The sequence below is a fragment of the Eucalyptus grandis genome, chromosome 7 (genome assembly GCF_016545825.1).
Source record: "Eucalyptus grandis isolate ANBG69807.140 chromosome 7, ASM1654582v1, whole genome shotgun sequence".
NCBI classification, from domain to species: Eukaryota; Viridiplantae; Streptophyta; class Magnoliopsida; order Myrtales; family Myrtaceae; genus Eucalyptus; species Eucalyptus grandis.
The window spans coordinates 32444660-32516748 of record NC_052618.1 but is presented as its reverse complement, the minus strand read 5'-3'; the positions used below and the strand labels follow the sequence as shown (position 1 = coordinate 32516748).

Genomic DNA, 72089 nt, shown 5'->3' with positions numbered 1-72089 from the left:
TAACGGTAACTTCTAAGTGCTGACTCAACTCAAGAGTTCTCCAGTAATATAAGCATGCTCGAATTTTCAAATGACCGGATTTGCCTTATTTAATAAGGCCACTTTCCAAAACACAAACTCTATGCTCAAGTTTTGTTTTTACTCAACAAAGATTTATCGGATACTCAGAAAGGTGTAGGTGCTCCACGATTCCGAGGAAAAATAATATAAGATATCAACTTTTGGGTTCACTTGCCATAATTAATTTGTGGATTTTGTCATGATTTTCCAAAAGAAGGCTGCGTCACACCCAACAATTTCATATCCGTTCATAAACAAATGAAATAAAAAAAAAGAATAAAAAAAGAGAGAGAGAGAGAGAGAGAGGACAAGCAAACCTTAGATTTTAACAACAATACAGGTTGCCTGTTGCTCTTCGTAGTTGTTAAGACTTGTCACGAAACAGAGTAGCAAGCATTCACAAATCAAACTCCCATTGGTCACAACTTTCAAGTGTTCGCACGCAAAAGCCTAAATTTGAGAGAGAGAGAAGGAGAGGACAAGCAAACCCTAGATTTTAACAACAATACACGTTGTATGTTGCTCTTCGTAGTTGTTAAGACTTGTCACGAAACAGAGTAGCAAGCATTCACGAATCAAACTCCCATTGGTCACAACTTTCAAGTGTTCGCACGCAAAAGCCTAAATTTGACCACGACTAGTGTAGCTAGGGCAAAAGCACAAATTTTTTTTTTCCTATTTTTCTATGTTAAGTTAAAAGCCAAATTTAGTTGGTTCGATTTCCTATCATAAAATGGAATTAGAATCAGTAAGAGTTTATGGTTTTGCACGATGTTATCAATTTTACAATCTTGAATCACAATCTTGCCACAATTAAGATTATGATCTTATTTAAAAAAAGATTTTTAAATAGACAGATTGGTCTAGACAATGAAGGATCAATATCCTATTATTTGGGAAGTATGGATGACATGTTACAATGTCTTAGATTTTGTATGTCAACACCTTTCACTAACTCTTGATACAAATTTGATTGGCGACATGTATACTTATGCATTGTATAATTTGCTTAATTGACGTTTTTGGATAATACGACGGTAATTGACTTGGTTGATGGGAACATCTAGGAATAGGAATGAAGATGTGTTGCCATGTACAATATTCTGGACCTCATTCCTTAAATCATTAAAGTCAATCTCATTTTTAAGGAATTGTATGGCCACTTTGAATTTTAACCTACACAATATTGGCCCCGTTTGGCTCGGCTTTGGGACCCTAAAGTCTCTTGGCCAAATGCAAACGTGTTTGATTCATGTTTTTGGACAACTTTGGCAAGATGCAACTGCATCTCCAAAGAACTCTAAGGGTCTTTAGCTCAATGTAGCTCTGGAAGTGCTTTGGAAGTTGCAACTTGGGAATGTAAGTCTTCGGTACTGTTCATCTTCTCCAAACCACTACACGGAAGCCAATCGGAGGCCGAGATCGCTGGCCAAGGGGTTGCGTGCGGTGATGCACAAGCGACCATCGCTTGAGGGTCGCTTGACCCCCGCGATTGTCACTGGACCTAGGCATGCATGGGTCGCGCGACCGGGCATGACTAATGGCTTGAGCGGTTCGAGGTCACGCGACCCAGCGTCGCGACCCGAGTTACGGTCATCGCTTGAGGTCATGTGACCTAGGCGGCCGTAGCTGGGGTTGCTTGACCTTGGCGGCTATCCGGGGGCCGATCTAGCGGTTTGGCCAAATCTAGTGGTTCGGTGGTCGAACTTAAAAAAAAAAAAAATACGAATAATTTTTTGTTTTTTTAATTTTAAATTTAATAAAAAGTCGGTATTTTACAGTTGTTTCTCAATACAAATTTTACTAAATGTTATTTGCATTTCGAAAAACCCATTTCACCAAAGGTATTTGCATTTTTACAAATGCATTTCCTAAAAAGTCAAACCAAATAGGCCATTGTCAAGCTTTCTGTGTGCCGTGCATGTGTCCCATTCATGTCCGGTGCACGTGCCTTGCATGTGGAAGAATTTTATTATTAAATTAACTCTAATCACAAGTATTATTTATTTGATATATGCACAATTGAAGTTAGATTTTAATTGGTTTCTTTCTACTGTAACAGTGTGAAGTTTTTTTCTATTTGGCCGTGAACCCGGCAACGGTCACTTTCCTGCCAGAAGAATTGCAGTCCTTTCCTATTAATCGGAAGAAAACTATTCATCCATTTAGTCACATATTCGCCACTTGTGTGCCAACTTTTGCTAGCGCCCATCCAAGATAATTGGGAATGGAGATAAGGACAACCACTAAAATAATCAATTAAATTATCATTCCTAGTACTGTTGATGGCAAAAATCGAAAAGAATGATCACGAGAGCTACTCCAAAGCACTAGCACTAGGGCCATCATAGAGAATGCACCTTTAAGATTACGCGAACGATAAGTCAATTAAGATGAAAGTTCACCAGAAAACTAAACAAAAAAGAAAAAAGAAAAAAAGAGGAGTGAAAAATGAAAATATGGCCTTTAGATAGCACCAAGAGAAACTAGAAAGGAGAAAAATAAAATATGGATAGAAGCTGCGGCTAGATTGAGGCAGAAATGCAATAAAGAACCAAACAGCTTAGATCCCACTGATCAATTTTGCTCGGCTTGACTAATAGAACACTAACTCCTACAAATTGAAAACATCAATATCGACAATGATATATTGCCTAACAGCAAATTTTGTTGAAGGATTTTGGTTTCGCTCATAGTGTTTTTAACAGTATGGGCCATCTTGGCCAAAAATAAAGAATAAAAAAGAACATACGAATTACTTGTGTAAATACTTGAAGTTGGAAAATTTAAGCAAAACGAAAAGCAATATTAACCTTATTTTAGGGGTGTCAATTGATGAGGATCTATCAAATTATCAGATAATTTATAAAAATAAAAATGGTTTCTCCTCTCAGGAAAATGGAGCAGGTATAGTCGATTTTGAGTCAATAAGCATATTCGAAATGCATATCAATAAGATATTTAGTGCATAATTGTCTGGTGTATCTAATGATTGAGATGTATAGAGACAATCCTCGTTATATATATTATCACGTATGAAACTTAAGACTTTTAGAAAGGAGAATCATTTAATAGAGACAAACTAACAAAACAAAAAGCTACACACACAAAAGTTCCCCTGATTCGTATAATATTCATAGGGTCTAAAGTAGATGTCCTTTCGAAAGGTGATATGAAACTTATGTGGAAAATGCATATACCTTTGCGACCAATAGCATCCATCCCCTCTTTGACTAGTTGGACGCATGTAATCCACATTTATACTTATTATATGAGAATGCTTTTGAAGGAAAAAAAAAGAGAGTTGGGATTCTTCGAGTCGAGCAAGACAAGTCAACGAGAGAGGGGGAGAGAGATTGAAACCGACGAGATGATCAAAGGAATCCGTCTCCAAAAGTCATATAATGTGGCCAAAACGTTTCCCAAGTCCAAAATGATGTGCTGGTCCCATCTAGGCATGGGAAGAACCCATGACTTGAGAGCTCAACAGTTCATCACCACCCCTCTCCTAAATTTGCAAATTGCAACAAAAAATCTCAATGATTGTTCTTTTTCTAACAAAAAAAAAAAAAAAAAGATTGTTCTTTTCCTTTTTTTTTTTTTTGTTTTCTTGCCAAAAAAGAAACAAGAAATGAATAAATTCTCTCTCAATTTTTCTTTTCTCTCTCTCTCTCTAGTTTTATTTTTGTTTTGGTCTTCGTTTTGTCTCTGCATCAATCCAATCAAACCATAACGCAACACTTTGAAGTCGATTGGCAGTATGGGATCGAAAAGGAGCGATTCATTGAGACCATTTTGCCCGTTTGCTACACTATCTAGTACGAAATATGGATGAAGTGCAAATGAAATTTAGAAAGCGGGATTTACTAAGGTATATTGCCTTATGATTTGTGTTTGGCTCCGGTCAAAAATGGAAACCCAAAATGATTTTTACGTCAAATATCAAATACGTGTGGAAAAGAAGAGATTGACAGAATAATATGACGAGTTTATTTGGGATCGTAAATTACTTTTTGATCGAAATTGGAAAGGAATGGACAATGCTTCGGTAGGTGATTGAATGACTATCCGAAGCATTGGAAGTGTTAGGTACACAACTCACATTTTCTTTTTATAATAATTAATTACGTGAAATAAGCAAAATTCATGAATTTTTTTTTTGTGCAACCGGAATCAAGATGGACCAACATCAATCTTGGAGTCTTCACTTTCCATGGCAAATTTTTTCTTTTTGGCCATTTAAAAAGTGATGTGAGGTGCACGTTATTCAGGGAAAGAAGACTAGTCTTGCTGTTATATCTTACAATTCACTTTGTTGTGATTTGGGGGATATAAGACTGATTCAATCACATTGTACAGGGGCTTGATCGGTCCATCTGCATATATAGTCACACACGAATAAACCAAACACACATAAAGAAACAACGAGAAAGGTATTTTGGGTTATAGTCTTATAGAAAGTCAAATGCGTGCATGCTAAGATTTAGATTAAGTAAAGAGAAAAATTAATCTAAACATGTTTAGTGTCTCATGCATAACACTCTTGTAGGATGATTCACTTTTGATTAGTCCAACTTATTCAATTGGCAGATACTATGAATTCCACATGAAACCCATGTCATCTAATGATTCATGCGACATGAATTAGATGACTCGCATGAACCAAATGCAACTTAGTTGATTTGAACCTCCTACATATCTTAGAATATAAGAACGTTGTAGGGCAAAAATAAAAATTAAAACGCATCTCAATTTCCCCATTTATCACATCTATTTTTGCATAGACTATTCATATTCTTTGAGCAAAATCCATATTGAAAGAACAAATTGTTCGTTCTTGAAAACTTATTTTAGCATTTTATTTAGAGTTTGGATGGTCTGATTTTTAGTTGGCTTGTTTGGGTGAATGTGAGAATTTAGGATTTAGGGATGATCATTTTTAAAAGAGAATCGTACATAAGACACAAAAATTAATTGATGTGAAGGTATATAGCGATTTGCAAAGATAAAATGTATATTCGATATTTTTCACAAAGTGGATGCACTTAAATAGTGAAAATATGACGTTTCTTTTTTTTTTTTTGGTATTTTTTTTTTGATAACCCTAATCCTTTACTAGGTCTGTCAGCTCTAGTCAGATTCCCGCTGCCAGCACGTGTAGCGTCTCAACTCTTTTGGAACTTGAACTTTTGACCACTGATTGATTTAAAAAAGCTTCAATATTTCATAATGCGACATTGTTTGGCATATTCAAAGAGTAGACTTTTCTTGGCCTTTTTGGGTAAGATCAAGCATGTTACAAAAATGAGGCTATTAATTAAAAAAAGGTATCTATTTTCCTGGGATTCCAGAAAAAAGAAAGTATTGAAACTCTTTAAGGACATATTGGCGCCATTGATGTCTATCCTTATCAAGATCGTTGAGAGATTTGCCCCCATCATCGCCATACTTATCAAGAAATAGGATAAGGAGGCTTATGGAAAACAATTATAAAGGTAATCCCAACAAAAATCTTAAACCTTTTCTGGCAACACGTCAATACTTCAGACTATTCTCATCTTGGTAGTAACTCCGAACTTGTGCCAATGGCATTCCTACGGCCATTTATCATCCGACATGATAGTATACAAACGGATTTGACGTGACAATGGACACGTGCTTCTCTGCCAAGGTAACCACATCAGATTTTTCATGGTGGCTATCACTTCGGATTTCCCCGATCGTACGGAACGAATTTTCTTTAGGGTTAATATCTCGAAAAACCCCAAACCGATACATTTGTGACAAATTTATCTCAAACTATTTTTTTACCACCAAAACCCCAAACCGGTATATCTTTGACAAATTTATCCCAACCTGTACACTTGTGACAAATTTACTCTATGTTAGTTTTCGTTAAATTTTATTCTCAAATTATTAAGTTAAATGACACGTGACAGTTAATCGGTATACCAATTTAGGATTTTACGCTCCATTTGTCACAATTTACAATTTTGTGATTTTTTTTTGTGGTATTAATCCAATTTAGCAGAGAGTATATTTGTCACAAATTTCCAGGTTTAGGGTTTTGCAGTCGAATAAATTAGTTTGGGGTAAATTTGTCATAAATGTACCAGTTTATGGTTTTTTATAGTCAGTTGGGGTAAATTTGTCACAGATTTACCAGTTTGGGGTTTTTCATGGTCAAAAAAATAGTTTTGGGTAAATTTGTCACAAATGTACCAGTTTGAGGTTTTTCAGGGTATTAACCCTTTTCTTTAAGGCAAGATAAAACAAAATTTGGAAAAGTTCGGTAATTTCTTTTGTAGGATAATAACAAAAAAGATATGTATTGCACGTCTTCATAGTCAATGATGAGCCACCTCTTCCGTTCACGCTACCATTTTTTCACTTGTGAGTCAAAGTTTGACCGGTGGACAGACCATAAAAGGGTTTTCCAGAACGACAAGATCCCACGGCTCAGCGCGCTCATGGTAACGTCCGTTGAATTTCGAGTATCTTAAGGAGTTTTCAAAGTGATTTTTTTTGACTCACTATTACTCCCAAGGGTCCAAATCTTTGACGAGAAAGAGAAATCGACCGGTGAACCTTTGAAAATTAGCAAATGTCATATGCTAAATCCATGATATATCATTGTTATATTTGCCGATAAGAACGTCGTGTGGACATTTCGATGAGGACGACAAATTCGTGAATAAAGAAATTAACTCCCAACTTGATCTTGCGCATCCAAATTTGATTTCAGGGCAATTATGTTCTGCTTATTCTATCATTCTCTTTAGTTTAATTTCGCGTGGACCAGTCTTAATTAGACATGTGCAGCTGTAATTTAATATGTACACGCTATAGATTCTTTTATTATGGCTGTATAGATGGTCAACACGGCGACTATAGAAAAAATAGATAATGGCGGCATCGGTTAATCGGAATATTCTAAGAGATCCTAATTGATTTGGTAATACTCTTGATTCGTGTTGATTAGAAGTAGAAAATTGGAAATTTAAGAAAAGGGATCTAATGTGCCGAACAAGGAGCCCAAAATAGAGAAAAAGGTCGACATGTAATGACAATAGTGGACAGTCAGTGTGAAAACGGCATCAAGCAGGCAATATGGTTCGTTGCACTCAGAGTACATTAGTCCAAATTCATGTGATTTGTCCAACTTTGTGGCCGCATGAGATTCACACAATCCAAAGAATGATGTGCATTTGACGAACCATGTCAATTGCATCCATTTAACTTTTTGTTGATTGGGTCCGGAAAGTCCACTCGAATAGAAGTTATGTGCATGCAAATTCTTGGCACGATCAAGCTCCACTGTCACGGCCACTCCACATACTCTTCAACATCGTCGCATATACGTCCTTGTTATCGTGTATAATTACAACAAATATTGTTTGCAATCGAATTGTCATGTATAATTTTAGCACCATAATTTGACAATAAAGATTTTTGGCATTTGAGACAATGAGAAATTTCATGAGAAATTTAATGGTAACTCTTCTATATTTCCCCTCATCTATTGTTCAAGTTTGTCAATATGCGGTTCTTCTATTGCATGAGAATTGTCTAACTTATTGTACGAAGATCAATTTAATCCTAAACCTTTCAGTTGTGCCATTTAATCCTACAGCTTTTGATGATTTGCCAATTTAATCTTAAACCTTTCAATCTAATTTAGGTAATTGTCAAAAATTTTAGGACTAAGTTGGCACAATTGAAAGATCTAAGACTGGATTGGTCTTTATATAATAGGTTTATGATTTTTTTGGGCAATTCTCCCTCCATTGCAGGGTGTTCATGTCACCCTGACATAGAATCCCTTGGATTTATTTCTAAACCTTTTCAAAACCTTATATTAGGAGTTCCATTATTGCTTTTTTTTTTTTTTTCAAAATGATATTATTTCCTAAGAAGTAAGGTCAAGAAAGAACAATGTTTGCCTCCCATCAGGAAAGGAGCTCATTTCTAGCCGTTTTCTCTAATGTTACAATATTATTATGGGGGTAATGATAGCATAAGTACTTGAATTTTTGCCTTTTGTGCGAGCATATACTTAGACATTTATTTTTTCCATAAATGAAGGATCCGAACCTTTCAAGTTGCATGCAATATGAGATCACCCTTACATAATCGATGGATTATTTGACCTGCTAGGTAATCCACCTTCGCAAGAATCAAGTGACATGGCAATTGATTTAACAGAGGTGTGACATTGAGATTAATTTTGAAACTTGAGGTACTTGATTGAACAAAATAAAAAATAAAAAATTTATAGTTACTCGATCGCATGATGAACAAAAGTTAATGCTCTTGTGGCATCGCTACCCCTGTTATCGTTACTCTATATAAGTTCATGAGCCACTAGCATGGAGGCGCGCACATCTATGAAATTTTAACTCCACGAACGATCATTTGTAGTTCATTACACATTCATAGTTCGTTACCTAGAAAAATAGAAGGTAGGTAGACAATTCAGGATAATTATATAAAAAGTCATAAATCCATTATACGGTGGTCAACTCAATCCCAAATGTTTTTATTTGGCTAATTTAGTTTTAGACATTTTGAAGATCTTTCAATATAGTACTTCTAACCAATTGTAATTGGAACATGACAGTGTAGTCAACACCAATTATCATGGACTATTTTTACAAATTCTTTCTAAATTTTCGGAATTTTCCCCTCTCTCTCTCTCTTTTTTTTTTCCCCTTGTTTTGTGCTCTTCTTTTCCTTTTCGCCGGTGGTTGGTCTTCGCGATGGTTGTGCTACCCATCATATAGACTGAATTCTTGATCTTCATTGCAAGGCCAGTCTAATCACTAGCCATTGCCAAGACTAGCCACAAGCAAAAGAAAAGAAAAGAAAAGAAAAAAAGAAGAAGAAAAAATTCAGTATTTTTTTAAATTACAAAAACCTCCACGTCAACACTAGCGTGCCACAAAAAGTGATTGACATCCATGTCAATGGTTTTCGGCCAAAATTGCCCCAAATAATTATATTGAAAAATCATCAAAATATTTTGGACTAATTAGTCAAATTGAAAAGTTTAGAATTAAATTAGATACTGTAAAATATATTTAGTACTTTTTTGATAAATTTCCCTAGATAATTCTTATCTCGTTTGGAGGTAAATATTTTTCAGGCAAGATCAATATAACCGACCATATTGCTAAAGTACAAAAATAATGATAATTAATCCATTGGAGGACAACGGCTAGTTAGGTTAGTCAAAGGGCACCAACTTGCTTCAAACGGGTTTGGTGGAGCCCGAGTAGAGATCTCTCTACCCAAAGACAGACAGGCAAAGCTGGCTCGGCTCCGCTAATCTGGTCCTGCGAATCAATTGGCTTCCACAAATCTTGGTTTGACTTTTAAACCACGTGGTTAATAATAATTTGATTATCTGGCCTAATAATGAATTTAATGATCTTGAGCTGTTCCTCGTATTACGGGTTTGCTTATCTCTGAATCATTGGAATAATTTTTCTTATTCTTGAACTAGATAAGACTTTGACACGCATAAAGCCAAAACTAAGAGGGCAATTTTAATATTTGGATCCCTCTAATTTATTCAACCTAATTGATCTCCTAAGATCATGACAGATCTCTCGCGGGGACCAAGCTAGACCGTTTTGGAAGTGGATGCAATAATATAATGACGTTTGTTAATGTTGGTTCGAATCAAATTTGCATTTGGCATCTATCGAGGTTATAATCTTTTCGTTTAAAGATATGATTTAGCAGTGACGATGAGTTTTTTTTTTGGTAAAAGGGTAATATTGTATTGAGCTTTAACCAATAATTAAAAAGGGCCATAAAACTTACAGCCAATGCAAGTCGAAAGGGAAGAATGCAAAAGAAGTCCGCAAAGAGCGGAACAAACAAGTGAAGAACAGCTTAAACAAAAGGCAAAGGAAATCTAGCAAGAGGCAAAAGAGGGCTGCGCAAGGCCGGGAAGACTCTAAACCTTAAACCGTGACCAACAACGACAAAAGTGAAGAGACTCCGAGGAGCAACCACAAGCAGGGTATAAGCGTATCGGCACTTCAGACAAGCTAGGGCCCTAAAGGAATTGAAGAGTCCGCAGTTGAGAAGATAATCGGATCAATGCTCCAGCTTCGCTGCAGCCTCTTGTTTCTAAACGTATCATCCACACTTTTGAAAGTGATGACCTTGTCTTTGACAGCTTTGAAGAGATGATTCTTCACCGCTGGAATAGTCAAGGTCTCTCCCCTAAAGAGGATACTGTTCCTATACTTCCAAATAAAAATTAAGGATAATTAGTGACGATGAGTTGAATCGAACAATTAAGGATAATTTCTAATGGTATAGAAATTTTGCAAGTTTAGATGGGTGCAATGCAACTTTTGAAATTTAGCCGGAAAAACAAAATTGACAAATCATTAAAATATTTAGAATTCAATTGAAAAATTATTAAAATATTTATGATTAAATTGATAAGTTATCAAAAGACTCAGAATTTGCTAATAGAAAGATTTATAATTTGACTTTTTGGCTAATTTTCACTATTAACTTATGTTTTCAAATGACAGCTAACTATGTTCACATCGCACTAAGAGAAGATATGTCGCATAGGACGCTGTTGGGCATCTGAAGGCAATTACTATAGTATCTTAAATTGACAGCACATGATCTTTCAAATAAAGCATTTTGCGTTCAACCTTGTGATTTGATTTTCATTATTTTCATTTTACGCGTCGAGCCCTCAAAAGGGAAAAATAAAACAAAAACAAATAACTTTTGAAAAAAAAAGTAAAAAAAAAAAGAGAAGAATCAAAGATAATGGAGTTGGGGGCATGATGACATGCACGTCACCATCTGTCGGCAACCTCACAATTATGAGGCGGTTGAACATTTTTAAATGGTTAAAAACCAAACATTTGTCCTTTTCAAATCCACATCAAAATCATTTGACATTCGCATGAAAACATTAGCACAGAACCACATCGTGACATAGTTTTATCATATGCCCAATTGAAAAACAGAAAGAGCCTATACCCATTTTTATCCTCCCTAGACAAATAAATCATTTGCACCGAGTCATAGTATTGAAAGATCATTCCTCTAGATTCACGTGTAAATGCTTTAAAGTAATGTTACCTTGTGCTTGGCAGGATTATTGCTTCGTTAACTTTATGCTAAGATTGGACATTTTGCTCAGAGGGAAATTGCTTCTCCACTAAGTTAAGCTCGAGTTGAACAAGGGTTCATTTCCTATAAAAGTTAAGAAAGTGGGAAATGAGGTATGTCATATATATGTCTCAAACTTGAACCAACGAAGGAATATGATCCAAATAGAAATATTCCAAATTCAAATGGAATTTGTGGTTTCACACTGAAACAAGTCAAGAATTATTGAAATACTTTTCTATCTTGGAGTTGAGTTCCTAGTTTGAGTTGGCTAAATAGGGTTTGTTATTTGAGATCCAAATATTAAATATGATATGAGGTGATATTATTGCAATAGCTAATAGTGTCTTGAAGAGGGATAATTTATTCATTGTTTGAATAATGAATTATGAATTATGATTGCTTGTTTCACACTACACCAAGCATTAACTTTACTACTTATCATTGCATGGATAGTATTGAATGGCAATTAGAGAACAATTTAGTTTTGGCGTTGTGGGTATTGACAATATTGGAATCAAAATGTTTGACAATATCACAGGGACATTAACCGAAGAAAGGCATGCTCCAAAATTGAAAAAAACCTACTATCCTTAAGCTAGGTGTCAATATACTTTAGAATGTGGAATTCTAAAGGTTGTTTGAGGTCCTACAATGATGACGAGAGGCATTAAGGATAGTGGCTTATATGAGTTTCAAGGAGAGATAGTGATAGATTCCGTTGTGGAGACGTTTGAAAGTATATATTGTGGTATATGCTTTTGGGGTACATCAGCAAGAGAAACCTAAAGGTTCCTTGTAAAAGGAATATGTTGTATGGTTATGTGATTGATAAACTAAATGCATGTGGGTACTGTGATTTAGGCAAATAGAAAAAAATGCAATTTAATATGACTATTGGAGAATCCATGAAGATTGTAGAGTTGGTTTGCTCAAACATTTGTAGGCTTATTGCTAGATTCATGTTAATAGTTGTTGATGACTACTTGAGAGGGCCTAAGATTTTGTGTGGAGGTCTAAGTTTGATCTAAAGGAGACTTGAAAGACAACTAAACATGTGTGGATTGATAATAGTAAGAACTTTTGCTCGGAGTTGTTAAATGAACTCTGCAAGGAGAGGACATAGTGAGACACCACATTAATGCCAATGAAGCTCATGAGAGTTTTTGAGTTAATGAGCAAAATATTACTGTAAACAGTCCATGCTCTCTAATGTATGGTTGATGAGCTTAATATGGTGAGTAACTCGGTAAATAGATTTCCATTGATTAAGATCAAATGTTTGATTCTCGAAAAAGTGTGTTCAAAGTACTGTTACTGAAAATTCTGCTCTTAGAATATTTTGTTGCATATGTTATGTTTGAGTAAGTGGGAATAAATGTGATGGTATATGACACTAAAAAATAATTCGTCTTAACTCATATATTAATACTCCAAAGTAATGTCATCTTACGGTTGGCAGGATCCTTGCTTGGAAATCTACTTTATAATTTGATTGGACTACCAACTTGAGGGAAATTGTAACTCTAATGAATTAGGCTCCAGTTGGACAGCGGCTTATTTCTCACAAAAAATTAAGAAAGTGGGAAATGAGATATGATGAAAGATTTCTTTGGTTAGACGTTTGTCTTTGATGCAAAGAGTCATATCAAAGGGGAATAGTCTCCTGTAAGTGAATATTTAAGTTGTTTTATCAGATTCTAGGCAATATGGTTTTGTATCAATAGAGTCTCATGATGTTGTGAATATGGCTACAAATATTTGTAGATATCTTATGCAAAGAGGAAAAATGGGTTGACTCCCTATGGGATTCAATATACTTTAAGGTCACTGACATTGAGGAAAATTGTGGCCAGCTTTAATTATTGTCACCTGATGCACTGGACTTTACATTTACTTGCAAAATGAATAAGATAACTGCCATCTTTAAATTTATAGTTTAATTTTTTAATCGATCGAATTAAGGAAAATATAAACAAACAGAAGATGAATTTATTTAAAATATGAAGAGTTTAAAAAGAGAATTAGTTTAAATAAAAATTATGAAAAACGAAAATTCCAAGAGATTCGAAATTAAAACTTGAGTTAAAGATTGATTTGAAGTGATATGATTTTGACACTTTAACATCATTTTATTGCTTATGATTGCATAGTCTTCATTAAGCTTTCGCAAATTTTACACATTAAATTAGTGAAGATACTTTCCAACGGCGATATCAGTCAATTAATGACCATTTCGAATGGTTAAAAAAAATCTTGCAGTGTTTGTTAATTAATAGCAATTTATTTATTCCGTTTTATTTATTTACTTATTTGCCTATTTACCCTTTTAAATACTTCAGAATATTTTGCTAATTCCGGTACTTTTAAGGGCTGATGATATCAAAATTTTCATTTTATGCTGTTCACTCAAATGGACCTTTTTCTCCTCAATTCCGGTACTTTTAAGGTGCATTTGATATATTTTTGAAAAACAGTTGCACTTTATCAATTTAAAAAAGTATGCGTGTGGCACACCCTAACGAAAAAAAAGTTGACAGCATCAATAAGTGTCACAAAATCCAAATTCAGAGGGGGTAAAATGCAAACCTTTTCGAGGTTAAACGCACCATTCTAGCTTTAGGTCATGATGATGATTCAAGCTGTATTTTTCTTTCGGAGCATCTAGCAATGAACATATCATATCTAGAAGCTTATGGAGTTTGTCGCATATGACAGGGTTGGGCATTTGAAGGCACCCACTATAATAATTGACAGCGCGTGATCTTTCTAGGAAAAATCCAATGCGGCCGTCCTTGTATTTTTTCATCGATGTCATCTTTAGCCTATGGCCCTCAAAAGTTAAAAAAAAAAAAAAAAAAAAAAAACAAAAACAAAAAAGGTATGCCTTTAAAAAAAGAGAAGGATTAAATGTAATAATGAAGATGGGGCATAATAATATGCATGTCAACACCCGTCAGCTTATTGAGCAAAAAAAAAAAAAAACACCCGTCAGCAATGTCATAATATGGGGTAGTTGTTATGTGAGTCAATTTCAAGTCCACATCAAGATGATTTGACTATATCACATGGTAACATCAACACCGGACCAAATTGTAATACACTTTTTAAGCACATACGCCCACTGAGAAAACAGAAAGAGCCTGTACCCATTTTAACCCTCCCTAGACAAATACATTATTTTTCAGCAAAAGATATGTGAATGTTCTTAAATAATGCTATCTTGTGGTCGGCAGGATTCTTGCTTTGAAATTCGTCTAACTTTAAAGTAAGGTTGGACTTTCAACTTGAAGGAAACTATTGCTCCAATTAAATTAGGCTCAGGTAGGGGGAATGAGATGTGATGAAAGGTTTCGTCGGAAAGACTTTTTATCTTTAATGCAACATTTTAAAGGGGAATAATCTTTGAGTGAGTGAATAATTAGGGGGTGCATTTATTCCACGCAAGATCAATAATTTGAAAAATATTTTACTAATTTTTAATATTGTTTATTTTCTTGGCAAAGTGAATGAATAAAAAATGTTTCTAATATTAACAAAGATGTTTCGGCATAGGTGCTATTAATAACAACGTTTTTTTTTATTAACTCGTTGTAACTCGTTGTTTGAAGTAATATAAAGAATCAAAGCTAGAAAAACCTTTTTTGAACGTCACGAAATAAATGCACCTTTTAATTGAGTTGGCTTATCCTAATTTATGTCACATGTGTAAGATCTACATATTTATCCAACTTAGGTTTGATTTTAGCCAAATCAATGACACCCGTCTCGTCCAAATCACGATCGTTTGAATTCCATATCATGCAAAAAGACCTTGCTTTTATAAATTGTCTCCATTCTCTGTAAGTGACAGAAGACATCGAAATGAGAAATTATATCAGTCAGTCAGGAGGACCATTGAATAGGGTGGATCTCTCATGTAAAGTTATTTATGCGTGTACTATACACTCAAGTGAATACTTTCTGCTTACACTCAGCGAATAATCACTTCAATCAATTGGGCAACAACTTGCAGACGTGGTCCCCGCACGTTAAATGCGTTTGGAGACCGGCATTGAATGTTTCGCAAAGAAGTCAAGGTCACGTGCCTTTGAATTCCACGTCGGGCCTCTCTTTCAGTCCACTTTGTCGACTGCATATCCCAGCTTTTGATACCAACCGTGCAAGAGAAGATCACTCTCCAAATTCTTGACACATGATTTTCAATAATTTAACTACTAAGTATACTTATTTAATGTGTGCTTAGGAAAGATTATAAATGAACCTTTTGAATGTTCAAAGGTAACTTTAAGCTTACGGAGCTTATTTTAAGTGAGATATAAGAAATTTAAATTCGTACATTTGGACACCATGTGGGGTAAGCATTAATGGACATGAGAAATGCCCATTTGTTTAAAAAATATAAAAGAAAAGAAAAGAGTAGGTTTGGGTAAGTTGGAACCTACTTTGCCCACCGTTGCAATGTCCATTTTAAGGCCTAACGAAAAATCATTTATTTATTTGACACCAACCGTGCAAGAGAAGATCACTCTCCAAATTCTTGACACATGATTTTCAATAATTTAACTACTAAGTATACTCTTCGACCAAAAAAAAAAAAAAAAAAAACTACTAAGTATACTTATTTAATGTGTGCTTACGATAGATTCTAGATGAACCTTTTGAATGTTCAAATGTACTTTTGGTAGGAATTGAAGGTAACTTTAAGCTTATGGTGCTTATTTTAAGTGTGATTTAAGAAATTTAAATTCGCACATTTGGACACCGTGTGAGGTAAGCATTAATGCAAATAAGAAATGCCCATTTGTTTTTTTTTTAAATAAAATAAAATAAAAGAGTAGATTTGGGTAAGTTGGAATCTACTTTGCCCACCGTTGCAATGTCAGTTTAAGGCCTAACAAAAAATCATTTATTTATTGGGCAAGTTTGTCACCACAACGATGACTTGTTGGTTGGATATGCACATATATGTCAACCTCCTAGGACATACATACATGTAGAAGGAAATTATCTAATTAATTCTAATTTTTTCAATTTAATCCTAAACATTTTCTAATCAATTTCGCCAGAAATCACTTACTTACATCTGTTTGGATGTGTAAAAGCAGATTTTTGGTAGGAATTTATGATCACTTTTACCTGACAACACTTATTTTAGCTGTGTTCTTATAAATGCGAATCCCAATGGTTAGCATCATGTGAGGTAGGCACTAAAGCCTATGAGAAAGATCCATTTGTTCACCAAAAAAAAAAAAAAGGTTTGAATAAGGTTGGAATCTACTTCGCCCTCTGTTGGAATGTTTGATTCAAGGCGACAATGAAAAATCATCAGCCCATTGGGCAAGTTTGTCACCGCATTGATGTCTTGTTGATTCGACATGCGCATATACATTCATCTCCTAAGACATACATACATGTAGCTGTCTAGGGAATCAATTCTCTTCATGGACTTTCATCAAATGATCCAATCACATGACACTCCTATCTACATTGGATAAACTACAAATTCGCACATTAAATGCTTAAGTACAACGCAACTCTGTAACCAACTCCATAATTGCTCGACTTAATAAAGATGGACGTCGAATGTGGCTCTAAACTCAGACCAAATACAATTTGGAACCGATTCGAGATTAAAGTTTGGAACATTTGCAGCAAGCGAAATGGTCTTGGTTTGCGCGACTTCGGAGTCGGATGTCTGTTGACTAGGTTCGAATGTCCGAAAATGAGCAAAAATGGGTGTCCAAGTTACTATGAGTCCCGACTTCAAGATCGGGTGTCCGTTTGACGTCCGACGTTGGAATCGGACGTATGGCTTGAGCTGACACGGGGCGGACGTCTTGAATTTCTTGGCGAAATTCATGGGTCCAAGTGGAACGTCCGACCAAGCTTTGGTTGGACAACCGGCCCACTTTGTGCGAACGTCTGGACATGCCTGAGGATGATTCAAAACACGAGTCTTGACCGGTTTTCACCAAGAACGAAGGCCCAGCACAAGTGAGAGTTGAGAGAGCCGCCAAGGAGTGTGAACGTGAAAAGTACACATTTTCGATCTTGTTCCATTTGAGTCTGAGACTTTTCAGCTTTGTTCAGGGTCTAGGAATGTGTTTCGACCGATCGTGATCTTCTCCTATTAATTTAGTTGAACATCTCTTTAGATCTCTTCCCATGGACTAGCCATCCCTAACCGAGCCACATAAATTGTCTATGTCCGTGCCGCATCTATACCACATTCGATCGTTTTGCGTTTGTTCCACACTTCCGCCATTTTGCCTAACAAACTGGAATCTATGTGGTGGATTACATCCACTTAGACTTGTAGGGGCCTTCTTAGGTGCAGTCAAAGGCAGGTGCCAAGTCTTGTTGTCTTTTCTTGAATGATTTTTATAAAAAAGCCTGGGTCTATTTTTTCAAACACGATATTGAGGTGTTTGGTCAGTTCACCACGTTGAAAGTAATGATTGGACAAGTAGATAAGAAGAAAGACAATGTGGTTGAAAACTGAAAGGGTTGGAGTTTGATTCGAAGTAGTTAAGCCAATCTTCTGCTCAAGAAGACATAGTAAAATATAGCATTGTTGTCGACACAATACAACAGATAGGAGTTGCAGAATTGATGAAAAGAATTATATTGGGAAGAGCTCGCTCTTTACTCTTCAATGCTAGATTGGGTGAGAATTTCTAGGTTGAAGCAGCCATACGGTCTTGAATTCAGTGCACAACTCACTGTCACTAGCAATTTTTTTGTAGCACTCCTGAGGAAACCTAGTTACGTAAGCATGCTAATTACACCAGAGTTAGATTGTCTGATTGCCTTGGCTTGCTCATGTGGGTCATGACACGCTACAGTTAAGGGTGAGGAGATGCATATTCCCAGGTTATGCACATAGGGTGAACAAAAATAGATTGTGGTGCATAGATGATGATTCACCTGGTTATATAGAGGTTAACTTCAAAAGTAAGAGTGATAAATCAATTATAGAGAGAGATTTAGACGGTATTCAAAAACAGGTGAAGCTTATGGAAGAGCCTAAATATGTGAAGAGTTGGAGATTCCCCAGCGGCCGATAGATGTTCTAAGGTAAGAGCTTAGTGTGAACCTTTGACGTGGTCATCGAAGGTTGATAAGATGGAGCAACAGTTGAATGCAGATTTGAAGGTGGATGATTTGGGGACTGTAAACGTAGTGCCGGGTATAGAGATCCAGAGAGAAACGGAGACTGAGGTGTTGCGAGTAACTTGAGGAGTTGCATAGGGAAAGTGTCGAAGTCCCCCTTTTGCTGCCTCCTATAATGTATCTACGCTATCACGGTGTACTTGGCGGAAAGAGGAGTACTTGTCCCATGCTTCATATGTAAGTTCTATTAGTTATTAGCATAGTACTAGGCTTGATCTTTCACATGTTAGGAGAATCGGTAATCTAGGTTTGCAATGTGAGGTGAAATTGATCTAGCTGATCTTGTTAGAGATGAAAAGCCCCTTGCAAATCTTGGTCTCTCTCTACTCTCTCTCTCTCAACGTTCCTCGACACGTTTCGACGCACATGTCCAAGAGGGAGGATGACGATGGAGGGTGGAGGCAAGCGACCAGAGGGCCGCGTTTGCGGCGTTGTGATGGAGGGCCGAGAGGAAGAGCAAGATAAGGCGACGAGCTGTGTCCAGAGGGCCGCGTTTGGGGGACGATGGAAAGAAACCGGGCCTGTGATGGAGGGGGCTGGCAAGGCTGCAGCTGGAAGAGGGCCCTTTTCCAGTATGAAGGCGACTGAAATGAAAGACCCACCGGGCCTCGATAGGCCCACCATTAAATGAGTGAAGTGATTGTCTGGCAGGCCAGACCAAGCCCAATACATTTCCCATCGTGCCGACCCGACCCGAGATGTGTGCACGGTCATCTCGTGCCCTTTTTCTTGGAACTTGAACTCGGCTTGGGGCCTTGCATCGTTCTGGAGTCAGCTTTTCCTAATAAATGTATTCTCCAGCTACCACTTGAGTTTGGCTATGGTTCTAAGCTCAAGAAGAAGATTCGTCCAAAGACAGAAAATGAGGATACCAATAGACAAGGGTGAGAATTGGTCTGGGTTAGATTGTGGAGCTAGATTGGAACCGGCCGGGTTTGGCTCACTTAAGGTTTCCTTTATTTCGTAAAAATAAATAATATTATAAATAATTTTTAAAAAAAGATAATTTATATTATTTATAAAAATAGACGAACTACAAATATTTTCATCATTTATGATGTTTATATATAAATTGTTATCAATGGTAATAATTTTTCATTAACTATTAAAAGTAAAAAAATTCTCCCACTTAATGGTAATCAATGACTTTCTTAATTATTGGGTAAACATTATTGTTTTAATATTGGATCCTAACAAATTCTCACACATTTTTGTTATATGGCCAAGTGAACCTCTTAAGTTTTGCAATACTGAATTCAAAATATAATTAATATTTTGTTTATTTCAAGAAAAATGAATAATTTGAAAATTTTTTTATAAAAAAATGATTGATAGTGTTACTTAAAATAAGTAACCAATAAAAAAATTTCATTATCAATAATAATTTGATTCTAATCATTTTCGTAAACAATGAAAATATTTTCCCGATCATTCATTTTGTAAACATATATTTGATAAATTGAGCATAAATATAATATTTCCCCTATCAGTTATATTTAAAAAATAATTTTCAATTCATTCATTTTTGTGTAATAAATGGAACATAAATAATTTAATATTCACTAAGAATGATAGTGTAAATTATTGGAAAAATTTTTCAAAAAAGTCATGAACTTATTATACTTTTGCCTATTTAGTCGTAAACTTTTTAATTTTGCTAGTTGAGTTCTAAATATTTTTAAAGTTTGCCAATTGAGTTAATCCGATTAATTTTGGCTAGGAATTGCTAACATGGATAGTCAATGCTGATGCGGCACTTTTGTATCGTTGTCACGGGGTCCTTTTAACCATAGTGAATTGCTTGGTGTAGATCTCAATAGGGAAAGCCCATCGCTTCAACTTGAGTATTTATTAATGACATTTTAATAATATTTTGAATTTTTATGCTTTTCTCTTTTATTTTTTTTTAGGGTTTTGGATGGAGGGTTGGTGAGGGTGGCCAGCGAAGCTCACTCCTCGTTGGCCATCCAAAACCCTAAAAAAAGTTTAAAAAAAAAAAAGGAAGAAAATAGCATAAAAATTCAAAAAATTAGTAAAACATTATTAAAATATCATTAAAATATAATTAAAAAGTGCTATGTTCGCACCAGCCACATTAGTAATTTCCAATCAAAATTGGTTAGATAGACTCAATTAGCAAAATGTGAAAATGTTTACGACTTAATTGGTAAAATTGAAGGTTCATGAATAAATTGATAAAAGTGAAATAGGTTTAAAATTTTATGGATAATTTTACTGTAAATTATCATAGATGACATATAAAGTTTTTTTCATTGACTATTTGAAGTTTTTTATGATAAAGAAGTGATGAAGTTTTTCTCATAGTTATTGATGCAAGAGAAAAGACCCCTAAAAATCTCACACTTTGTCTAGTGTGATAAATTTATCTTAAACTTTTTTTGTAACACAAAAAACTCTAAACTTTATTAATTGTAACACATTTCCCCAAAAAAAATTTCGTATTACAAAAATTCCAAAATTATACCCGTGTGACACACTTATCCCAAATTATAAAGCATTTTAATCTTTTACTTTTTATTTTCTTTTCTTTTTGTTCTTTTTTCTTCTTCTCTCTTCCCTTCGCCGGCCATGACGGAGGGAAGCTGGACTCAGGTGGGGCCGTCCTCACCAATGTCAGATGAGGTTCGCCCTCCCCGAATTTGGCAAGGGGCGGCACTCATTGGCGTCGGGCTAGTGCATTCCTCACTAGATCTAGCCTAGGTGAGGGTCGCTCTCCCTCGACACGGGTGAGGGTTGCCCTCATTGGATCTAGCGAGGGCTGTCCTCACTCAACCTTGTCAATCTAGGCAAGTGCCGCCCTTGCCTAATGTCAGCAATGGCAGCTCTCGCTTGAGTTTGGCTTTCCTAAAAAAAAAAAAAAAAAGAAAAAAAAAAAAAAAAAGAAACGAAAGGAAAAAAAAGAAAAAATTTAAAACGAAAATGCCCTTTGTCTAAAAAGTTTATGGTAAATATGTCACAGTTGACAAAGTTTGGTTTTTTTGTGTCAGAAAAAAGTTAACGGTAAATTTGTCACACTGGACAAAATTTGAGATTTTTTGTGACTTTTTCCCTTGATAGAACTTCATTTTTGGAATTTGTATAAAATTTCAAACAAAGATTTTTTTTATCTATAAATTAATTCATTTGCGTACAACGTGATTTAGCGTTTGTTTGTTTTGCGCAAAATAGATCATTTCTAGAAAATATTTTCCCATAAATCATTTTCCAAGAAATAATAATATTTTATAGTGTTCGAATAAAAACTAAAAATGTTTTGGGAAATATTTTCCAGTGTTTGGTAAGGAAAATATTTTCTAAGACTTCATCACTTAGGCATGCATCACTTACTGACTTATAAATCCATCAAATATGAACTTGCCTTTAAATTTGGACAAACTTGCTTCATATCTTTGTTTCCTCATTGTCGCCAAATGCTCATTTACTCAAAAAAATGTTGGTATGGATTTTAAAAAGAAGCAAAAGAGAAAAGAAGCAAAGTATATACAACCCTAATGAGAATCTTCCAATTGAGTGGCCTATTCTTCCTTTGCGTCTTTTGTGTTCTAATAAACAAAATGAAAAATAAGCAAAGCATGTAGAGCCCTTTGCTTAAGCAATGTACAACTGCTGGATAGAGTAAATAAAAAAAATGATAAGCAAGAGTGTAGAGCGAGCTCAAGATTGATGAGCTCGAGGTTCGTCTAGGAACGGCCGACGACTAGTCAAGAAAGAAGAATATGGGAAACAAAGAAAAGAAAAGAAAAAAAAAAAGAAAAAAAGAAAAGAAAAAGGAAATTAAAAATAACTCGAATTAAAAAGAAAAAAAAAATTAAAAAATAATTTGAATAAAGAAAGAAAAAAGAAGAAGAAGAAAGAAGAAGATGGAGTGAGGATTTGTAGAGGTGTGAGATAAGAGATATCAAGTGAGAAAGTGGAAAATATTTTCCCCTAATTTAGAAAACTTTTTTCATTTCATGGAAAACATTTTCCCCAATGAATTCATTTTCCGTGAAACGAACATTGGAAAATCCAAAAAACGTTTTTCAGGAAATTATTTTCCGCAAAACAAATAGAGCCTTAAGGTCCGATTATTTTTCACAAATATTTTTGTATCGTAGCTGTAGGTTCATTGTTTTGAACTCTGCATTTCAGTAGAATTATTACTTTACCCCCAGCGATTTTTGTGTATTTCATAACTTGCCGTTGAAGTTGGTTGATCTTCTAACGTAAGCTTATATGAAGCCCTTATAAGTTATTTTGCGAATGATTTCCCATCATAGCGAAAAATTATGAAAACAAGTTGCATGATATGCCATGACTTCCGATGGATTGTTATTTTAAATTGAGTGTAAGTTGATTATAGCTTGAGTTAAGTATGTATGTGACACTGTACACAAGAATTTACTTGATTCAAATACCAAGTAAAATGAATGATGAAAAGAGAAAAGAAAATATGTGAAATTTAAAATATACTCGTTCATAGTTTATGTAGCCTTTCTTGCAATATTCAAATTTTCTTAATATAAATTCACAATGAATTGAATAGCTGAAATATTGAAAAACGAGGATTGATTCATTGTAGCAGTGTCCTCTGGCTGGAACACAAATTCAAATTTGCACTATCCGAGTCTGAGTATTTTAAATTGGCTATGGCACATATATCTTATTAATGTCTCAAACCAGAGAATGCCCAACCTTTATTGACTATACCCTCAACAAAAGTTTCCAGAAATCTTTATGCTTGTGCTTTTAACACGCGCAACTGCATACTAGTTGTTTTTGTTAGATTAAAACAATCCTATGAAAATCATAAAATATTGTTAAATCATTTTAATGCAAAATGCTAGGGTTTGTTCCTCAATTATCTATTATGATCTCGTTTAATTTTGCTTCTTTTTTGTGGTGGCAAATGGCAATTATATGTTCCGTAATTCTCTTGCATACAAGTATGACACAAAGTCCAATGAATGCTCATGATTTATGTGTTGGTCTTACCTACACCTATTACTTTCATATTTCCCTCTAATTTGTGAATATAATGGAAACTTAAGATCGAGATCATGATCACATTGAATTATTTGCGCTCTTTGGAGATGTCATGCTTCATTATCTATACTCTTTTTGGAATAGCTTTGCTTGCACAACAGACGACACCATGCTTCTACTTCTTCACTCCACCTTCTCGGATTGACACAATGAGTTGATCAATTTGTCAATAGTCATGGCTAGTGACTCTAAAGGGAAAAAGTAAATGGAACCGTGCTATTGGGATCAAAGAATGTACCGCTACAAAGTTTGTGCCAATGTTGGACAAAGCAAAGTGCAAAGGAATATCAAAGCGTGCACATATGAAGTGCAAAGTATTTTATGGGACCTTGGATGGGGATTTCGTTGTTTATTTACCAGAGTTGAGATGGATTTAATGGTATCATTCCCCACCAAATGTTAGTGTGACTAGTTTCCGTTCAAATAATTTAGTTGTCCTTGATTTTTTTGACAATAGGTTCACATATGATTAAAAAATATGGGACTTAATTAAGGTATGGTTTTATCTCAATTTATTACGGCTGTCTTGTACATTATTTGACTTATTTATTTATTTATTTGACCGTTGCACGAATGCCGCACGAATGCTGCACGACCGTCGCACGATCGCCGCACGACTGCTGCACAACCGTCGCACGACCGCTCCACAATTGTAGATCGTCGTTGCAGGATTGCCGCCAACAGCCCACCGACCGTGGAAGGTTCTCCGGCAAAGGATTTTGATTTTGACAACCTCTCAATAGATATTGTCTATACTACCGGGTGCCTTCCTTTGGCCCTTGAAGACATAGGTTCATTACTTTATGGAGAGCCCAAAAATAAATGGGAGAATACATTAAAACAATTAAAGAAAATGCCTCATAAAGAGGTACAAGACACATTGAGGATTAACTTTGACACCTTAGAGGATATTCAGCGTGATATTTTTTTCAATCTCGCATGCTTTTTCATCAATGAGGATATTACTAATGCCAATTATATGTGGGAGTCTTGTGAATTGTATCCTGACATTGAAGTCCTTATTAGGAAGTCTTTGAGTAGGATAATGGACAACAAATTTTGGATGCATGACCAACTGATAGACCTGGGAGGGGAAATCCTTCATCAAGGAGATGCTGAAGATGCTAAAAATCTCAAGAAGTGGAGTAGGGTGTGGACGAGCGAGGAGTTCCTCGATTTAATAAGAACAGAAGAGGTAAGACAACTATAGGGTTCAAATGAAAAAGTGACATCCTGCCTTTGATGATCCAACTTTTTGCTCATGATCTTTTCTTCCATTTCTTTCATTAAAATCGTAAATAAAATTACTAGTCACTGACAAACTTCAATTAAACACGGAAATTGATTTATTGACAGAGGTATCAAGATGGTGAAGCACTTGATCTACGGAGGAGTTCTCATATCTCAATTAGCCATGAAGAAATTGGAAGGTTTAAAAATTTGAGGTTCTTGAGATTATCTTATGGGACCTTGGATGGGGATTTCGTTGTTTATTTACCAGAGTTGAGAAGGATTTCGTGGTATCATTCCCCACCAAATGTTAGTGTGACTAGTTTCTGTTCAAGTAATTTAGATGTCCTTGATCTTTTTGACAATAGGTTCACATATGATTAAAAAAATATGGGACTTAATTAAGGTATGGTTTCATCTCAATTTATAACGGCTGTCTGGTACATTATTTGACTTATTGATTTGTTTATTTGACCGCCGCACGACCGTCACACGAAAGCCGCATGACCGTCGCATGATCGCCGCACGACCGCCGCACGACAGTTGCACCACCGCTGCACAATCATAGATCGTCGTCGCAAGATTGCTGCCAATAGCCCACTAACCGTGGAAGGTTCTCCGGCAAAGGATTTTGATTTTGACAACCTCTCAATAGATATTGTCTATACTACGAGGTGCCTTCCTTTGGCCCTTGAAGTCATAGGTTCATTACTTTATGGAGAGCCCAAACATAAATGGGAGAATACATTAAAACAATTAAAGAAAATGCCTCATAAAGAGGTACAAGACACATTGAGGATTAGCTTTGATGCCTTAGAGGATATTCAGCGTGATATTTTTCTCAATCTCGCATGCTTTTTCATCAATGAGGATATTACTAATGCCAATTATATGTGAGAGTCTTGTGAATTGTATCCTAACATTAAGGTCCTTGGTAGGAAGTCTTTGATCGGGGTAATGGACAACAAATTTTGGATGCATAACCAGCGGAGAGAAGCGGGACGGGAAATCCTTCGTCAAGGAGATGCTGGGGATGCTAAAAATCTCAAGTGGAGTAGGGTGTGGACGAGCGAGGAGTTCCGCGATTTCATAAGAACAGAAGAGGTAAGACAACTATAGGGTTCAAATGAAAAAGTGACATCCTACCTTTGAGAATCCAACTTTTTACTCATGATCTTTTCTTCCATTTCTTTCATTAAAATCGTAAATAAAATTACTAGTCACTGACAAACTTCAATTAAACACGGCAATTGATTTATTGACAGAGGTATCAAGATGGTGAAGCACTTGATCTACAGAGGAGTTCTCATATCTCAATTAGCCATGAAGAAATTAGAAGGTTTAAAAATTTGAGATTCTTGAGATTATCTTTTGGGACCTTGGATGGGGATTTCGTTGTTTATTTACCAGAGTTTAGATGGATTTCATGGTATCATTCTCCACCAAATGTTAGTGTGACTAGTTTCCGTTCAAATAATTTAGTTGTCCTCGAACTTTTTCACAATAGGTTGACATATGATTAAAAAAATATGAGACTTAATTAAGGTATGGTTTCATCTAAATTTATAACGGCTGTCTTGTACATTATTTGACTTATTTATTTATATATTTCACCGCCGCACGACCGTCGCACGAATGCCGCACGACCGTTGCGCGATCGCCGCACGACCGTCCCACGACCGCCGCACGACCGTCGCACCACCGCTGCACAATTGTAGATCGTCATCGAAGGATTGCTGCCAACAGCCCACCAACCGTGGAAGGTTCTCCGGCAAAGGATTTTGATTTTGACAACCTCTCAATAGATATTGTCTATATTACCGGGTGCCTTCCTTTGGCCCTTGAAGTCATAGGTTCATTACTTTATGGAGGGCCCAAACATAAATGGGAGAATACATTAAAACAATTAATGAAAATGCCTCATAAAGAGGTACAAGACACATTAAGGATTTAGCTTTGATACCTTAGAGGATATTCAACGTGATATTTTTCTCAATATCGCATGCTTTTTCATCAATGATGATATTACTAATGCCAATTATATGTGAGAGTCTTGTGAATTGTATCCTGACATTGAGGTTCTTGTTAGGAAGTCTTTGATCAGGATAATGGACAACAAATTTTGGATGCATGACCACCTAATAGACTTGGAACGGGAAATCCTTCGTTGACGAGATGCTGGAGATGCTAAAAATCTCAAGAAGTGGAGTAAGGTGTGGACGAGCGAGGAGTTGCTCGATTTCATAAGAACTATAGGGTTCAAATGAAAAAGTGACATCCTGCCTTTGAGGATCCAACTTTTTGCTCATGATCTTTTCTTCCATTTCTTTCATTAAAATCGTAAATAAAGTTACTAGTCACTAACAAACTTCAATTAAACACGACAATTGATTTATTGATAGAGGTATCAAGATGTTGAAGCACTTGATCTACAGAGGAGTTCTCATATCTCAATAAGCCATGAAGAAATTGGAAGGTTTAAAAATTTGAGGTTCTTGAGATTATCGTATGGGACCTTGGATGGGGATTTCGTTGTTTATTTACTAGAGTTGAGATGGATTTCGTGGTATCATTCCCCACCAAATGTTAGTGTGACTAGTTTCTATTTAAATAATTTAGCTGTCCTTGAACTTTTTGACAATAGGTTGACATATGATTAAAGAAATATGAGACTTAATTAAGGTATGGTTTCATCTCAATTTATAACGGCTATCTTGTACACTATTTGACTTATTTAGTTATTTATTTGACCGCGCACGACCGTCGTGCGATCGCCGCATGACCGCTGCACGAACGTCACACGACCGCCGCACAACCATCGCACCACCGCTGCACAATCGTAGATCGTCGTTGCAAGATTGCTACCAACAGCCCACCGACTGTGGAAGGTTCTCCGGCAAAGGATTTTGATTTTGACAACCTCTCAATAGATATTGTCTATATTCTGGGTGCCTTCCTCGGCCCTTGAAGTCACTGTGGTTCATTACTTTATGGAGGGCCCAAACATAAATGGGAGAATACATTAAAACAATTAAATAAAATGCCTCATAAAGAGGTACGGGACACATTGAGGATTAGCTTTGATGCCTTAGAGGATATTCAGCGTTATATTTTTATTAATATCGCATGCTTTTTCATCAATGAGGATATTACTAACGTCAATTATATGTGAGCGTCTTGTGAATTGTATCCTAACATTGAGGTCATTGTTAGGAAGTCTTTGATCAGGATAATGGACAACAAATTTTGGATGCATGACCAACGGAGAGAAGCGGGGACGGGAAATCCTTCGTTAAGGAGATGCTGGAAATGCTAAAAATCTCAAGTGGAGTAGGGTGTGGACGAGCGAGGAATTCCGCGATTTCATAAGAACTTAAGAGGTAAGACAATTATAGGGTTCAAATGAAAAAGTGACATCCTGCCCTTGAGGATCCAACTATTTGCTCATGATCTTTTCTTCCATTTCTTTCATTAAAATTGTAAATAACATTACTAGTCACTGACAAACTTCAATTAATCACGGCAATTGATTTATTGACAGAGTTATCAAGATGTTGAAGCACTTGATCTACGGAGGAGTTCTCATATCTCAATTAGCCATGAAAAATTCGAAGGTCTAAAAATTTGAGGTTCTTGAGATTATCATATGGAACTTGGATGGGGATTTCGTTGTTTATTTACCATAGTTGAGATGGATTTCGTGGTATCATTCCCCACCAAATGTTAGCGTAACTAGTTTCTGTTCAATTAGCTATCCTTGAACTTTTTGACAATAGGTTCACATATGATTAAAAAAATATGGGACTTAATTAAGGTATGGTTTCATCTCAATTTATAACGGCTGTCTCGTACATTATTTGACTTATTTATTTATTTATTTGACCGCCGCACGATCGTCGCACGAATGCCGCACGACCGTCGCATGATCACCGCATCACTATCGCACGTCCGCCGCACGACCATCGCACAACCGCTGCACAGTCATAGATCGTTGTCGCAGGATTGCTGCCAACAGTCCACCGATCGGGAAGGTTCTCCGGCTAAGGATTTTGATTTTGACAACCTCTCAATAGATATTGTCTATACACTTGGGTGCCTTCATTTGGCCCTTGAAGTCATAGGTTCATTACTTTATGGAGTGCCCAAACGTAAATGGGAGAATATGTTAAAAAAATTAATGAAAATGTCATATAAAGAGGTACAAGAGACATTGAGGATTAGCTTTGATACCTTAGAGGATATTCAGCGTGATATTTTTCTCAATATCGCATGCTTTTTCATCAATGATGATATTACTAATGCCAATTATATGTGAGAGTCTTGTGAATTGTATCCTAACATTGAGGTCCTTGTTAGGAAGTCTTTGATCAGGATAATGGACAACAAATTTTGGATGCATGACCGCCGAGATAACTGGGACGGGAAATCCTTCGTCGAGGTGATGCTGGACATGCTAAAAATCTCAAGAAGTGGAGTACGGTGTGGACGAGCGAGGAGTTCCTCGATTTCATAAGAACAGAAGAGGTAAGACAACTATAGGGTTCAATAGAAAAAGTGACATCCTGCCTTTGAGGATCCAACTTTTTGTTCATGATATTTTCTTCTATTTCTTTCATTAAAATCGTAAATAAAATTACTAGTCACTGACAAACTTCAATTAAACACGGCAATTGATTTATTGACAGAGTTATCAAGATGTTGAAGCGCTTGATCTACGGAGAAGTTCTCATATCTCAATTAGCCATGAAGAAATTGGAAGGTTTAAAAATTTGAGGTTCTTGAGATTATCTTATGGGACCTTGGATGGGGATTTCGTTGTTTATTTACCAGAGTTTAGATGGATTTCGTGGTATCATTCCCCACCAAATGTTAGTCTGACTAGTTTCTATTCAAATAATTTAGTTGTCCTTGAACTTTTTGACAATAGGTTCACATATGATTAAAAAAAATATGGAACTTAATTAAGGTATGGTTTCATCTCAATTTATAACGGTTGTCTCGTACATTATTTGACTTATTTATTTATTTATTTGACCGCCGCATGACCGTCGCACGATCGCCGCACGACCGCCGCACGATCGTCACACCAACGCCACACAACTGTCGCACAACTGCTGCACAATCTTAGATCATCGTCGCAGGATTGCTGCCAACAACCCACCGACCGTGGAAGGTTCTCCGGCAAAGGATTTTGATTTTGACAACCTCTCAATATATATTGTCTATACTACTGGGTGCCTTCCTTTGGCCCTTGAAGTCATAGGTTCATTACTTTATGGAGGGCCCAAACATAAATGGGAGAATATATTAAAACAATTAAAGAAAATGCCTCATAAAGAGGTACAAGACACATTGAGGATTAGCTTTGATGCCTTAGAGGATATTCAGCGTGATATTTTTCTCAATATCGCATGCTTTTTCATCAATGATGATATTACTAATGCCAATTATATGTGAGAGTCTTGTGAATTGTATCCTAACATTGAGGTCCTTGTTAGGAAGTCTTTGATCAGGATAATGGACAACAAATTTTGGATGCATGACCGCCTGAGATAACTGGGACGGGAAATCCTTCGTCGAGGTGATGCTGGACATGCTAAAAATCTCAAGAAGTGGAGTACGGTGTGGACGAGCGAGGAGTTCCTCGATTTCATAAGAACAGAAGAGGTAAGACAACTATAGGGTTCAAATGAAAAAGTGACATCCTGCCTTTGAGGATCCAACTTTTGCTCATGATCTTTTCTTCCATTTCTTTCATTAAAATCGTAAATAAAGTTACTAGTCACTAACAAACTTCAATTAAACACGACAATTGATTTATTGATAGAGGTATCAAGATGTTGAAGCACTTGATCTACAGAGGAGTTCTCATATCTCAATAAGCCATGAAGAAATTGGAAGGTTTAAAAATTTGAGGTTCTTGAGATTATCGTATGGGACCTTGGATGGGGATTTCGTTGTTTATTTACTAGAGTTGAGATGGATTTCGTGGTATCATTCCCCACCAAATGTTAGTGTGACTAGTTTCTATTTAAATAATTTAGCTGTCCTTGAACTTTTTGACAACAGGTTGACATATGATTAAAGAAATATGAGACTTAATTAAGGTATGGTTTCATCTCAATTTATAACGGCTATCTTGTACACTATTTGACTTATTTAGTTATTTATTTGACCGCCGCACGACCGTCGTGCGATCGCCGCATGACCGCTGCACGAACGTCACACGACCGCCGCACAACCATCGCACCACCGCTGCACAATCGTAGATCGTCGTTGCAAGATTGCTACCAACAGCCCACCGACTGTGGAAGGTTCTCCGGCAAAGGATTTTGATTTTGACAACCTCTCAATAGATATTGTCTATATTACTGGGTGCCTTCCTCTGGCCCTTGAAGTCACAGGTTCATTACTTTATGGAGGGCCCAAACATAAATGGGAGAATACATTAAAACAATTAAATAAAATGCCTCATAAAGAGGTACAGGACACATTGAGGATTAGCTTTGATGCCTTAGAGGATATTCAGCGTTATATTTTTATTAATATCGCATGCTTTTTCATCAATGAGGATATTACTAACGTCAATTATATGTGAGCGTCTTGTGAATTGTATCCTAACATTGAGGTCATTGTTAGGAAGTCTTTGATCAGGATAATGGACAACAAATTTTGGATGCATGACCAACGGAGAGAACTGGGACGGGAAATCCTTCGTTAAGGAGATGCTGGAAATGCTAAAAATCTCAAGTGGAGTAGGGTGTGGACGAGCGAGGAATTCCGCGATTTCATAAGAACTTAAGAGGTAAGACAATTATAGGGTTCAAATGAAAAAGTGACATCCTGCCCTTGAGGATCCAACTATTTGCTCATGATCTTTTCTTCCATTTCTTTCATTAAAATTGTAAATAACATTACTAGTCACCGACAAACTTCAATTAATCACGGCAATTGATTTATTGACAGAGTTATCAAGATGTTGAAGCACTTGATCTACGGAGGAGTTCTCATATCTCAATTAGCCATGAAAAAATTCGAAGGTCTAAAAATTTGAGGTTCTTGAGATTATCATATGGAACTTGGATGGGGATTTCGTTGTTTATTTACCATAGTTGAGATGGATTTCGTGGTATCATTCCCCACCAAATGTTAGCGTAACTAGTTTCTGTTCAATTAGCTATCCTTGAACTTTTTGACAATAGGTTCACATATGATTAAAAAATATGGGACTTAATTAAGGTATGGTTTCATCTCAATTTATAACGGCTGTCTCGTACATTATTTGACTTATTTATTTATTTATTTGACCGCCGCACGATCGTCGCACGAATGCCGCACGACCGTCGCATGATCACCGCATCACTATCGCACGTCCGCCGCACGACCATCGCACAACCGCTGCACAGTCATAGATCGTTGTCGCAGGATTGCTGCCAACAGTCCACCGATCGGGGAAGGTTCTCCGGCTAAGGATTTTGATTTTGACAACCTCTCAATAGATATTGTCTATACTACTGGGTGCCTTCATTTGGCCCTTGAAGTCATAGGTTCATTACTTTATGGAGTGCCCAAACGTAAATGGGAGAATATGTTAAAAAAATTAATGAAAATGTCATATAAAGAGGTACAAGAGACATTGAGGATTAGCTTTGATACCTTAGAGGATATTCAGCGTGATATTTTTCTCAATATCGCATGCTTTTTCATCAATGAGGATATTACTAATGCCAATTATATGTGAGAGTCTTGTGAATTGTATCCTAACATTAAGGTCATTATTAGGAAGTCTTTGATCAGGATAATGGACAACAAATTTTGGATGCATGACCACCTGAGATAACTGGGATGGGAAATCCTTCGTCGAGGAGATGCTGGAGATGCTAAAAATCTCAAGAAGTGGAGTAGGGTGTGGACAAGCGAGGAGTTCCTCGATTTCATAAGAACATAAGATGTAAGACAACTATAGGGTTCAATAGAAAAAGTGACATCCTGCCTTTGAGGATCCAACTTTTTGTTCATGATATTTTCTTCTATTTCTTTCATTAAAATCGTAAATAAAATTACTAGTCAGCGACAAACTTCAATTAAACACGGCAATTGATTTATTGACAGAGTTATCAAGATGTTGAAGCGCTTGATCTACGGAGAAGTTCTCATATCTCAATTAGCCATGAAGAAATTGGAAGGTTTAAAAATTTGAGGTTCTTGAGATTATCTTATGGGACCTTGGATGGGGATTTCGTTGTTTATTTACCAGAGTTTAGATGGATTTCGTGGTATCATTCCCCACCAAATGTTAGTCGACTAGTTTCTATTCAAATAATTTAGTTGTCCTTGAACTTTTTGACAATAGGTTCACATATGATTAAAAAAAATATGGAACTTAATTAAGGTATGGTTTCATCTCAATTTATAACGGTTGTCTCGTACATTATTTGACTTATTTATTTATTTATTTGACCGCCGCATGACCGCCGCACGATCGCCGCACGACCGCCGCACGATCGTCACACCAACGCCACACAACTGTCGCACAACTGCTGCACAATCTTAGATCATCGTCGCAGGATTGCTGCCAACAACCCACCGACCGTGGAAGGTTCTCCGGCAAAGGATTTTGATTTTGACAACCTCTCAATATATATTGTCTATACTCTTGGGTGCCTTCCTTTGGCCCTTGAAGTCATAGGTTCATTACTTTATGGAGGGCCCAAACATAAATGGGAGAATATATTAAAACAATTAAAGAAAATGCCTCATAAAGAGGTACAAGACACATTGAGGATTAGCTTTGATGCCTTAGAGGATATTCAGCGTGATATTTTTCTCAATATCGCATGCTTTTTCATCAATGGGGATATTATTAATGCCAATTATATGTGAGCGTCTTGTGAATTGTATCCTAACATTGAGGTCCTTGTTAGGAAGTCTTTGATCGGGATAATGGACAACAAATTTTGGATGCATGACCACCGAGATAACCTGGGACGGAAATCCTTCGTCGAGGTGATGCTGGAGATGCTAAAAATCTTAAGAAGTGGAGTACGGTGTGGACGAGCGAGGAGTTCCGCGATTTAATTTAATAAGAACATAAGAGATAAGACAACTATAGGGTTCAAATGAAAAGGTGACATCCTGCCTTTGAGGATCCAACTTTTTGCTCATGATATTTTCTTCCATTTCTTTCATTAAAATCGTAAATAAAATTACTAGTCACTGACAAACTTCAATTAAACACGGCAATTGATTTATTGACAGGAGTATCAAGATGTTGAAGCACTTGATCTACGGAGGAGTTCTCATATCTCAATTAGCCATGAAGAAATTGGAAGGTTTAAAAATTTGAGGTTCTTGATATTATCTTATGGGACCTTGGATGGGGATTTCGTTGTTCATTTACCAGAGTTGAGGTGGATTTCGTGGTATCATTCTCCACCAAATGTTAGTGTGACTAGTTTCGGTTCAAATAATTTAGCTGTCCTTGAACTTTTTGACAATAGGTTCACATATGATTAAAAAAATATGGGACTTAATTAAGGTATGGTTTCATCTCAATTTATAACGGCTGTCTCGTACATTATTTGACTTATTTATTTATTTATTTGACCGCCGCATGACCGTCGCACGATCGTCGCACGACCATCGCACATCCGCCGCACCACCATCGCACCACCGCTGCACAATCGTAGATCGTCATCGCAGGATTGCTGCCAACAGCCCCCTGACCGCGGAAGGTTCTCTGGCAAAGGATTTTGATTTTGACAACCTCTCAATAGATATTGTCTATACTACTGGGTGCCTTCCTTTAGCCCTTGAAGTCATAGGTTCATTACTTTATGGAGGACCCAAACATAAATGGGAGAATACATTAAAACAATTAAAGAAAATGCCTCATAAAGAGGTACAAGACACATTGAGGATTAGCTTTGATGCCTTAGAGGGTATTCGGCGTGATATTTTTCTCAATATCACATGCTTTTTCATCAATGAGGATAATTCTAGTGCCAATTATATGTGAGAGTCTTGTGAATTGTTTCCTGACATTGAGGTCCTTGTTAGGAAGTCTTTGATCAAGATAATGGACAACAAATTTTGGATGCATGACCAACTGATAGACTTGGGACGGGAAATCCTTCGTCTAGGAGATGCTGGACATGCTAAAAATCTCAAGAAGTGGAGTAGGGTGTAGATGAGGGAGGAGTTCCTCGATTTCATAAGAACTCGTAAGACAACTATAGGGTTCAAATGAAAAAGTGACATCATGCCTTTGAGGATTCAACTTTTTGCTCATGATATTTTCTTCCATTTCTTTCATTAAAATCGTAAATAAAATTACTAGTCACTGACAAACTTCAATTAAACACGGCAATTGATTTATTGACAGAGGTATCAAGATGTTGAAGCACTTGATCTACGGAGGAGTTCTCATATCTCAATTAGCCATGAAGAAATTGGAAGGTTTAAAAATTTGAGGTTCTTGAGATTATCTTTTGGGACCTTGGATGGGGATTTCGTTGTTTATTTACCAGAGTTGAGATGGATTTCGTGGTATCATTCCCCACCAAATGTTAGTGTGACTAGTTTCGGTTCAAATAATTTAGCTGTCCTTGAACTTTTTGACAATAGGTTGACATATGATTAAAGAAATATGAGATTCAATTAATGTAAGATTTCATCTCAATTATAACGGCTGTCTCGTACATTATTTGACTTATTTATTTATTTATTTGACCGTCACACGAATGCCGCACGACCGTCCCACGATCGCCGCACGACCGTCCCACAAACCGTCCCACGACCGTCCCACGATCGTAGATCGTCGTCGCAAACGTCCGCCGCACGACCGTCGCACAACCGCTACACAATCGTAGATCGTCGTCGCAGGATTGCTGCCAACAGCCCACTGACCGCAGAAGGTTCTCTGGCAAAGGATTTTGATTTTGACAACCTCTCAGTAGATATTGTCTATACTACTGGGTGCCTTGCTTTGGCACTTGAAGTCATAGGTTCATTACTTTATGGAGGGCCCAAACATAAATGGGAGAATACATTAAAACAATTAAAGAAAATGCCTCATAAAGTGGTTCAAGACACATTGAGGATTAGCTTTGATGCCTTAGAAGATATTCAGCGTGATATTTTTCTCAATATTGCATGCTTTTTCATCAATGAGGATATTACTAATGCCAATTATATATGAGAGTCTTGTGAATTGTTTCCTGACATTGAGGTCCTTGTTAGGAAGTCTTTGATCAGGATAATGGACAACAAATTTTGGATGCATGACCAACTGATAGACTTGGGATGGGAAATCCTTCGTCTAGGAGATGCTGGAGATGCTAAAAATCTCAAGAAGTAGAGTAGGGTGTAGATGAGCGAGGAGTTCATCGATTTCATAAGAACAGAAGAGGTAAGACAACTATAGGGTTCAAATGAAAAAGTGATATCCTGCCTTTGAGGATCCAACTTTTTGCGCATGATATTTTCTTCCATTTCTTTCATTAAAATCGTAAATAAAATTACTAGTCACTGACAAACTTCAATTAAACACGGCAATTGATTTATTGACAGAGGTATCAAGATGTTGAAGCACTTGATCTACGGAGGAGTTCTCATATCTCAATTAGCCTTGAAGAAATTGGAAGGTTTAAAAATTTGAGGTTCTTGAGATTATCTTATGGGACCTTGGATGGGGATTTCGTTGTTCATTTACCAGAGTTGAGGTGGATTTCGTGGTATCATTCTCCACCAAATGTTAGTGTGACTAGTTTCGGTTCAAATAATTTAGCTGTCCTTGAACTTTTTGACAATAGTTTCACATATGATTAAAAAAATATGGGACTTAATTAAGGTATGTTTTCATCTCAATTTATAACGGCTGTCTGGTATATTATTTGACTTATTTATTTATTTATTTGACCGCCGCATGATCGTCGCACGAATGCCGCTGGATCGTCGCACGATTGCCGCACGACTGTCGCACGAACGTCGCATGACCGCTGCACAATCGTAGATCGTCGTCGCAGGATGGCCGCCAACAGCCCACCGATCGTGGGTGGGGGTGGTGGCCGGTGAGCGTGGGCGGTGGGTCTGTGGCGCAGATCTAGCTTGCCGGCGGCCGTAGCCTTCGCGATTCGACGAAGGGTTTTTTTCATTTTTCAAAAAAGAAGAAGAATGATATATATATATATATATATATATATATATATATGTATATATATATATATGTATATATATGTATATATGTATGTATGTATATATATATATATATATGTATATATGTATGTATGTATGTATATATGTATATATGTATGTATGTATGTATGTATGTATATATGTATATATGTATGTATGTATGTATATATGTATATATGTATGTATGTATATATATATGTTTATATGTATATATGTATGTACATATATATATTTATATACATACATATATTATACTCATCAAAGCCCATTGTGTAAGATTTTTTTACCAAACACACATTTAACTCAAAGTCCATTTGCAAAAAAAAATTTCCAAACATAATCACATTCCCCAAGTAACTTTGGGCTTTCAGCATTTGCATTGGGCTCAAAGCCCTTGCAAATGCTGAACCAACGCAGTTGTAGTCCCAAATCTCTCAAAGTTTACCAATTTGGTAGATTTGGCCTTATCCAATTTCTCTGCAAATCAAAATTCATCAAATATAAAGCACAAATGTGACCTAGGGTGGATTGGAAGGCTATCCAAACTAAAAGAGTTGAGCTTGTATTTTCTCAAGTTAATTGCACCGATTCCAAAGTTGGGTGTCCTTTCTCTTCTAGAACATCTTCGTTTGAGAGGACTAGACCTGCAACCCCTCAAGTAGCTACCGCCTTCCTTATTTTCTTTAAATCTTCACAATTTCAGCTCCACAGATCGCCACTATTTAACTCGAAAGTTCTGCCAGATTTGACGCTTAATTGCTCGAGATTGCAAGAAATTCAACTCCGGGGACTTTCACAATTGTAGCACTTATCTTTGCTTAGTTGTGAACTTCGGTGCTTATCCATACCATATAGCTTATGGACACTGTATGTACAATGTTGCCCTAATATGATTGAGATTCAGTCTATTGGGATGTCGGCATCACTGAAGTCAAACTTCCTTTTTGTAGATGAAAACCAAACTTAAAAGTCTCTCTCCTGTAAAATGTCATTGCATTACAAGAATGCTAGACTTGTCTAGATACTCAACTTTAGAGAGGTTGACTTTTGATAATTGCGAGAGGTTGAAGGAAATAGACAGCTCCATTGGAAAGTTAACGCACTTGCGTGAACTGAATATCACCGATTGTAAGCTCATTGAGCATGTGCTTGATGAAATTGGGCTTAAAGCCCCTTGCAAATGCTTAACCAAACACAGCCATTGAGTTGTTCTCTAGAGAACATAGTTTAGGTATGCATTTGGTTTGTGACAATGGACTTGGACATATATATTGACTATGTTCGGGTATCCGAAAATGAGCTAAAAAATGTCATTCTAGACCTTCTCTGGACTTAGCCAATGGGAGACAAATTAGCATTGTGATCTTCAATTTGAAGGAAAAAGTAAGATGATCAGATCGTGAACCAAACCCTAACCCTTGAATTAACTTGGGTTAAATTCTTGCGAAATGATCAAGACGTCCTTAAACCAAGAACGACAAAAAATGTCCCTTGTAACTCAGTTTGATGCGATTCTGATTGACCTAATTCAAATGAATGATTTTAATCATGAATTGCAAAATTAAATGTTTCATAAAATAAAATAAAAAAGTTATAGGTAGGGACTCCCGAGTTCTCTTTTTTTCTTCTTTTTTCTAAGAAAGCAAGAAATTTTTTTCCATAAAATTAAGATGTCATTGTATCAAAGTGTGGATGGTGAATAATAACATAATGATGTGCATGCTAGAGAATTCAATTTGATTTTCTTTTCATTTGTGAAGTTGATAATTTTTTTTTTTTTTTTTTGGATAAGAGGAACCAGCTTGCGGTGACAATTGCGCCGTAAACCCCGATGATGCTAGCGCGCCTACCACCACGGCGTCACTCTTAATACACCTAGCTACTCCTGCTAGCCCTCTTGCGTAGCAAGGGATTCGAACCTCTCCCCTCTCTTGCAAAGAATCACTGAGGCCTACCTAGCGGAGCCACCACGACCGGTGATTGGTAAAAATTGTTGGCTACTGAAAAATTTCACATTTTAGATTAATTTTGAGTATTCAATTTTTCTACTCTCTTCAATTGCAAATTTATAAATTTAACTTTTAAGTTCATTCTTGAAAAGATCAATTCCATCTCAATAAATCATTCAAAAGAAGAAGAAACATGCCGCATATAAAAGTGTAATTGTTACAAAACCATGTCAGTTAATGAAATACTTATTTTCCTAGGTTCTGATAAGGGAAAAAAACAAAACTAGACATATCTATGATGCGAAGTGAAGGTATTATATATGAAGATACCTTACAATAGCGGTATATGATTAAATTGACCAATCAAAAGGGAGAGAATGAACATGCATCAGGTTAGATGAGAATCATAGGACGCGGACGATAGTGATGTGTCAGTCACACCATGTTACCACTGCCGCATGACGAAGAGTTAGAATCTATTTTTCTCTTTTTGTGCAAGCGGTTATTTAAAAGAAAAAAAAATTTATGACTAATTTTTCTTGAAACAAATGCACTTGACATGCCATTTTCCTCCGTTAGAGACATCTCCAGTTATAAGCTTAACCTTTGCGAAAGAGAACATTGTGACCTTATTATCCTCCTTTATCCACACCGATTACCGCTTTTAAAGTACCCAAAGGCAGGCGTCAAGACTCAGCAAGGACGAGCAGCAAGAGAACAGTTTCCCCTAATACGGCAAAATGAAATAAAGAAAAGTATAATTTATACGGCGGGATAATCAAAAATTAAAGTTGCAATGGAATTGTCCCCAAAAGAAAACCTATCAACTCCACGATGCCGGTGTTAATATACACAGCATCAACCAATACAGTTCCATTATGACGGTTGCAAAAATTCTACTCTCGTAATATTGGCCCATTTTGGTTCGGCTTTCCCAAAGAGCTTTGAGCCCCAAAATCCATTGGGGAATAATTTTTACTTTTGATTCACATTTTTGAGTCTCCATTTGCCAATTGCTAGCATTCCGTGAGTCTCCATTTGCCAATTGCTAGCATTCGGAATACTGAAAGCCCAATTTTAGTATTTTCGAAATGCTAGTCTAAGGTTTCATGAATTTTTTTCTTTTCACTATTGCCCTTACTGATAATCATTTTTTTCCCTTTTGCCCTCTTTCTCTACTATTCATCGTCTTCTTCAAGTCCGCTTCTTCAAGTCCACCGTGAAGCTGAGCTAGTGGGCAGCGCCACCAGCACCACCGCCAAGAGCCGCTCCCCAACGATTCCCCAACGATTTTCAGCTGCATCTCCTCCTCCCTTTTCTTTTCTTTTCTTTTTTTTTCCTTTTTCTTTTCACCTCAAAGCTACTTTGCAAAATATACACAAATTAAGTTTCCAAACACACTAGCATTCACATAATCCTGCATATCATTGATGCTACACATTCCTACGGTGACCAAAAAAGGAAAAATGCTTTGACACGGGCTAAGATCAGCAAGTTGCCCCCTACCAATTTATCGACTGATTGTGTGCGAAATGTTATTTGCGAGTGCATATTCCAGATCATTATACTCAACTCAAGGAAAAAAACAATGCCAAACACAAAATTGCTAGCTCTAAGTTACATAATTATTACAGGAACTCAAAAGGGATGAGGAAAAACACCTACATTGGCATAGATACCAACACGAAACATCAAATTTGTCCCTGCAAAGGAAATTTTGCTAACAAAAAATATCACATTAAAAGAGCATCAACGGTTAATTGGAGTATGCATCCGCTCAACAATCCTATTTACTGCATCACGGGACATCACCAATGTGTCGTGGAGCAGGATGCTGTATACATTAAGGCCCTGAAAAAACAAATCATCATATCGACAGTTATTGAACTGAATGACCCTCTTTAGAGTAGGTAGTAATGTGCCCAACAAAGCGTGACTACCGAGTGCTGTAACCGATATCATGAAATAAAGTGATATTGCAAGATTTTCAGGCCATAAGTGATCACACAACTTCCGAAATAGGAAACTACTATACATGCCTACAGCTGTGGAATTGTGAACCTGGTGGTCTAGACGTGCAAGTGAGATTATTTGTTCCAAATACAACCTGATGGTTTTCCTAATCATCACTAGAAGTTACATAAAAGAATACATTCCTTCCTGCAATATTGTCACTATATCCCCATCTCTTACGACCAAAAGTACAAACAATTGATCTTGCACTAGTGTCCCCATCCTGCTATGATATGATATGAATCTGTGATGACTTCAGATGCAAGATATTATCAACTACATCAATAGAGTTGAAAGAGGACATGCCTAAAATACCAACATACACATATAAATAAATTTCTGGCAGGACAACCTGAATGACAACGTTCTTTCCCCACGGAGCATCACAAAAAATAAATGAATTGGATAGAAAATGGGAGATGATGCCCAATTTATAGCGCTACCACAACTTGTGTTTCAACTCCTTCCAATGAAAAATCCCTCCATTTTCACTCCAATTTCCATTACTCTCAACAATAGGAGAGGACACGATTTATAGTCCCTCATATTCATTCCTCCACCTCCATTCTCGTTAATTTCATGCATTCTCAGACCCAAGCACAGCATAAGAGAACTTTCTAGAATGCTATATCAAGCCTGCCTAAATCAGTCTCGACAATGCAAAATCTGAAACCAAAAGGTAAACTTACTATAGAGGGTAACACATTGACATAGTGTAGATTCTGCGTGGCCAATTTCAGCTTCTCATTGATGGGACCACCATCCACAAGCAGAACTTTCTTAGTGTTCTCCATTTGCTCGACATAGTTTACAACGTTCTTTGTCTTGTGCGTTGGGATCTCCATATCATCAAATATTAGAAGCTGAATAGTTGTGCAATTTTCAATAGCCAGGAAATACCATATCAAATATACAGCATAGATAGAGAAAAGAAAGGAAGATTTGAATATAGAATGGGTTCATTTTGAGGTACAGTGGTGATGAAGACCAGTAAAGAGCTCAACATAACAAGTACCAAAGCAAAAGGTTGCTGAATAGCCTTTCACATTTTCTTTTTCTGTAGTGTACAAAGTTTAATTTTACTTAATGTTGAAAAACTGAAAGCCCGAAACGTTTCAAAAGACGCATTTTTTTTTTTTTTTTTTTTGGTAAGGGAAAGACACAGATATTGATATGTATGTTGTTTAGAATTTTTTCCTACTTTACAAATATTTAAGAAAAAATTGGTTCTCAATATTTTGAAGGAAAGCTTTCATATCCAATAAAAACAGACCCTAAATCTCAAGATACTGCTCCTCCAAAAAGGAGGTCATAAGCACAGGGATAATGAAGTAGGAAAGGAACAGACTCTAGGAGAGTACATGCCAAGACATGCTTGACTAGAAAGTTATCATCATTGCTTAGATGCCTTAAATCGGACCCCCAGGTTTACCATATTGAACAATCAACAGGTAGAACATTCAAGAGCAGTGAGACAGATTCACCTTTCCTTCAGCTGCACGTGCAGTGAGAGCAATCTTCAGCCCCAGGCGCCTAACCTTTTTATTCAGCTTAATAGCATGGCTTCGTGGTTTTGGGCCATGCATTGTAGCACCACCTCTAAACTGTCATCCAAAAATTTGCTTGTCAGATTTTACACAAACCATCTCAGTAGAAACAGACCTCTATAGCAACTAGACAAAACATAATCAAACCTGGGGCCCACGCCTACTACCATGCCTTGCTCGACCAGTGCCCTTCTGTTTCCATGGTTTTCTGCCTGTCCCACTGACTTCACTAATTGTTTTAGTTGAATGCGTACCCTGTAGATCAACCCATCAACTTACTAACAAATCTCCACAAAAGCTTCTCAGAGAAGTAAACACATTCAGCATTCCAAAACTGTGGGAAAATGAGATAACCCATTCAATGGAAAGAAAGTAGTCTATCAGTGGTTTCTCAGTCTTCTACAATATTTTAGATGCTTCTCAGAGCAGTAAATAAAATTCAAAGCGTTATTCAGCACATCAAGCTATGCATGAAAAGATTTTCAGCAGACACAAATACCAGATTTCAAAGTGCATAAGATTATGGCACAAAACCTGTTGTCGTTTTGCAAGCTGCCATCTCACAACACGATGAACAATATCTTTTCTAATAGGTACATCAAAAACATCTCCAGCTAAGACCATCAAGCCCTTCTCTTCACTAAGAAAGTTCGTCACTGGAATTACAAGGTCCTGGTAAAGTCCTGTAAGAACATGTTGTGAGTAAAATACTACAGCAAATAAGCAGTGCTGATATCTCCCCATTGAAAAGAAAATATAACGGATACGCCACTATATATATCCTGCATTCACTTAATAATTCTGAAAATCATTTTAATACTTGAAATATCTTCTTGAGTCCTATAACATTGCAAGTTCTGCAAGACATTTCAAACCTCTGGATCTATTCTTGCTTTCCCTTGATTCCTAAGCAAGTCATGGCTTATTTTCTATATCTCAAGATAAATTTCCAGGGGCTACCGAGACATGTAAAAGATGGCAATTATAATTATCAGTATCTTTTACATGAAACATATTGTGAAGCACATTCCATACATACCTATCTCGCGATCAGGCACAATTACTTTCTTCTTGGACAATAAGTCAGAAGGGAAGTCAGCTTCACCATTAGGAGTCAGTATTGAGGTTGATAGCCTTCGATGACCAAAGAAAAAAGCTCCATCCTACATGCAGTCACATAAAACACACCCTTATGTCAAGAGTTAGAGCTAAGGATGGATTTATCTCATGTTCATCAATCAACTGCTATGAACTCTAGACAGTAGAAAGTAAGACAACCCAAGTTTGCTTCTTCAATAGGAAGAGACCACTGGGTTATAGAATGTAAGCTGAGAAAACATTTAAAGACAAATACAAAATTATAATTTCACTCATAATATACCATCATAAGCATTTGACCGAGTAAAATCCTGGGAGCAACCACAGGCAAAAAAAACTACTCTTCCTTTACATTTACCACATGTAATTATAACAAAGTAGTAGAACATCAACATACCTTTAATGATTGAGAAAACTCTACAGTGGATAAGCTCTGTTGTGAAATGAGGCCCCGCAAATCTATCGAGAAAAATTATAAAAAGCATTAAACCATCCTCAATGAACAACCAAAAGCAACAATCTATGCAGTGAAACAGATCGAAAAGAAAAAAGCACATCCCCTCACCATGAGCCCAGTGAGAAGAACCGTTCGTGGCCGAAACTGAACCAATGCACCTCCATTGGCTCAACGGCCCGAGCAACTGTACTGCCCTTCTAGAAATTGACAATGCCATGTCCCTAACTTTGTCAGGGGAACATTCACCTCCTCATCTGCCATCGACAAGAACAGATAAGAGACCCCACAACTCACGATTGCATTTACATTTATCAGTGAAATACCTAAATAAAGATATTACAAAAGAGGGACTTGGCAGTCTAAGCAAACCACTAATCTAACTAAAACCTTGAGCTCACTTTCTCATTTGTAAGGCGACAACTTTTGTCTGGAGAAAATGAAATCCTAGTCATCATCTCTTCCTTTGCCTTTCAGTACATCAACCGTCAACTTAAAAAGGGCATATCCACAAACAACATCCCAGACAAGAAGGGGTTCCCCAACTCCTCCCAATCCACGAGCTTACCAAAATCCCAAAAAGAGGACCAGCAGTAGACATCACTGCGGCCTCGCAACGCAGTAATTTATACCCCATTCGCCTTATACCACACTCCATCCTACACAAGGCAACAATGCTCACAACGAAACCGAGAGAGGACCCACCACACAAAACGGAGCTTCAGCAACAGTTCACACACGGAGCGATACTTCCCAACAAGAAGACCAAGAACGAAAGGCCCGAAAAACCTCGCCGCCGCCGCCGCCCAGTTAGCCAAGCTACTACATCGGCGCGGGCGAGCACCACCACCGCGGATTCCCTCCCGGGAAAACCAAACCAACCCAATCGAAATCGCACGCCAAAGCAGACGAACAACCTCCCAAGCAGCAAGAAAAACAAACAGAAACGAACTCCAGCACAACAATGAAAAAGCCCACAGCCGGACGTGCTGAGAAGCTACCAAAAAAGCGGGAACGATCCGCCGACAAAGGCCGCGGACGAATGCGCGGCGGCGGCGGCGGAAGAGAAAGAAAGAGATGTTACCGGAAGCACCGTGAGCGGCGGCGGCGGCGGCCGGCGGCGAGAGAGACAGAGAGAATGAGCTGCTGCAGCTGAGTAGTCGGGGGAAGGAGGAGAGAAAACCCCAGCCAGGTTCCAAAATCCCCCGGCGAAGTGGGCCTGGGTAGATGGACCATTCACCTATAAAAAAAAAAAGCCCATCCAAGAAAGGATTATGGGCCGGGCCTTCGGGCTTTTTCACATGGGTTTTGCTAACATAAATTGTAATCCCAAACTGCTATCCAATGTATTGGAGAAAAGTCTGAATTGGGGCCAAGAGGAACGTGTAAATCCATATTTATCGCGCACTACCTAATAAAGAAGACGAACGGAATGAACGAACGGTAGGAACGGAGCTGGTGGATCGTTAGGGTTTGGAAATGGCCTGAGCCTGCAGTGGTAACTGCAATATGGATTGTTGATGCGAATTCATGAGTGATGTGCGAGCAGAAGCGATAGGTTTCTTAGTGTCAAAGTTGAAGGACAAAGAAATCTCTCTAGGGAAATGTTGGACAATTTGAGAATTATCTTGAAAAAGCTTTCAACTGAAAGTTAGTAGTGGGAAGGTAAGACTAGTATTGAGCTTTCAGCATTTGGCAAAATACTGAAACTCATTTTTATCTTCCAAAACTACTTTCACTAATTCTTCAAATTTCCAATGTTGTACTTCGTTATTTTTTATTTTTATTTTTTAAAATTTTTATTTGTTTAAAATTGAAAAATAAAATAAAACATATGATTAAAAAAAAAAAAAAACAAAAAGAGAGAGAACACTAAACCCTTCCCTAGTCCAGCGAAGGGTTAGTCTTTTTTTTTTAAAAATATACTTTTTTTATTTTATTTTTTAAAAATTTTAAATAAATAAAAATTAAAAAAACTAATATCAATTACCAAAAAGAGTTTTTCAAATGTATTTTTTTTTTATTAAACAGTATTTCTCTAAAAATTGTTTTTCAAAGCGTAATTTATTAAACAGCCTTTGTTTTTGTCAAAAACCCTTTAGGTTAAACTATTTTGCATTTCTCTAATGAGCTTTCAAAATACTAAACTAAACGCACCCAAAGAAGGGGGAGATTGGAACTTGGACTGCCTTTCAAGCTATTGGCCGATCGTTGTAAAAAATTGGAGCCACTAATCGGTTCTGGTTTGTTTGTATTTGGTACGGCCCAATTATTTTGTGGGCATTTCTCGGATGTGAGGCCCTGGCCTCAAAATTTTTCCTAAGGACATGAAAACTTTGACCATCTTACGCTTTAACTTGGAATAAATGCATTGAAAGTTTTAAGACTTTTGAAAAGTGCAATCAAATCTTAAAACTTATAAAATTGTTCAATTAAATCCCGTCATTAATTGCACTTCTTTTGGAAATTTTTGAATTCAATTGTACTTTCGTTACAAGTTTAGAACTTAATTGCATTTCTTTACAAATTTTAAGACTTCTAATATACTTATCTCTTTTGAATTTTACCTCAAAACTTATACAAGTGGATGGACTCGAGCCCATTTTTATTATCAAAGCTAAAATTTGTGAATGCTGGAACGTATCATGTTCAGGAAACATCGTGGGAGAGGGAGATAGATAAGAGATAGACGACAACATGGTCTTTTTAGAATCATTTGCGTAACCATAGTTATTCGATCGTCATTTATGCTAAGTGGTTCCAATAAGGACCTCACAATTCAATCTATAGTCACATGCGCCAACAAAGATTGTTTTCCTTTCGATTGGCATACGGCCATCTTCTCACTATCCAAATTGATATGTTGACTTCATTTGTTTTGCAAAAAAGTATTTTTCAAAAAGTCATTTTTCAAGGAAAATGATAATATTTTCTAGTATTTGACCGAAACCTATAAACGAACTAAAAAATATTTCTATCATTTAGTATAAACAAAAAAATTGATTTGATTTTCTTAAATAAATATACATTATTTGAGCGCTAATAACTTGTCCATAATTAATCGAGAAACTGAGTCCAAGCACTAAAGTCATGAGTCTACCTCAACAAACTCTAATCCGAGCCTCTGAGATCGGGACACATCACCTAGGTCCAAGGCCTGGCCTCGATGGACCTAAATGCAGGCACTGGAGTTTTCAGCCCCACCTTTATGGACCCAAACACAGCCTTTGTGAACCTAGACACATCATTTGTAGGCCCAAGCTTGAGTGTTATGGATCCATGCTGGTGAGCACAAGGATCCTACGTTTGGCCTTTGTGGACCCAGCCCAAGGTGTCGAGACATTGAGCATGAGAATGAGGGCCTGCCTTGATCCAAGCATCTCGATGGACTAAGGAACCAGCATTTGAGTTTTCATACCCTACTATAGAGTTTTAGGTCCAAACATCTATATTTAGTCATGTTTTTTTAAATGATTTTCAATTTTAAAGAGGAAATCATTATTCTTAATTTAAGCAAAATCTTTCGTTGATTTATTTTCTCAAACAAATCAAACACTTAGAAAATAGGGTAAATATTTTCTGCAAAACCAACAGAGTCAGTTAAGTGGTTTTCATCATATGAGTGTAAGGAAAAGTTCATAAACGATGCAACCGCATTATGTTGGTTCATATTGCAACTTCACATTGCAATAGAACCAATTATTCAACAGTTGAAAGGGAGAAGGGCCTTTAAAAAATACATGGACTGTCAATACAGGGTGCATCAACAATCTCCATGCAAAAGCCGGAAGATGCTGAGATTTCAATACGACAAGCCCATTCATAGTGCTCCTTCTCCTTCGCAGGACACCGTGTCCAAACCAATGGGACCACGACAAAGTATGGCACTTCTTAAGGTCCACCAAGAATAGCATTCTCAATATCTTCTCAGCTCAATGCATAGCTGAATCTTCTCTCCACATCTTTCTCGAGGTTGCGTGGTCCACTTTTCAGGTACCTGCACAAAGAATTTGGAATTCTAACTATAAAAGAGCGTAGCTTTCGGTAATGCACGAGGCTTTGATCTAGTCCATTTCAATAAAAACAAAAGAACGGAATGGTAATCCAAACAAAATGCATCACCAAAATATATCATGCAACACTTATACCATGTGATTATAAATCATGATCTATAATATGCCTTTCCCAGAGCAAAGAATAGCTCTTTTCCTTTCTAATCTTGATAAAGAAGGGAAAGGATAGTCTAGGAATGACTGAAGGTTAAGATTCGTTTTTCATGTAAAGGAAAGCCCTGTTTTCTTTGTGCAACTAATGTCACTCCCTGTTATTCGATAGCCACGTTTGTCAGATGCATATGCATATGTGATACAAACATATATTTTATTAGCTGAGGAGAGAGGAAAAATCACTGAGGAACTAGATTCAATTAGCAAGTGCGAACTCATCGAAAATTATGAATGTGAACAGCAAAATTAAGGAAGAACCTGACTAGAAAAGAACTGATCAACCGATTTACAAGCTCTAAATATTTTTCCACAGAAGTTATTTCAAGCAACCGCGTTTAAGTTATAGAGAGCTGAGCACCATTTCATTTTCAGTTCTTACGGATCTACTGCTATAACTCTTTGACATATCCAGAAAGAAAAGAAAGAATCGCGTGCTGGGGAAAACTATGCAGTTCAGACAGGTAAACGCCTCGAGCAAATAAAGATTTTCCTAGTGTCATGCCACATGACATCATCTCAGAACAGAAGGCCAGTCTCATGATGCCAGTTTAAGAAATAGAGAGCAGCTAGCAATTTCCAAGGGTATCCGGTTCGTGAAGTGGCTAATGAGATGCGATAACACCTTTTTCAGTTCTCTCGTTTACTTTCTGTCTGTTTCTTGGGAGACATTTCTTCTTGTTCTCTGAATTGGAGCCCACCGCATGATGGAGCTTATAAGATAGACGAAGCGTACGAACCTCGAGCATCAAAAGGTTCAGTCGCCTGCGTTTGCCGTGAATCCACCGGGAGGCTGCTGGACGAAGCAGCTCGTATGGTGGTGACATCGCTGCGCTAATGACCGAGTCCCTCGCTCCGCTAATAGAAGCCCTATCTCACTTCTTTCCCAAGGCACGAAGCCCTTGTACTTGAGTCCCACATAACCGTTCAAGCAAGTAACCGTTCTCTATTTCTACGCACATTTCTCACATCAGTTACTTTCGTTATGATTCCAGTGCTAAACATACTTAATCTTCAAGTTTAGCACACCATCCTTATAGCCTGACACATGTGATTAATTTCTGGGCCATCGACTTTGAATTTGCCTCCTATAATCCCATCAAGGCTTAGCTTAAGTAGCCTTCACGAAAACTGCTTTCCACTGATTTTGCGAATCAAAACGGGATGTTCCATCTAAAACTTTCTCGTGACCAGCACGTGCTTCCGGAGGTAAATTCAGGTGTCAACACTAACCCTTCTTTCTCATGGTACAGCTTTTGAGGACAAAAATTCACAAGAAAATCTATCCTCAAAATGCATGTCGAGCATCATTGGTCAATAAATACTTGGAGGACAAAACCAATGCCGAAATCAGTAGGGGAAGAAAACAATATGGAAGAAATTAAGGATGGAAGCAAATGGGTCGAGACAGATTCCGACTAAAGTTTTTTCTCTATAAGTAGAAGTAAATTGACAAACTTCATAGTCTTAGTAGTACAGCCAATGTTAGCATACGTGTTCATTGGCCGCGCTGTGCTTCCAATATTGCATAGATGCTTAAATTAAAAGCTGAATCTTGATCGGCAGCCACTTTCCCAGATGAAAACGGAAGTTCAAATTATGTTCCTTTCAGGACCACTTGGGTCAGATATTGGCACCGAAAAATGAAAGGCCGTGTCCATGTTCCTGAGTCGCCTCAAAAAGTTACTGACCAATTCATCTTTCAAGCCATGGTTTCAGATATTGTTTTGGAGATGTAGAATCTGTCTTCATCCGCTGCAACATCAAAGTCACAAGGTGAGAGTACACTTTAAGTTCCTTTTCAAAATGTTAAACGCAAACTCGTTTCTGTAATCTGTTTTGTTTTTACATTTTACCTATGCAATTGATTCAATGTATGCATTTTTTGATTCCTTGGACATGATGAGTGGATATCATCCTAAAACGTTCGAAGTTTCAAAGAGTTGTTGGAAGACCAAGTATAGCCGGGAACATCGAGAAGGAATGATATGCTCGAGCAATTGAAAGCATCAACAATTTCATTAACGATGCCATTGCAATTGGAAGAGCTTTGACACATTGTTCAGGCAGCTTCCGTGATGCTCATTGTTTAATGCATCAATGGACTAGTAGTGATTCACTTTATTGTATGCTAGCAAGCTAGATGAACCTCCATTTATCATCTAAATTTTCCACACTTCTTGCAAGTCTTTTATATGTGTGAGATGATTTGGACCGGTACTGGAGGGAAAAGTAGTTCAAATGTCATAAATATATTACATTTTTGCCAATTCAATTATAAACCTTTCAATTTTACCAATTGAGTCTATCTAGCTAATTTTGGCCGGAAATCATTTATGTGGACGCCGGCCATTCTATGTGCTATAGTTAGCGTTGATATGAACAATTTTAATAATATTTTAATATTTTCGAATATTTTTTTATATTATTTCTTTTCTTTTCTCTTCTTTTTCATCTAATTTCTTTTTAGAATTTCATCTTAAATACGTTATCAAATTTTGTTATAAAAGATAAGAAGAGAGATTTATGAAGGAGAGATTAAAAAAAAAAAAACAATATGTGATAATAGAAAAACAACACATCGCTTGAGAATAAGTATCTTATCAAAACCATCACCACTTTTCATGCTCAATAATCACTTTTTTCCATGTCTCTTGAGAGTAAGTACCTTATTGGAACCATCACCACTTTTCATGCTCAATCATCACTTCTCTTCATGTCAATAATAACTTCCTTTTATATAAAACAGTTACTTCTTTTCATGTCCAAGTCTCTTCTCTTAATTAATTATTGATAACATTGTGGGAGTCCCCACTAATGTTGAGGTGGTGTGTATTTTGGGGAGGAAATTATTTTCTTAAACATGGTCTAATCAAAATTCACATGGATTGGAGCCAACCAAAGTTGTCAGTCACATGATTTTTCCTCAAATTCCAGAAATTTTAATGGCTTTGTGGGCTTTGATTGGCATAAAATTTGATTTGAGACACCTAGCTGTTGGGATGTTTAAGTCAATCAGCTCGGTGCCTACAACACTACTTTAGTACTTCATAAAATAAAGTGGAGTCTCAAATGGTCACTTCTTTGATACTCTCAAATGACAAGGAAAAATTATACTTCAAATTGCAAGCAAGTCTTGTACAAAAATTTACTCTTGCATGAGATCTATTTTGCTAGTGAAACTCCCAACTCCATTAATAGTGCGCAAAAGAAAGAAAAGAAAAATGGGAGAATGAGAGGTAGAGGTGGCAGAAGAATCCTTGTATTGAAAAGTTGTTCCTTTGTGATCAATTCAAGCTACAGTCTTTAGTATGGGGGGAAAGTTGCTCAAAAAGCTCTAAACCTATTACACTTTTGCCAATTTAGTTCTAAATCTTTCAATATTGCCAATTGAGTACATCTAACTAATTTTGGCCAAAAATCATTGGAGAGAACACTTATTGTCCTATGTGGCATAACCAACACTAACGTAGATAATTATTAATAATATTTTTTCAATTTATTTATTTTCTTTTTTCCTTTTTCTCTTTTCGTTTATTATTATTATTATTATTATTATTATTATTATTATTATTATTATTATTATTATTATTATTATTATTTTATTATTATTATTATTTCTTTTTCTTCTTTGTTTTCCCATTTTCTCTCCGTCGACCATTGTTAGGCCTTATTGATGGCCAACAAAGGTTACCGACCGCCAACCTCTAGCTAGGGCTGCCTTCATCAACCTCGGGCAAAGGATGCCATGCCTAGGTTGGTGAGGGTAGCCTTTGTTTAGCGAGGGTGGCACTCGTGTGCCCAAGCGACGGCGTGACGGCAAGCCCACACTCGCCCACCTAGCCAAGGCCACCCTCAACCACCCAAGCGAGGGTAGCCCCTCACCAATCTAGGCTTGGATGTCCCTTGCTTGAGGTCATTGAGGGTGGCGACCTCCATTGGTCAACAGTAAGGCCCGCGATGGCTAGCGGAGGCAAAAAGGAAAAAGAAAAAAAAAAAAAAAAAAAGAGAAAAGGAAAATAAAAGAAAATAAAAGAAAATAATAAATAAATTTTTGAAAAATATTAAATTATATTAAAAATTGTCAAGGTCAGCACCGACCGAATTACGTAGAACGGTTGGCATCTATGATGGCTATTTCCATTCAAAATTAACTAGATGGACTTAATTGGCAAAACATTGAAAGGTTGTTGGCAAAATTGAAAGGTTTAGACTAAATTGGCAAAAGTGTAAAGTTTAAGATTTTTTGAACAATTTCCTCAAGGTATTGGAGACTGTAGCATGAATGGACCACAAAGGAGCAACATTTCACTACAAAAATTTTGCCTGTGCCTCTTGTTCTCTCATTTTTCTTTTCTTTCTTTTGTGCTTTGTCAATTGAGCAAGAAGTTTCATTGGTAAAACATATCTCATGTAAGACTTAATTTTGCACATGACTTAGCTACAATTTGAAGTGTAATTTTTACTTGTCATTTAGGAGTATCAAAGGCATGACCACTTAAGACTCCACTTTATTTTATGGAGTACCAAAGTCGTGGTGTGGGCACCGCACTGATTGACTTACAAATAAAAGTCTCGACAGCCAGGCTTCGCTCAATTTTCCACCCCAAATTATGGGATAGGCTTATATTAATCATGACCCATGATGAATCACACACAATCATAGCCATGGATCATGGCAAAACATATCTCAAGCATGAGTTAATTTTTGGACACGACTTAACTTTTGCACGTGACTTGACTGCAATTCGAAGAGTAATTTTTACTTGTCATTTGGGAGTATCAAAGCCATGACCATTTGAGACTCCACTTTATTTTATGGAATAATAAAGTAGTGGTGTGGGCACCACACTGAGTGACTTAGAGATAAATTTCTTGATAGCCAGGCTTCTCTCAAATTTCCACCCCAAATTTAAAGGACATGCTTATACAGATCATGGCCCACGATGAATCATGCACAGTCATAGCTATTGATCATGGCAAAACATACCTCATTCAAGAGCTAATTTTTGCACACAACTTGACTACAATTTAAAGCGTAATTTTTACTTGTCATTTTGTAGTATCAAAGTCATATCATTTGAGACTCCACTTTCTTTTATGGAATACTAAAGTAGGGGGTGGGTAAAGCACTGATTAACATAGAAATAAACGTCCCTACAACCAAGCTTCTCTCAAGTTTCCACCCCTAATTATTGGACATGCTTTTATTGATCATGGTGCATGATGAATCATGCACAATCATAGCCATTGATCATGGCAAAACATATATCATGCAAGAATTAATTTTTGCACACAACTTGATTGCAATTCGGAGCGTAATTTTTACGTGTCATTTGGGAGTATCAAAGTCGTGACCATTTGAGACTCCACTTTATTTTATGGAGTACTAAAGTAGTGGTGTGGGCAAAGCACTAATTGACTTAGAAATAAACGTCCTGACAAGCAAACTGCTCTCAAATTTCCACCCCAAATTAAGGGACATGCTTATATTGATCATGACCCACAATGAATCACACATAATCATAGCCATTGATCATGGCAAAACATACCTCATGCAGGAGCTAATTTTTGCACATGACTTGACTACAATTCGGAGTGTAATTTTTACTTGTCATTTTGGAGTATCAAAGTTGTATCATTTGAGACTCCACTTTATTTTATGGAATACTAAAGTAGGGGGTGAGCAAAGCACTGATTGACTTAAAAATAAACGTCCCGACAACCAGGCTTCTTTCAAATTTCCACCCCAAATTAAGGGACATGCTTTTACTGATCATGGCCCATGATGAATCACACATAATCATAGCCATTGATCATGGCAAAACATATCTCATGCAATAATTAATTTTTGCACATGACTTAATTGCAATTCGGAGCGTAATTTTTACATGTCATTTGGGAGTATCAAAGTCGTGACCATTTGAGACTCTATTTCATTTTATGGAGTACTAAAGTAATGGCATGGGCAAAGCACTGATTGACTTAGAAATAAACATCTCGACAGCCAAGCTGCTCTCAAATTTCCACCCCAAATTAAGGGACTTGCTTATATTGATCTTGGCCCATGGTAAATCACTCACAATCATAGCCATTGATCATGGCAAAACATATCTCATGCAAGAGTCAATTTTTGCACATGACTTGATTGCAATTCAAAGCGTAATTTTTACTTGTCATTTGGAAGAATCAAAGTTGTGATCATTTGAGACTTCACTTTATGTTACGGAGTACTAAAGTAGTGGTGTGGGAAAGCACAAATTGACTTAGAAATAAACGTCCCGACACCAAGCTTCTCTCAAATTTCTACCCTAAGTTAAGGGACATGCTTATGTTGATCATGGCCCATAATGAATCACACACAATCATAGCCATTGATCATGGCAAAACATATCTCTTGCACAAGTCAAGTTTTTGCACACGACTTGACTGCAATTTGGAGCATAATTTTTACTTGTCATTTGGAAGTATCAAAGTCATAACAATTTGAGATAATTATACTAAAATTGACAAACATATGAGGTGTTTAAGAGTGTCCTATTAACAAAATCCTTAGTAAAATGGGTATAGAAGTGCTTGGCCCCGATTTTTGGGAGATCCACATGGCTCATTAGTACATAATACGTTTTTTTGTTTTTTTGTTTTTTTTTGTTTTTTTGTTTTTTTTGTAGTTGTAATTGCTAAATAACTGAATTTTCGTTACTTTTTCCATGGAATGTGATGAAAGTGAAGATTAAGGCTAAGGTATGTATATTCTATTTTTCAAGTTGTTTTCTTTTTCCCTAGATGTAATGGTGGTTTACCCATTTCAACAAGTGATAAATGAAACTAACAATCAAGAATGACAAATTCTACAATGCCATAATTTTGTAGTTTTCAATCAATTCATAAACGACTTTCTCATGTGCTACCTATTTTTGACCAAATTAATAAATAGATGGGTGACGTACAACTAAGAGTAATTTGGAAAGAGCAAGTCGATGTTGATCTTAGTAAGATACCAAAGGTGAATAGATTGCCTATATGTCATTGATGCTATGGATTAGTGTCATTTCATCATTAGCGTCCTTACAATACAATCATCTTTCATAGAATATGTTAGATTACACATGCGCACTATAATTTACAATTAAATTGAGTTTGTTCCTGCGTATTTATTTTCACTTTCCCATAATCCATTGATATTGATAGTTAAAGCAACTAGGAAAAACATCTACATCCGAGAGAGAAAATTATATGGATGCAATAGTGCCGAGAGAGTAACATTTTGCTTCCAAAAATTACGTGAAGATATTGCTATAATAACAAAAATCCATTGACCATAACAACAAATATTCCTTTCAAGCAATTCAACAAAATCCATTGAAACCAATTATCGTCCGAAAGTTTTAAATGGACAAAATTCGATGACTGTACTTACTACTATCTTTTTAAAGGAAAAATGAGCATGGATGAAGTGAGTTTAAACTTCAAGGAAGTAGCTAACTAATAAAATTATTTAAAATGAAAAGGAAAAAGAAAAAAAAGAGTGCCTTTAGTGCCATTCTAATGGGAAGAATTTACATTCCCCTATACAAAGAATTTACATTTTCAAGATCATCTTGCAGAGTCTTCATTCTCAAAGAGAAAACCAAGCCAAGCAAAAAGTTGACTCATCACATATCAGAAAATGGAAAATGGCCTCAAACTCCCAGTCCATATCTCACCTACATTTAAGTGGCCTCCAATTGCCATGTCCATGTCCATGTCCTTCGACCAAAATGAGTTTTCAACATTTTCTTCTTCCATTTACTCCAGCCCCACAATATGCACAAATGGCCAAGCAAAGTTTTCTCCAAAGGCAAAAAAGCCCTTCAAAAAGAAGAAAAGTGCTTCAATTGCTACTAAGTCAAAAAGAAAAAAGAAGAAAAATGCTTCAAAAAGCAGTCCTGAAAAAAGTAAAAGAAGAATCGACACCTTTTTATAAAAAGATAAAAATAGCTCTTCAAAATTGACACCCCACTCTTATAAAGCTCTTCAAAGTTTCCAGTAATACTCATCCTACCTTTGTTTCTCAAATCTACCCGCTTCTGGGAGCTTCAAGTCATGAAACTCATGGGCATTAGTTTTGGAGAGTTTCCATCATGCCCCTTGCTTCTTTGTATTGCTCTTGCACTATATTGTAACCAAGTCTCTTCCACCACCAATGAAACAGAAAAACTTGCGCTCCTCGCATTTAAGGTTAGCATAACCAAAGATCCTTTCGGCATGCTCAATTCATGGAACAATAGCATTGAGTTTTGCCAATGGTTTGGCGTTACATGCGGTCGGAGGCACAAGAGGGTCACTATCCTGGACTTGTCATCACAAGGACTCTTCGGATCAATCTCTCCTCATATTGGGAATCTCAGCTTCTTAAGGGAAGTGAGTCTTCAAAACAACAGTCTCGATCATGAAATCCCTCCACAAGTTGGCCAGTTGCGCCGCCTTCGTATTTTTCTACTACACAACAATTCATTGGTCGGTGAAATTCCCATAAACATATCAAGTTGCTTGGACTTGATCTTGCTTTCAGTTGAAAAAATGAACTAACTGGAGAAATTCCTAGGGAGCTCAGTTCATTGACGAAGCTCCAAGATTTTTGTTTGTTTGATAATAATTTTACTGGGAGCTTGCCTTCCTTCATTGGCAACTTATCTTCCCTGGTGGCACTTTATTTAGGTCAGAACAAATTGGGTGGGAGCATTCCCCAAGTTCTAGGCCACCTAACAAACTTGCAATTCATTATCTTTGCAAGCAATAGATTGTTGGGTACAATTCCATCTTCCTTATTCAATCTCTCTTCGCTAAATACATTTGATGTTGGATTCAACCAAATACATGGGACTCTTCCAGTAGGTATGGGCCTTAAACTCCCAAATCTTGAATATTTTCTATTTGGTGCAACCAACTTGAGGGGCCAATTCCTCCCTCGATATCTAATTGCACAAAGTTAGCTCGGTTTATGATTAGGATAATAGATTTTCTGGGAAAGTACCATCTATGGAAAATTTGCATAAGCTTTCTTGGTTTCTAATACAATATAATTTGCTTGGAAGTGGAAAACCTAAAAGCTTGAGTTTCCTTTGCTCGTTAACTAACAGCACCAAATTAAAGGGTGTGGATATCAGCATTAACAAGTTTGGTGGGGTGTTACCTAAATGCCTAGGTAATTTATCCACCACTCTCAGGGTCTTTGCAGCAACCATGAATGAAATATTTTGTGAGATTCCAGAAGAAATCGAGAATCTTATCAACTTGGAGGACTTATTTATGAATCTCAACCAGCTTTCAGGGGTTATCCCCTCAAATTTGGGGAATCTACAAATTCTAAAGCGATTGCAGCTGAGCTATAGCAACCTCAGAGGGACTATCCCATCATCTTTGGGAAATCTAACCAAGTTGATTCAATTAGATCTTCATGGGAACGATTTTCGTGGGCAAATTCCTTCACATATATCAAACTGCCGGTCTCTTAATGCACTTGATCTATCTGACAACAATCTTAGCGGTGCCATACCCCCGCAGCTTATTGGTCTCTCATCATTGGCCATCTTTCTGAACTTGTCGAATAACCATTTCACTGGGGTTCTACCCATAGAAGTTGGCAACTTGAGAGCTTTGACCGAGTTGGACTTATCCGACAATTTATTGGTAGGTGAAATCCCGATTAGTCTAGGTGATTGCACTTCATTGGTATTTCTATGAATGGCGGGCAACTTCTTCCACGGGTCAATTCCACAGTCAATCAAATCATTAGGAGGCATTGAATGTCTAGATCTTTCACGCAATAATTTGTCAGGTCAAATTCCAGAATTCTTGGCGGTATTTCGATCTTTAAAACTTTTGAATTTGTCGTACAATAAGTTTGAAGGCATGCTACCATGTGAAGGAGTCTTTAAGAATGCTACTAGTACTTCTATTGTTGGTAATAATGAGCTATGCGGCGGATTGCCAGAATTTCATCTCCCTAATTGCATTTCCAAAAGCTACAAAAGCATAAAGATCAATATAGTGATAGTTTTCACTTATGTTATTTCTGGAGTTCTTGGAATGGCTCTTATTGTAGTTTTAATATATCTTTGTTGGGTGAAGGAGAAAGTAAATGAGCCAGTTTCAAGTTCAATGGATGATTCACATCTAAATGTATCTTACGGGACACTCTTAAAAGCAACCAAAGGTTTTTCTGGAGCAAATTTGATCGGTGTTGGTAGCTTTGGTTCGGTTTACAAGGGGATACTTGAGGACAAGGGAATGGTTGTTGCCGTGAAGGTACTTCATTTAGTCTGTCGTGGTGCTTTGAAGAGCTTCATAGTCGAGTGCGAGGCATTAAAGAACATCAAACATCGAAATATTTTAAAGATACTAACAGTTTGCTCTGGTAGTGATTACCAAGGAAATGATTTTAAGGCCTTAGTCTATGAATTCATGGACAGTGGAAGCTTGGAACAGTGGCTACACTCATACGCAACATCATCTCATGGGAATATGCTCCCAAAAAAGTTGAATTTCATTTGGAGGATACATATTGCAATTGATGTTGCTTCTGCCCTAGATTATCTTCATCACCAATGCCACATCCCTATCATTCATTGTGATTTAAAACCAAGTAATATCCTCTTAGATGCTGAGATGGTCGCACATGTTGGAGACTTTGGATTGGCAAAATTCCTTCTTGAATCATCCCTTGATACTGTAGATAATCAGATGAGCTCAATGGGTCTTAGAGGGACAATGGGTTATGCTCCAGGTCTCTCTCTCTCTCTCTCTCTCTCTCTCTCTCTCTCTCTCTCTCTCTCTCTCTCTCAAACCAATAAAAGTTTATATACCTAAAAACTCTCTCTCTCTCAAACCAATAAAAGTTTATATACCTAAAAATTATATTGATCAGTCTTCTTATGGAAAGTTTGGTAGCTAATGACAACTCTTATAGTCTTACACACTTTACATTTTGATTTGATAATTTATGCTCTAATTTGATTTGGACTATGATCAAAATGTGTGGCAGAGTATGCGATGGGATGCGAGGTTTCAAGAGAAGGTGATGTCTATAGTTTCAGCATTCTCTTACTGGAGATATTCACAGGTTTGAGTCCCACCGATGACAAATTTAGAGACAATTTGACTCTTCATAGTTTTGTTGCAAAAGCTTTGCCTGAACGAGTGTTAGAAATCACGGACAACTTTATGCTTCAAGAAAGAGAGAACCATTTAGGCCCGTATAGTTGCCGGCGTTGGTCTTCCGAAAAGGATAACATCTTTCAAGAGTGTTTGATCATGGTGTACAATATTGGAGTTACTTGTTCGTATCAAGAGCCAAGAAGACGGATGAGCATCAATGAAGTTGTAAACCAACTGCATCGGATTAGGAAGAAACTCTTTGCATTGGGTTTACATGAACAAGATGAACCACCAATAGCTTAATTAGCTATCATACATGTAATGTCTTTATTAATTCCATCGCTGTAGTATTATTAACAATACTCAACTGAGCAGAGCTCGATGGCCCTTTGCTTCAGCTTTGACCAAACAGGACTTGGACTTGGCCTTGGATCGGCCCATCAGCCCAATTGTCAGTTTCGGTCTCCCAGTTGTGAACCGCCATCGTCGAGAGCCAGATATTTTCATCGCGTCGCAACAGGTCTTTTTCCCGCACCGCCAAGAGCCACCCCATCCGCCCCCACGCGCCACCGCCTTAACTCCGATTGCAGTCGCCACCGCCCGCGCTCCTCTCACATGTGACCGCCTAGAGACACCACCCCTGTACTACCACCACGGAAATCCCCAGAACATCCGGCCCCACGCGCCACCATGTCCTTGCATGATTGTCGAGTCCGATACACCCCGTCGGTCCGAGTTTCCGACCTTCAGTGCGTGCTCTCTCATGAAGGCGGTTTGGATTTGGAGTCTAATCCGTCGAGTCGGGAGCTTGTGGTCGCACGCGGTCTTGTGGATGCGAAATCGGCCGGCGAAGGAGGGACAAGGAAACGCTCGAGGCAGAATGTCTTGGCCTCGCAAGACTCCGGTGATAGGGCGATGATCGCATGAAGGACTCAAAACTGTAAGTATGTGTACACGCAATGCTATGGATTGGTTTGCTTGATTATGCGACGTAATTTGATATACTTTCTATAGCATGTGATGATTGGTTTACAATAGTGTACTTAGTGTAATTTTGGTCTTGATGAAAGGAGGAAATATTAAAAAAAGATGTGTCACTTTCATCTTTCTTTTGGAAATATTCTTATTTGGGAAATTAAATTGCTTTGGAGATGGATGCACTAGTGCCTTCGGGCCTCATATACTAGTCCGGTTTGGGAAGACACAATCACAATGTTGATTTGGTGTACAGACCTAGGGAATAAGCAAGAAGAAAGTGTTTAAACCAAGGAGAAGATCAATGTTTAGAAAGTAGAGAAAGAAATCTAGGATTCACGTTCTCCCTGCTGTTGGGTGTCCTTGCATATTTGAGGGGCTTTCACATGCACTGGGTGCCTATACCCTTCTCTCACCTAATTGTGAGTTCCAATTGAGTGGGTCCACATATCTTGTTATCTTCTCATGGCAACCATACAGTAATCTCTCTGTTGTACTATTTCTTTCTTTGGAAAACTATAACATCAACGATCGGACAGGTTGGTCGCTCTTAGTTTTGTGAAATCTACGTGATGGAGCAAATTGCAGGTCATGCTTTAAAATGTCATAATTCGGATCTGCTGCACGTTGGAGATACAAAGAAGGCGAGTGCAAGCACTCTTCCTCTGTTTTTCAGATGGTTGAATGGGCACGATGGGTCATCACCTGGCATTGTGAGACAATGAGCAAAGACCATTTATCTATTGGATATTCCCACTCCTTCAAGCCTCCATGCAAGTTCCCTTGTCATTCTGACGATTGTTCTTACTCTTACAAGCCTCACAATGACCACAGCGGACCTATCTTTGTTATCGTGATTGAGAATGATAAGGTTGGTTCAGATTGCTCTGTTTTTTCCTTTAACCGGCAAACAGTCTATAATGCTTTGTTAGCTTGGCATGTGCTTGGTTTCTTGTTGAAGTCGGGCCATGATCGATGTGCATGCTTTCTTGAGAATACTTTTATCTGGTCAATGCAGATGTCTGTTCAAGAATACCAAGCGGATTCTACAATGATGGACTTAATAGAAAGAGCAGGGCGAGGAAGCGCCAGGTGGATGCCCTATGGTTTCCTTCTGAAGGAAGAACTGAGGCCAAGGCTGAACCGCCAGCCCATTGGTGACCCAACCTGCAAACTGAGGATGGGGGATGTAGTGGAACTTATGCCAGCCCTACCCGACAAGTCTTTGACAGAATACCGGGAAGAAATCCAGCGCATGTATAACCATGGCCCGACAGTGTCGAGCACAGGTCCTGCTGCTAGTACTGTGGTCGGGTGGAGAAACCAACACTCAGCCTGTTGCGCCAACCATATGTGATTTTTAAGTAGTTATATAATTATTTTGATAGATACATGTACAGAACTAGATCTGTTTGGTCCTGGGATGAGAAAAGGGGATATTGATCTGACCATATGGATTCAAAATTCAATGAAGTTATGAAATGATTCTTTCTCTAAGATGAGGACTTCAAGGTCGTGTTCTGCTTAGTGTTGATTTCTGCCTGCATAGATCTGTTTCTAAAATGGGAGCCTTGCCTTGTGCGGTTTGCACTACTATGGCAAATTGCAGATAGTTCTCTCTTCGTGAGGTCTGAAGATCTTTTGGATCATGCAAATCACGAATATGGTTCGCTGAGTAACCCGTCTGAAAGATGTGCATGTAAGTTGTCTGCAGTCTCGATCCAATACGGAGTTCTAAATCTCCATGCATGATCTGCAAAAACAGCTTAGCTTTTCATGCTCTTTCATAAATCTTAATGAAAGAAAGACAAACTGAATCGTCTCGGACATGATGGGATGACTCCTCATCCGCTCAAATTTCAAAGCTAATAAGGTGCTGAACAACTTGCTTGATTGGTTGTAATATGTATAAGCCAATCTGGGGTCAAAGACCTGTTAAAATCCCTGAAGTGACATTCCATGGTTTCTAACGCCTGCGATCTTCCTTTCCAATATGTCTAGTGACATTCCTTGGATTGACTTCATCCAGTATGTTTTCTTGGGAGAGTCGAGTGGCAAGAGAGAGCCCACGTTCAGGTACTCGGAACGAGCAAGAAAAGCAGTTCAGCTGGTTTCCACGAGCTCATTGTATCCAACTATAAATGCCTACAATGGCCATTTTGAACCACGTTAACTAATCTTATCTACACCTCAGTTATCTTCAGCACCTTCATCCCAGAAACCATGCGATCCTCCGACTCAAGATGAAGGTAAAAACACTGGTTGTGATGATGAATTTTTCTTTGAATTCATACTCTCTTCTCTCACACACAAATACACGAAAAGTATTCATTTCCTCATTTCACTTTTCACTTTAACCATTGGTTTTGATTGATTGCAGCTCTTCAGCTGGATGCAGAACAAGCTGAGCATGAGATAGGAGTAATATACTCGTAAAGCCATTACAGTTTTCAGCAACCTGTCACCATAAGTACTATTTTGGCATGTCTTTGTAATGGATGATTCTTGATTTGATACTGTGCATCGCAAAAGCTGAGAAAGCTAAGAATGAACCATACTCTCATTAGGGTAGAATTGAAGGCCTATTATCGATATGTTTCTGCTGCCATGTGTGCATTTGCTTACGGAAATGTTGTGCTGTGAACGGTGTTGGGTGGTCTTAGGCCTCTTTCACCCCCCAAAGTTAGCTCAAGAGGTGAGGTTTTCCCTCACACTTATAAACTGACCACCTATCCATTTCACAACTGTTATAGGATAATCCCAACAATCTCCTTCTCACATATTGGGCTTAGGTCGGAAGCCGCAACAACCCTCTCTGAGAGACTACTAGGTCTAGACTTGTTGGTAACCTAAGCTTTGATACTAGTATTGGGTGGTCTTGGACCTCTTTTATCCTAAAAGCTAGCAAAGAAATGAAACTTTTCCTCACACTTATAAACTGGTTACTTACCCCTTCCATAACCAATGTGAGATAACCCTAACAAATAGGGGCTTTTGTAGTCGGTGAATGAACACACTTATCATTTCCTTACATGACTGCATGATCTTGATTGTAATAACTAGGAATCTACTTAGAGCCTACAACTTCTGTGTCATTATACAAGGTGCCTACTTTTCCAATCCACTTACTTTATATTTTGGAGGAATTAAGAGGAATCTGTTCTTTATTTCACTTCTAGGACATGAGTTTTAATGTGAGTGGACCACACTGATGTAGACATACATGAACTTCATGTTGTCTCTTGCATTGGTGGAATTTCATATCTTGTTAAACCGTAATGGTTCAGATCAGATGAAAATAGAACCTTGAGAAGAGTTCATTAACCGCCACATGGATTACTTGCAAGTGGGACTTTTGGGACAAAGTGGGCCTGTGAGATGGACCGGACCATTCTCCTAAAAAGCCCATCAAAGAAAGGTTATGGGCCGGGCCTTCGGGCTTTTGTTTTTTCATTTTTGGCCCAGACCTAAGTTTCGGGCCTAGACATGGCAAGCAAATTTTTTTTTTTTTGGGGTCCAATCCAGCCACATTTTGACATTTGTCTATGACGTGGACAAGTATAAGAAAGTTAAAATTTTGTTCAATTTTTTTCTTACTCTTCCTCTCCTCCTCCTTCGTCCATAGTCAGATGCGACCATGGACCTCAGATAGCAAAGGCTCGCTGCCATGTGATGGCCTTGGACCTCGAAAAAGCCACCTAAGGCTATCGTCAATCCAATCAACCTCAAATCGACTTTGATCCAGCGTCGATCAAGCCCAAGATCCGAGATCAAGCACTCGGATGACCCTCGATTCCAAGATTAGGGCTAGGGTTGAATGTGGTCGAATTCAAGACTTGAGGCTCGCACTTAGCTTCGAGGCTCGACTGCGGTTGTAGTGCACGGCAGGGGGTGAGTGGAAGGGAAGAAAGAGAAGGGGAGGCAAAGGTTTGAGGCTGGTGAGGCCGTGGTCTCTAGCAACTCGAGACCAATTATGCATGTAGTGTGTTGTAGGAGTCAAAGAAGCTGAGAGGCCCAAATGTCTTCGGATTCATAGTCTAGCTTACCAAAGAATATTTGCAGTATGCGAAAATACTTAAGAGTTGAAGTCCTTCGGCTAAATGTAATCTTACCTTCATTATTTATTCTTATCACTATCTCATTCTCTGAACTTCAAAACGCAGTTATTGTAAAGTGAAAGTCAAATGCTTTTCCATCTAGTTTAGACATAGTAAAGCAAATCTTCAAACCAGTATCAACTCTTTAACCTAACATCAAGTCAACTACTTTTGTCTTTTATAATAAGACATTGGAACTAAACAATTTGCCACAAAATATAAAGATTTTATTACAAAAAATGAATGATTTGGAAAATATTTTTTAAAAATGATAGCTTATATTGCTTAAATTAATTAGTTGATGAAAATCATTTTCATTTTCGACAATAATTTATATTTTAATATTTTCGTGGAAAATGAAGGTACTTTTCAATCATTCATTTTTGTAAGAAATACAAATTATCATTTTTAAATATATAATATATATATTTTCTAAATTACTAATTTTCTGAAAAATAAACTGAGCTTTATTTGCATTTAAAAGTGAATTTTTTTTTTCGGTCGGTCATTTAAAAGTGAATTTAACATGTGATTAATTTGCCACAAAAAAATGCCAATTTGAGGCAGATTCATGTCCTCTTAAAAGAAGTCACAGAATTTTGAACCCCCCCTCGGCCGAAAAAAAATGAAAATGAAGTCAGAGAAGCTATTGTGTACAAGTTACAAAAGTGATTTTTCAAGAAGTGAATCAACATTTAAGAGATATACACACACACATATATCTGTCTCTACCATTTTGGGTAGTTCCTCTCTACCGTTTTGCGTAGCTATGGCTTTCTATTAACTTAAACCCTAACCTATCCACCATGATTTTGCCCTAATTCTCTTCTACAGCTCGTTCCCTATCCCACAACCATTGGAGCACCTGCGTGTCATCTCCTTTGGCACCTGTGCCAAACCCTACCGCCTCCAAATCCATTGCCATTCTCACAGCTGTCTCAAAATCCACGTCGCCCTCCACAAATCCCTTGGCTCCTTCTGCGACTTTTTGCCCTCAACTATACTGGTGAATGCTCCAACGTTGATGATGGCGGTGGAAGAAGGTGCTATTGAGCGTCTGGCATACCTCTGCAGTAAACTAGGTAAGTTAATGTACGAAAATGATTTGAATATTCTGGATGAAGAACTTTTAGAGGAAAAAATCATGGAATGTCGTGTCCCTCTTGTCGGGCAACTTTTCCAAAACCCCGAGTGCTATCCCAAGTAAAATTTTATTTCGAAGGAAAATTACACCTGGTCACACATGCTCTTTATGTAATCAAAGCACGGAAACTGTGGAGCACGTGTTTTTCTTGTGTTCTTGGAGGAAGGAAATTTGGTCGAAGCCTGTGCTGAATGTCCACATCTCAAGTCAGGGCCTTACTCGAATTGAAGATTGGTTTGGGAATTTGAAAGGAAAGTCGAGCAACTCATGGAATCTAAAGTTGGCTACTGCGACACCATGGAATATCTGGAAGGCGCGCAACCAAGCCATCTTCAAGAATAAAAAACCTGACACAATCAACCTCATCAATTCTGTTTCGACTGTATTGGAGAGCTTTAACAGATGGAACCCCAAACTCAGCAAATCCGGGAAAAAAGGCAAATATTTTTCATGGACTTGGAACCCACCCCAGGATGGAGCTTATAAGAAAAACATAGACGAAGCTTACAAACCTCGAAAGGTTTGGTTGCCTATGTCTGCCTGAATCAGCCAGGAGGTTGCAGGATGGAGCAGCTCGTACGGTGGTGACGTCGCTGCCCTAACGACCAAGTCCCTCGCTTCGCTAGAATCCCTTTCTCACTTCTTTCCCAAAGGCACGAAGCCCTGTACTTGAGTCTGATACTTCATCGCCTAACAGACTTGGTCTATGCCTTGGAGAGCACAGATCAACTTAAATGGGAAGCTCACGCACTTATCTTGAAATGCAAAGATATGTTACTGCCCTTTTCTAAATCCAAATTGTTTATTGTTTTAGAGAGGCTAATATTATAGTGGATCACATTATCAAAACCCACAAAAATAACTACCTATCTCTAAATTGGATCTTATCCCATTCTCAAATACTTTAAAAGCTCTTATGTATTGATACCCATTTATCGGCCCTACTATCTTTTCTCAGTGAATGATACATTTCATTTTCTGACCAACAAAAAACCAAAAAGATGTCACATATGATCTTGTACTTCCAAAAATTTTCAGTGACATTTAAAACAGGTGCTGCTCCTGTTTTCCGACCGTTTGGAACGCGGGAACGCCTCAAGACACCCCAAAGTCGATTTCATCCAGACACGCGAAAGAAACATCTCTTATCTACGGGTGTCAACGGTTCGCTTGGTTTTTGAAAAACCGAACCAAATACGAACCGTTAGGAAAAACTTCGGTTCGGTTTTGGGTTTTTGGTTTTCAACTTTTAGTTTTTAGTTTTTTATTTGTTGTTTTTTTTTTTTTTTTTTTTTTTTGGTTGTATTTTCAAGAAATAAGCTCCCTTATCGATTTGTTGGTTCGGTTAACCGATAAACACCAAATCGATAAAAAAAAATTTGGTTTTTATGAGAACCGAACCGAATGAAAACCGAACCGAAAAAACCGAATTTTTCAGTTCGGTTCGGTTTGATTTTCAGTTCGGTTCGGTTTGGTTCGGTTTTTACACCCCTGCTCATATCGATCAAGAAGCCAAGACCCAGCAAAGCACATCGGAAGAGATTCGGGCATTATGACTCGAGAGAAACTCTAAAGCTCACGGGCGATGAGTTCCTTGAAAATCATTGCCAAACACCCGAGCATCGCCAAATCGATTCCTCCACCACCCTCCGAGAGCTCCAGCAAATCCACGCCCACCTCCTCCTCAATGGCCTCCTCATCGACCCTCGGCTCTCGGGCCGGTTCGTCGCTGCCATCGCCCTTAGGAACCTTGACAACCTCGACTACTCTGGCCGGGTCCTCGACCGGTGCGAGCACCCCACTCTGTTCAGCTTGAATTCCATGATCAGGGTCCACTCCAAGAGCCCCACCCCGCAGAAGAGCTTCCACTTTTACAGTAGGATCCGACGTCGCGGCTTGTTGCCGGCCAATTACACTTTCAGCTTCTTGGATGGTAACTGTTGTTTTCTTTTTTCTTGAAAAGAACAGAGAACACGTAGACAGCAAAAAGAACAGAAAAAGGAGTTTACAGCAGAAGCAGAGAACAAGTTTACAGCAGAAGCAGAGCGTCGTGTTCAGAAAAAAACTGAAAAACATGTTCAAAATACATATTAGAACGTAACCACAAACCCACGTCGCCGACTAACGGCTTGCTTGATCCACAAAATCAGCAACAGATCAGAATATCTAAGATATGTGCAGCTAACTACTCCTAGGAGATAAGATTGACTAACCAACTCCTAAAAAACAGGACACCAAACAAAACAAAAAAAGAGAAAAACAGCACGTGCAGTCTTGATACATCAACACTCTCCTCCTGGATCAAGTACTGCACACTCCTAGCTTTGCTCGAGAAGTTCAAATCGACCAACATGAAATGACTTCGTGAATATATCTGCAATCTGGTTTCTGAATTGCAGTACACCAGTTTCACCTCTTCAGCCTTTTGCACTTCTCTCAAGAAGTAAAACTTGACCTTAAAATGCTTTGTTCTTCCATGAAATACCGGATTTTGTGAAATGGCCAAAGTAGCTTGATTATCCACAAACACTTCTATATCTTCTTCTTGCTGCATATGCAGATCATCCATTAGCTTCTTCAACCATAATGCTTGATTCACAGCTGCGGTAGCTGCAATGAACTCAGCTTCTGCGATTGATTGAGCCATTATTTCTGCTTCTTTGAACACCAAGAAAAACATGCTAACCCAAATGTAAAGCAATAACCTGAAGTGCTCCTCATATCATCCATTGATCATGCCTAATCACTATCAGAATACCCCTGCAACTTAAACTCCTGAACTCTACAAAACTTAATCCCATATGAAAGAGTACCTCTCAAGTACCTCAATACCCTCTTTGCAGCTACCATATGCAACTCACTTGCACAATTGAGAAATCTAGATAAGACACTTACGGGAAACATGATGTCGGCCTAGTTGCGAGTGAGATACATAAGACAGCCAATCAAACTTCTATAAACTCTTTCATCTGCGAGTGTCTTTGATCCATCCTCCTTTTGAAGCTTTTCCTTATGACCCATTGGAGTACTCACACTCTTGCACTCCTCCATGTTGAATCTCCTTAGGATCTCCTTCAAATACTTATTTTGATAGATAAAAACTTCATTCTGAGTCTGCCTAACTTCCATTCCTAGAAAATATGACATCTCACCAAGATCAGTCATTTCGAACATCTTCATCATCTCTTGCTTAAATGCAGTAATCTGAGCACTATTACTCCCTGTCACTAGCATATCATCCACATAAAGAGACACCACCACTAAGTCAGATACTAACTTCTTAACATATAGAGTGGATTCACTGAGGCTTTTCTTGAAACCTAGACCCAACAAGTGCTCATCCATCTTATTGTACCATGCTCTAGGAGCTTGCCTCAAGCCATAAAGAGCCTTTCTCAACAAATAAACTTTCTCCTCCTGGCCTGGTGTGACAAAGCCTTCTGGTTGCTCAACATAAATCTCCTCCTGCAACACTCCATTCAAAAATGCAGATTTCACATCTAATTGATATACCTTCCATCCTTGTTGAGCTGCCAAAGCAAGAATCATTCTAATTGTATCAAGTCTTGCCACAGGAGCAAAGGTTTATGAGAAATCAACTCCCAAAATCTGTGCATATCCCTTCACCACCAACCTGACCTTATGCTTATTCACTGAGCCATCAGGATTAAATTTGGTCTTGAAAACCCATTTTACTCCAATCACCTTCCTATCTTGAGGCCTCTCCACTAGCTCCCATGTCTAGTTCTTTTCTATCATAGCCAACTCTTCCTTCATTGCATTCATCCACCTCGATCGCTTTTAGCTTCCTCATAACACGCGGGTTCCAAAACAGCCACACTACACCTTTGATATATATCAGTCAAAGATCTGGTACCTCTAATTGGAACATCATCCACCAGTTCGTCAGGTTCCAATGAGACCTCTTTGTGCTTGCCTTGTGGCTCATTTGTCCAATCCCATTTCTCATCTTCTAGGAACTAAACATCCCTGCTAGTGATCACCTTCCCCGTCTGTGGTTGATAGATCATGTAAGCTTTTGATACTAAACTGTAGCCAACAAAGATCCCAGGTTCAGCTTTCTCTCCCAACTTGTCTCTCTTGACATGTGGAATATGAGAAAAACACAAACAGCCAAACACCTTCAAATTTCTTAGAATTGGCTTGACATCAAACTAGGCTTCAAAGGGTGTCTTCATCTCCAATACCCTCGTAGGTAATCTATTCAGTAGAAAAACTGCTGTGCTTCTTTTGCCTCGCCCAAAACTCTTTTGGTAGACTCTTCTCATAAAGCAAACACCTAGTCATATCCATAATGGTTCTATTCTTCCTCTCACTAACTCCATTTTTTGTGGAGAGTAAGGAGCGAAGCGATGTTCAATTCCAGCCTCTTCACGGAAAGATTTAAACCTCGTGAAGTGTATTTGTTCCATTATCAGATCTAATGACCTGAATCTTGCAGCCACTTTGGTTCTCAACCCATTTCTTAAACTTCAGAAATACCTCAGCAACTTCTGACTTTTGCTTCATAAAGTAAATCCAGCACATTCTAGTATAATCATCAATGAAAATAATGAAATACCTGCTGCCATTTAGTGAAGGAATCACTTGTGGACCACATAGATCCGTATGAATCAGCCGACTTCTCTGTCGCTCTCCAAGTGGATTTCTTGAAGGGAAGTCTTGTCTGCTTCCCTAGCAAACAAGCTTTGCACCTTGTGATCTGCTCCTCCAGGCTTGGTAACCCGGTTGCCATTTCATTCCTCTGCATGAACAGCGCGTCTTTATGATGAAAGTGCCCCAACCTCTTATGCCATAATTCTAAATCATTAGCCTGACACTTGAATGCCATCTGCTCCTTCTCAAGAGGATTCAAAGAAAAACTTTTATGTTGCATTTTTATCTTGAACAACTCCTGACCATTGGAGTCAAGATCAAACACTTCTCCTCTTCAAATATCACCTTAAATCCCTTTTCTACCAACTGCCCCACACTCAGCAAATTCTGATCAATTTTAGGCACATACATCACATCAGAAATCAGCTTCGTTCCATCACAACTCTCCATTGCTACAGTCCCTTTACCTTTCACTTCTAAGTACTCCCCATTCCCAATCCTCACTCTTGACTTCAACGACTTGTCAAGGTTTATAAACAACGTTTCATCACTTGTCATATGGTTTGTGCAACCACTATCAACAAGCCAACTATCACATGGAGTACTAGAGGAGAAACAAGAGGCAACAAACAGTTGATCTACCTCTTGCTGAACTACAGCATGTGCCTCACCCTGCTGCTGATCTCTCTTCTCTTTGCAGAACTTCTCAATGTGTCCAAGCTTATAACACTTTCTGCACCTAACATCTGGCCTCTTCCAACACCTAAAGTGTGGATGATTCTTTTTTCCACAGTGCTGACATGAGGAATATCTTCCCCAATTGTTCTTGGAGTTGCTCGCACTATTCTCTCCTGCGGCTTACGAACCCTCTTGCCATTTCCTTTCTTCCCTTTCCACTTGTTAACTTTTCCTCCTACATTCTGCTGTTCTTTGGCCGGCAAAGCTCCTTCTATACTTCCTTCCACCCTTATTAACCTCCTCTTGCTCTTGTGCTTGCAAAGCACTTAGCAATTCTGCCAACTTGATGCGAGACAAATCTTTGGTATTCTCCAAAGAGGCAATGGTTGCCTCAAACCTTTCGGGCAAGGAGACAAGAATCTTCTGCACTAGCCTATTATCAGAGAGGTCAGTACCTAGAACTCTTGCCTGATTTGCAATGCTTATCAACTTACCAGAATACTCCTTAATTGTCTCGAGACTCCTTCATCTGCGGTCTCTCGGGTACGTGATCGATTTAGCCCCTTCATGCTTCGATCCTCTCATCTCCTTGATACTCAGCTTTGAGGAAGTCCCAAATAGCTTTGGCTGATTCACAAGCCATAATTCTGCTGAAAATGGTAGGTGAGACAGCATCATATAAACAAGACTTTGCCTTTGCTTTCCTTGTCGTCCTCTCCTTGTGAAACTTGATTTGATTGATGGTTGGATTGTCGGGAAGGGGAGCAACTTCATAATCTTGTTCCACAACTTCCCAAAAATCACAACCCTCTAGATAGGCTTGCATTCTCATTGCCCGGGCTTAATAATTTTCTCCATCAAACGCTGGTGGAGCCATTGCTGAAAAACCACTTGATCCTGCCTCCATCTTGCTTTTGACTTCTATGGATGCAGACACACCTCTCAATCAATCTCACAAGTCACTCACAGGCCCTTAAGATCAAGAGAGCTCTGATACCAGTGTTGTTTTCTTTTTTCTTGAAAAGAACAGAGAACACGTAGACAGCAAAAAGAACAGAAAAGGGAGTTTACAGCAGAAGCAGAGAACAAGTTTACAGCATAAGCAGAGCGTCGTGTTCAGAAAAAAACTGAAAAGCATGTTCAAAATATATACTAGAACGTAACCACAAACCCACGTCGCCGACTAACGGCTTGCTTGATCCACAAAATCAGCAACAGATAAGAATATCTAAGATACGTGCAGCTAACTACTCCTAGGAGATAAGATTGACTAACCAACTCCTAAAAAACAAGA

The 72089-nt window shown here is 37.7% G+C and overlaps 3 protein-coding genes across 4 annotated transcripts; 2 read left to right on the top strand and 1 right to left on the bottom strand.

Moving 5' to 3' along the window:
- Positions 1-40297: 40297 nt before the first annotated feature.
- On the bottom strand, positions 40298-45118 carry LOC104452645 (50S ribosomal protein L4). Its single transcript, XM_010067108.3, has 9 exons — positions 45007-45118; positions 44034-44179; positions 43866-43927; positions 43410-43533; positions 42905-43053; positions 42518-42625; positions 42308-42427; positions 41513-41686; positions 40298-40661 (listed from the first exon to the last, which is right to left on the bottom strand). Exons 2-9 carry the CDS (start codon positions 44140-44142, stop codon positions 40560-40562), a joined length of 948 nt encoding a protein of 315 aa, XP_010065410.2. The 5' UTR covers positions 44143-44179; positions 45007-45118; the 3' UTR covers positions 40298-40559.
- Positions 45119-57370: 12252 nt separating this feature from the next.
- On the top strand, positions 57371-59587 carry LOC108960851 (probable LRR receptor-like serine/threonine-protein kinase At3g47570). Its single transcript, XM_039317745.1, has 3 exons — positions 57371-57842; positions 57966-58913; positions 59172-59587. The coding sequence occupies exons 1-3, from the start codon at positions 57371-57373 to the stop codon at positions 59585-59587; spliced, it is 1836 nt and encodes a 611-aa protein (XP_039173679.1).
- Positions 59588-59806: 219 nt separating this feature from the next.
- LOC108956907 (probable GTP diphosphokinase RSH2, chloroplastic) lies at positions 59807-61756 on the top strand. 2 transcript variants are annotated; one of them, XM_039316899.1, is made up of 3 exons: positions 59807-60224; positions 60848-61130; positions 61278-61756. In XM_039316899.1, the coding sequence occupies exons 2-3, from the start codon at positions 60936-60938 to the stop codon at positions 61614-61616; spliced, it is 534 nt and encodes a 177-aa protein (XP_039172833.1). In that variant the 5' UTR covers positions 59807-60224; positions 60848-60935; the 3' UTR covers positions 61617-61756. The 2 variants fall into 2 exon arrangements, with proteins under 2 accessions (XP_039172833.1, XP_039172832.1); XM_039316898.1 differs by lacking the exon at positions 59807-60224 and having other exon boundaries at positions 60469-61130.
- Positions 61757-72089: the final 10333 nt, after the last annotated feature.

Coding starts and splice junctions, on each gene's coding strand:
- LOC104452645 (XM_010067108.3), bottom strand. CDS start 44,142: ATGGCATTGTCAATTTCTAGAAGGGCAGTACAGTTGCTCGGGCCGTTG. Junction 43,054..43,409: donor TGTGCCTGATCGCGAGATAG/GTATGTATGGAA, acceptor ATGTTCTTACAG/GACTTTACCAGGACCTTGTA. Junction 42,626..42,904: donor AGCTTGCAAAACGACAACAG/GTTTTGTGCCAT, acceptor GTTGATCTACAG/GGTACGCATTCAACTAAAAC.
- LOC108960851 (XM_039317745.1), top strand. CDS start 57,371: ATGAATGAAATATTTTGTGAGATTCCAGAAGAAATCGAGAATCTTATC. Junction 57,843..57,965: donor TGAAATCCCGATTAGTCTAG/GTGATTGCACTT, acceptor ATAATTTGTCAG/GTCAAATTCCAGAATTCTTG. Junction 58,914..59,171: donor GACAATGGGTTATGCTCCAG/GTCTCTCTCTCT, acceptor AATGTGTGGCAG/AGTATGCGATGGGATGCGAG.
- LOC108956907 (XM_039316899.1), top strand. CDS start 60,936: ATGGTTGAATGGGCACGATGGGTCATCACCTGGCATTGTGAGACAATG. Junction 61,131..61,277: donor TCGTGATTGAGAATGATAAG/GTTGGTTCAGAT, acceptor TGGTCAATGCAG/ATGTCTGTTCAAGAATACCA.